The following is a 65,000-nucleotide window of genomic DNA, read 5'->3' as shown; positions in this document are numbered from 1 at the left end:
ATTACAGGGATATGGCTCTGAATATATACAGCAACACCTCCGCCATAAGCATTCCTGCCTCTTCTATAGATGTTATATCCTTGTATTGCTACTACTGTATCATTCAATGATACAGTAGTCTCAGAAATAGCTAATATATGAATTTTATCTGATCTTTCATGAATCGTATTCCTAAGGCTACATATATTAATATGAGCTATTTTCAGGCCTTTCCTGGGTAGCTGATCAGAGACATAATTAGGAAAAGAGAAAACAAAGCAAGAGAGAAAAATATACATTCAGCAGTTCATTAATCAGTTGGTGTGAGTGTTGTGCTGTGTTGTGGGGTTGAAGCCATGAACCCATAGGCTTGGCTCTCTCATCCCTTCCAGGCTTCTGGGAGGGAGGGTGGACTACGAGCCTGTCATAGCGGATGTAAGCAATGTCCCCACACGCTCTGGCAGCTTTCATGTCTGGGATCAGTTCTTTCCTCTTCTGGGGCACAGCTTCAGGATAGTCCTCGTTGAGGAAGATATACGTTCCTCTCAAGTTCTTGGCTCTTTCCAGAACAGCTACATTGTACTTGAACCTCAGGAACTTGACCACTATTGACCTGGGCCTGTCACCTGGGCCGGTGGTGGGTTTTCCAGTCCTGTGGGCGTGCTCCACCTCAATCTATGACTGCCTGACAAACTGGCTGACTGGCTGTCTGACTGACAAACTGGCTGACTGGCTGACTGACTGACAAACTGGCTGACTGGCTGACTGACTGACAAACTGTCTGACTGGCTGACTGACTGACAAACTGTCTGACTGGCTGACTGACTGACAAACTGTCTGACTGGCTGTCTGACTGACAAACTGGCTGACTGGCTGACTGACTGACTGACAAACTGGCTGACTGACTGTCTGACTGACAAACTGGCTGACTGGCTGACTGTCTGACAAACTGTCTGACTGGCTGTCTGACTGACAAACTGTCTGACTGGCTGACTGACTGACTGACAAACTGTCTGACTGACAAACTGTCTGACTGGCTGTCTGACTGACAAACTGGCTGACTGGCTGACTGACTGACTGACTGACAAACTGGCTGACTGACAAACTGGCTGACTGGCTGACTGACTGACAAACTGTCTGACTGGCTGACTGACTGACAAACTGGCTGACTGGCTGACTGGCTGACTGACTGACTGACAAACTGGCTGACTGGCTGTCTGACTGACAAACTGGCTGACTGGCTGACTGACTGACAAACTGGCTGACTGGCTGTCTGACTGACAAACTGGCTGACTGGCTGACTGACTGACAAACTGTCTGTGATCAGGAAGTAGTCTGGTGATCAGGAAGTAGTCTGGTGATCAGGAAGTAGTCTGGTGATCAGGAAGTAGTCTGGTGATCAGGAAGTAGTCTGGTGATCAGGAAGTAGTCTGGTGATCAGGAAGTAGTCTGGTGATCAGGAAGTAGTCTGGAGATCAGGAAGTAGTCTGGTGATCAGGAAGTAGTCTGGAGATCAGGAAGCAGTCTGGTGTATCAACAGTGGAAGACTGCCTGATTGGTTTTACATGATTATTACTGTACAATAGAGAATAACATGTAAATATCTTGGCTGTGCAGATCACTCCCAGCCCAGATGATACAACGATTCTACAATGGAATCAAAATACAGTCAGCTGCTGCAAAATCCCTGACAAATGGAGAAGTACTCACAAAATCCCCTTTTAATAGAGAAGTACTTACAAAAAACCCTTTTAATAGAGAAGTACTCACAAAATCCTTTTTAAATAGAGAAGTACTTACAAATCATTTTCAAATGGAGTAGTAGAAGATCTATTCTTGAACAATACTGACAAAATTCCCTTCATATTTCTCAAAAGATATATCTAAACAAATAATAAAGTTATTTTGGGGGACAAGAACCAACCTCCGTGTTATTAGGCTTTAATTTATTAATGTAATAATGTGATTGAGTAGATGAGTAAAAGTACTAGGCTGTTCCAACCGGTGACAACATTACACCCACGGTGTGCAGGGTGGCGCTGAGCTGTTGAGTTTCCTTTGTGTTGAGTGCAGGGCTTGATTGAGACCTCCGTCATTGGCTCACTTAGACTCACTTCCTGTGTTGAAATCCCTCTCCGACATGGTGGCACTACGTGTATGTGTGTGTCTGCGTGTCTGTGTCTCTCCGAGTGGGAGGAATGTCACTTCGCCCCATATCCAAACATTTTCCATTCCGCTTCACTTCAACTGCTAAGTGATCAGAGAGTCTCTGTCACACGCTGCTGCTTCCAGGAGGGTCCTGTGTGGTAACCTATTCCAGGAGGGTCCTGTGTGGTAACCTATTCCAGGAGGGTCCTGTGTGGTAACCTATTCCAGGAGGGTCCTGTGTGGTAACCTATTCCAGGAGGGTCCTGTGTGGTAACCTATTCCAGGAGGGTCCTGTGTGGAAACCTATTCCAGGAAGGTCCTGTGTGGTAACCTATTCCAGGAGGGTCCTGTGTGGTAACCTATTCCAGGAGGGTCCTGTGTGGTAACCTATTCCAGGAGGGTCCTGTGTGGTAACCTATTCCAGGAGTGTCCTGTGTGGTAACCTATTCCAGGAGGGTCCTGTGTGGTAACCTATTCCAGGAGGGTCCTGTGTGGTAACCTATTCCAGGAGGGTCCTGTGTGGTAACCTATTCCAGGAGGGTCCTGTGTGGTAACCTATTCCAGGAGGGTCCTGTGTGGTAACCTATTCCAGGAGGGTCCTGTGTGGTAACCTATTCCAGGAGGGTCCTGTGTGGTAACCTATTCCAGGAGGGTCCTGTGTGGAAACCTATTCCAGGAGGGTCCTGTGTGGTAACCTATTCCAGGAGGGTCCTGTGTGTTAACCTATTCCAGGAGGGTCCTGTGTGGTAACCTATTCCAGGAGGGTCCTGTGTGGTAACCTATTCCAGGAGGGTCCAGTGTTGTAACCTATTCCAGGAGGGTCCCGTGTGGTAACCTATTCCAGGAGGGTCCTGTGTGGTAACCTATTCCAGGAGGGTCCTGTGTGGTAACCTATTGCCCAACTTGCGGCTCCTAATACAAAAAAAAAGCACCTGAATTCCGGGACCAGGCTGGACTTCCCTTCCTGTCACAGCTGCTACTTGAGACCCATCCCTGGGTCTGGGAAAGCCAGCCCTCCAACCCAGGCTGTGCACTAAACCCCTGTACCCTCAGAGAACAGTATAGAATACTCCGGCCCGTAGCTCTGCAGCTATGTAATACTGCAGGCCCAGACCACGTGGTACTAACTAGCCCTCCAGGCCTCCAACCCAGCGGACTCCTCAGAGAGCACTGTGGTCCAGGAGACAGGAAACAGCTTGAGAGGATCCCAACAGTCAAGGCAATGAGAGGATGGAGGAACAGGGGAAGAGGGGGCAGAGGACGGGTGTGTGTGTGGGGGGATTTCCTCATATGGCTTAGACACTTTCAAAAGTATACAGCAGCAAGACAAACCCACCACTCATTTGTAGTGTATCAGTTACTGATACCTGGTCAGTTACTGATACCTGGTCAGTTACTGATACCTGGTCAGTTACTGATACCTGGTCAGTTACTGATACCTGGTCAGTTACTGATACCTGGTCAGTTACTGATACCTGGTCAGTTACTGATACCTGGTCAGTTACTGATACCTAGTCAGTCACTGATACCTAGTCAGTTACTGATACCTGGTCAGTTACTGATACCTAGTCAGTTACTGGGTACCTAGTCAATTACTGATACCTAGTCAGTCACTGATACCTAGTCAGTCACCTGATACCTGGTCAGTTACTGATACCTAGTCAGTTACTGATACCAATTAGTCAGTTACTGGTACCTAGTCAGTTACTGGTACCTGGTCAGTTACTGATACCTAGTCAGTTACTGGTACCTGTCAGTTACTGGTACCTAGTCAGTCACTGATACCTAGTCAGTTATGGGTACCTAGTCAGACTGATACCTAGTCAGTTACTGATACCTAGTCAGTTACTGGTACCTAGTCAGTCACTGATACCTAGTCAGTTACTGGTACCTAGTCAGTTACTGATACCTAGTCGGTCAGTTACTGATACCTAGTCAGTTACTGATACCTAGTCAGTCACTGATACCTAGTCAGTTATGGGTACCTAGGATACCTAGTCAGTTACTGATACCTGAGATACTGGTACCTAGTCAGTCACTGATACCTAGTCAGTTATGGGTACCTAGTCATACCTTAGTTATGGGTACTGATGGGTCAGTTATGGGTACCTAGTCAGTTATTACCCTAGTCAGTTACTGATACCTGGTCAGTCACTGGGTACCTAGTCAGTCACTGATACCTAGTCAGTTATGGGTACCTAGTCAGTTACTGATACCTAGTCAGTTACTGATACCTAGTCAGTTACTGATACCTAGTCAGTTACTGATCCTAGTCAGTTACTGATACCTAGTCAGTTACACCTGTCAGTTACTGATACCTAGTCAGTTACTGATACCTAGTCAGTTACTGATACCTAGTCAGTTATGGGTACCTAGTCAGTTTACTGATACCTAGTCAGATACAGTCTGTTACTGATACCTAGTCAGTTACTGATACCTAGTCAGTTACTGATACCTAGTCAGTCACTGATACCTAGTCAGTTACTGATACCCTGGTCAGGATACCTAGTCAGTTACTGATACCTAGTCAGTTACTGATACCTGGTCCTAGTCACTGATACCTAGTCAGTCACTGATACCTAGTCAGTCACCTAGATACCTAGTCAGTTACTGATACCTGGTCAGTTACTGATACCTAGTCAGTTAGTCTGACTGATACCTAGTCAGTTATGGGTACCTAGACTGATACCTAGTCTGTTACTGATACCTAGTCAATTACTGATAACTAGTCAGTCACTGATACCTAGTCAGTCACTGATACCTAGTCAGTCACTGATACCTAGTCAGTCACTGATACCTAGTCAGTCACTGATACCTAGTCAGTTACTGATACCTAGTCAGTTATGGGTACCTAGTCAATTACTGATACCTAGTCAGTTACTGATACCTAGTCAGTTATGGGTACCTAGTCAATTACTGATAACTAGTCAGTCACTGATACCTAGTCAGTCACTGATACCTAGTCAATTACTGATACCTAGACCTGATACCTAGTCAGTTACTGATACCTAGTCAGTTACTGATACCTAGTCAGTTACTGATACCTAGTCAGTTAGTCAGTCAGTTATGGGTATGGGTACCTAGTCAATTACTGATACCTAGTCAGTCACTGATACCTCAATTACTGATACCTAGTCTGTTACTGATACCTAGTCAGTTACTGATACCTAGTCAGTCACTGATACCTAGTCAGTCATTGATACCTAGTCAGTCACTGATACCTAGTCAGTCACTGATACCTAGTCAATTACTGATACCTAGTCAATTACTGATACCTAGTCAATTACTGATACCTAGTCAGTTACTGATACCTAGTCAGTTACTGATACCTAGTCAGTTATGGGTACCTAGACTGATACCTAGTCAGTTACTGATACCTAGTCAGTCACTGATACCTAGTCAATTACTGATAACTAGTCAGTCACTGATACCTAGTCAATTACTGATAACTAGTCAGTCACTGATACCTAGTCTGTTACTGATACCTAGTCAGTTACTGATACCTAGTCAGTTATGGGTACCTAGTCTGTTATGGGTACCTAGTCAGTTACTGATACCTAGTCAGTTACCTGGTTACTGATACCTGACTGTACCTAGTCAGTTACTGTACCTACTGATACCTAGTCAGTTATGGGTACCTAGACTGATACCTAGTCAGTTACTGGTACCTCAGTTAGTCAGTTATGGGTACCTAGACTGATACCTAGTCAGTTACTGGTACCTAGTCAGTTACTGATACCTAGTCAGTTATGGGTACCTAGACAGATACCTAGTCAGTTATGGGTACCTAGACTGATACCTAGTCAGTCACTGATACCTAGTCAGTTATGGGTACCTAGACTGATACCTAGTCAGTTACTGGTACCTAGTCAGTTACTGATACCTAGTCAGTTATGGGTACCTAGACTGATACCTAGTCAGTTACTGACTGACCTAGTCAGTTATGGGTACCTAGACTGATACCTAGTCAGTCACTGATACCTAGTCAGTTACTGATACCTAGTCAGTTATGGGTACCTAGACTGATACCTAGTCAGTTATGGGTACCTAGACTGATACCTAGTCAGTCACTGATACCTAGTCAGTCACTGATACCTGTCAGTTACTGATACCTAGTCAGTTATGGGTACCTAGACTGATACCTTGTCAGTTATGGGTACCTAGACTGATACCTAGTCAGTCACTGATACCTAGTCAGTTACTGATACCTAGTCAGTTATGGGTACCTAGACTGATACCTAGTCAGTTACTGATACCTAGTCAGTTATGGGTACCTAGACTGATACCTAGTCAGTCACTGATACCTAGTCAATTACTGATACCTAGTCAATTACTGATACCTAGTCAATTACCTAGTCAATCACTGATACCTAGTCAATTACCTGATACCTAGTATTTTACTGATACCTAGTCAATTACTGATACCTAGTCAATTAATGATACCTAGTCAATTACTGATACCTAGTCAATTAATGATACCTAGTATTTTACTGATACCTAGTCAATTACTGATACCTAGTCAATTAATGATACCTAGTCAATTACTGATACCTAGTCAATTAATGATACCTAGTATGTTACTGATACCTAGTCAATTTCTGATACCTAGTCAGTTACTGATACCTAGTCAATGAATGATACCTAGTATGTTACTGATACTAGTCAATTTCTGATACCTAGTCAGTTACTGATACCTAGTCAATGAATGATACCTAGTATGTTACTGATACCTAGTCAATTACTGATACCTAGTCAATTAATGATACCTAGTATGTTACTGATACCTAGTCAATTTCTGATACCTAGTCAGTTACTGATACCTAGTCAATGAATGATACCTAGTCAGTTACTGATACCTAGTCAGTTACTGATACCTAGTCAGTTACTGATACCTAGTCAATTACTGATACCTAGACTGATACCTAGTCAGTTACTGATACCTAGTACCTAGTCAGTTACTGATACCTAGTCAGTTACTGACCTACTGATACTAGTCAGTTACTGGGTACCTAGTCAGTTACTGATACCTAGTCAGTTATGGGTACCTAGACAGATACCTAGTCAGTTATGGGTACCTAGACTGATACCTAGTCAGTCACTGATACCTAGTCAGTTATGGGTACCTAGACTGATACCCAGTCAGTTACTGGTACCTAGTCAGTTACTGATACCTAGTCAGTTATGGGTACCTAGACTGATACCTAGTCAGTTATGGGTACCTAGACTGATACCTAGTCAGTTACTGGTACCTAGTCAGTCACTGATACCTAGTCAGTCACTGATACCTAGTCAGTTACTGATACCTAGTCAGTTATGGGTACCTAGACTGATACCTAGTCAGTCACTGATACCTAGTCAGTTACTGATACCTAGTCAGTTATGGGTACCTAGACTGATACCTAGTCAGTTACTGATACCTAGTCAGTTATGGGTACCTAGACTGATACCTAGTCAGTTATGGGTACCTAGACTGATACCTAGTCAGTCACTGATACCTAGTCAATTACTGATACCTAGTCAATTAATGATACCTAGTCAATTACTGATACCTAGTCAATTAATGATACCTAGTATGTTACTGATACCTAGTCCATTTCTGATACCTAGTCAGTTACTGATACCTAGTCAATGAATGATACCTAGTATGTTACTGATACCTAGTCAATTACTGATACCTAGTCAATTTCTGATACCTAGTCAGTTACTGATACCTAGTCAATGAATGATACCTAGTATGTTACTGATACCTAGTCAATTACTGATACCTAGTCAATTAATGATACCTAGTATGTTACTGATACCTAGTCAATTTCTGATACCTAGTCAGTTACTGATACCTAGTCAATGAATGATACCTAGTCAGTTACTGATACCTAGTCAATTACTGATACCTAGACTGATACCTAGTCAGTTACTGATACCTAGACTGATACCTAGTCAGTTACTGATACCTAGTCAGTTACTGATACCTAGTCAGTTACTGATACCTAGACTGATACCTAGTCAGTTACTGATACCTAGTCAGTTACTGATACCTAGTCAATTTATGATACCCAGTCTGTTACTGATACCTAGTCAGTTACTGATACCTAGTCAGTTACTGATACCTAGTCAATTAATTATACCTAGTCTGTTACTGATACCTAGTCAGTTACTGATACCTAGACTGATACCTAGTCAGTTACTGATACCTAGACTGATACCTAGTCAGTTACTGGTACCTAGTCAGTTACTGATACCTAGTCAGTTATGGGTACCTAGACAGATACCTAGTCAGTTATGGGTACCTAGACTGATACCTAGTCAGTCACTGATACCTAGTCAGTTATGGGTACCTAGACTGATACCCAGTCAGTTACTGGTACCTAGTCAGTTACTGATACCTAGTCAGTTATGGGTACCTAGACTGATACCTAGTCAGTTACTAATACCTAGTCAGTTATGGGTACCTAGACTGATACCTAGTCAGTCACTGATACCTAGTCAGTTACTGATACCTAGTCAGTTATGGGTACCTAGACTGATACCTAGTCAGTTATGGGTACCTAGACTGATACCTAGTCAGTCACTGATACCTAGTCAGTCACTGATACCTAGTCAGTTACTGATACCTAGTCAGTTATGGGTACCTAGACTGATACCTTGTCAGTTATGGGTACCTAGACTGATACCTAGTCAGTCACTGATACCTAGTCAGTTACTGATACCTAGTCAGTTATGGGTACCTAGACTGATACCTAGTCAGTTACTGATACCTAGTCAGTTATGGGTACCTAGACTGATACCTAGTCAGTCACTGATACCTAGTCAATTACTGATACCTAGTCAATTACTTATACCTAGTCAATTACTGATACCTAGTCAATTAATGATACCTAGTATTTTACTGATACCTAGTCAATTACTGATACCTAGTCAATTAATGATACCTAGTCAATTACTGATACCTAGTCAATTAATGATACCTAGTATGTTACTGATACCTAGTCCATTTCTGATACCTAGTCAGTTACTGATACCTAGTCAATGAATGATACCTAGTATGTTACTGATACCTAGTCAATTACTGATACCTAGTCAATTTCTGATACCTAGTCAGTTACTGATACCTAGTCAATGAATGATACCTAGTATGTTACTGATACCTAGTCAATTACTGATACCTAGTCAATTAATGATACCTAGTATGTTACTGATACCTAGTCAATTTCTGATACCTAGTCAGTTACTGATACCTAGTCAATGAATGATACCTAGTCAGTCACTGATACCTAGTCAATTACAGATACCTAGTCAATTACTGATACCTAGTCAATTACTGATACCTAGTCAATTAATGATACCTAGTATGTTACTGATACCTAGTCAATTACTGATACCTAGTCAATTAATGATACCTAGTCAATTAATGATACCTAGTATGTTACTGATACCTAGTATGTTACTGATACCTAGTCCATTTCTGATACCTAGTCAGTTACTGATACCTAGTCAATTAATGATACCTAGTCAATTACTGATACCTAGTCAATTAATGATACCTAGTATGTTACTGATACCTAGTCCATTTCTGATACCTAGTCAGTTACTGATACCTAGTCAATGAATGATACCTAGTATGTTACTGATACCTAGTCTATTACTGATACCTAGTCAATTTCTGATACCTAGTCAGTTACTGATACCTAGTCAATGAATGATACCTAGTATGTTACTGATACCTAGTCAATTACTGATACCTAGTCAATTAATGATACCTAGTCAGTTACTGATACCTAGTCAATGAATGATACCTAGTCAGTTACTGATACCTAGTCAGTTATGGGTACCTAGACTGATACCTAGTAAGTTACTGATACCTAGTCAGTTATGGGTACCTAGACTGATACCTAGTCAGTCACTGATACCTAGTCAGTTACTGATACCTAGTCAGTTATGGGTACCTAGACTGATACCTAGTCAGTTATGGGTACCTAGTCAATTACTGATACCTAGTCAGTTACTGATACCTAGTCAGTTACTGATACCTAGTCAGTTACTGATACCTAGTCAGTTATGGGTACCTAGACTGATACCTAGTCAGTTACGGATACCTAGTCAGTTACTGATACCTAGTCAGTTACTGATACCTAGTCAGTTATGGGTACCTAGACTGATACCTAGTCAGTTACTGATACCTAGTCAGTCACTGATACCTAGTCAATTACTGATACCTAGTCAGTCACTGATACCTAGTCAATTACTGATACCTAGTCAGTCACTGATACCTAGTCAGTTACTGATACCTAGTCAATTAATGATACCTAGTATTTTACTGATACCTAGTCAATTACTGATACCTAGTCAATTAATGATACCTAGTCAATTACTGATACCTAGTCAATTAATGATACCTAGTATGTTACTGATACCTAGTCCATTTCTGATACCTAGTCAGTTACTGATACCTAGTCAATGAATGATACCTAGTATGTTACTGATACCTAGTCAATTACTGATACCTAGTCAATTTCTGATACCTAGTCAGTTACTGATACCTAGTCAATGAATGATACCTAGTATGTTACTGATACCTAGTCAATTACTGATACCTAGTCAATTAATGATACCTAGTATGTTACTGATACCTAGTCAATTTCTGATACCTAGTCAGTTACTGATACCTAGTCAATGAATGATACCTAGTCAGTCACTGATACCTAGTCAATTACAGATACCTAGTCAATTACTGATACCTAGTCAATTACTGATACCTAGTCAATTAATGATACCTAGTATGTTACTGATACCTAGTCAATTACTGATACCTAGTCAATTAATGATACCTAGTCAATTACTGATACTTAGTCAATTAATGATACCTAGTATGTTACTGATACCTAGTCCATTTCTGATACCTAGTCAGTTACTGATACCTAGTCAATTAATGATACCTAGTCAATTACTGATACCTAGTCAATTAATGATACCTAGTATGTTACTGATACCTAGTCCATTTCTGATACCTAGTCAGTTACTGATACCTAGTCAATGAATGATACCTAGTATGTTACTGATACCTAGTCATTACTGATACCTAGTCAATTTCTGATACCTAGTCAGTTACTGATACCTAGTCAATTACTGATACCTAGTCAGTTACTGATACCTAGTCAATTACTGATAACTAGTCAATTACTGATAACTAGTCAATTACTGATAACTAGTCAGTTAATGATACCTAGTCAGTTACTGATACCTAGTCAGTTACTGATACCAAGTCAATTACTGATACCTAGTCAGTTATGGGTACCTAGACTGATACCTAGTCAGTTACTGATACCTAGACAGATACCTAGTCAGTTACTGATACCTAGTCAGTTACTGATACCTAGTCAATTACTGATACCTAGTCAGTTACTGATACCTAGTCAATTACTGATACCTAGTCAGTCACTGATACCTAGTCAGTCACTGATACCTAGTCAGTCACTGATACCTAGTCAGTTACTGATACCTAGTCAGTTATGGGTACCTAGACTGATACCTTGTCAGTTATGGGTACCTAGACTGATACCTAGTCTGTTACTGATACCTAGTCTGTTACTGATACCTAGTCTGTTACTGATACCTGATACCTAGTCAGTCACTGATACCTAGTCAGTCACTGATACCTAGTCAGTTACTGATACCTAGTCAGTTATGGGTACCTAGTCAGTTACTGATACCTAGTCAGTTATTGGTACCTAGTCAATTACTGATAACTAGTCAGTCACTGATACCTAGTCAGTCATTGATACCTAGTCAGTCACTGATACCTAGTCAGTCACTGATACCTAGTCAATTACTGATACCTAGTCAATTACTGATACCTAGTCAGTTACTGATACCTAGTCAGTTACTGATACCTAGTCAGTTATGGGTACCTAGACTGATACCTAGTCAGTTACTGATAAATCAAATCAAATCAAATTTTATTTGTCACATACACATGGTTAGCAGATGTTAATGCGAGTGTAGCGAAATGCTTGTGCTTCTAGTTCCGACAATGCAGTAATAACGAGCAAGTAATCTAACTAACAATTCCAAAAAAAACTACTGTCATACACAGTGTAAGGGGATAAAGAATATGTACATAAAGATATATGAATGAGTGATGGTACAGAGCAGCATAGGCAAGATACAGTAGATGATATCGAGTACAGTATATACATATGAGAAGTATGTAAACCAAGTGGCATAGTTAAAGTGGCTAGTGATACATGTATTACATAAGGATGCAGACGATGATATAGAGTACAGTATCAACGTATGCATATGAGATGAACAATGTAGGGTAAGTAACATTATATAAGGTAGCATTGTTTAAAGTGGCTAGTGATATATTTACATCATTTCCCATCAATTCCCATGATTAAAGTGGCTGGAGTAGAGTCAGTGTCATTGACAGTGTGTTGGCAGTAGCCACTCAATGTTAGTGGTGGCTGTTTAACAGTCTGATGGCCTTGAGATAGAAGCTGTTTTTCAGTCTCTCGGTCCCAGCTTTGATGCACCTGTACTGACCTCGCCTTCTGGATGGCAGCGGGGTGAACAGGCAGTGGCTCGGGTGGTTGATGTCCTTGATGATCTTTATGGCCTTCCTGTAGCATCGGGTGGTGTAGGTGTCCTGGAGGGCAGGTAGTTTGCCCCGGTGATGCGTTGTGCAGACCTAGTCAGTTAATGATACCTAGTCAGTTATGGGTACCTAGACTGATACCTAGTCAGTTACTGATACCTAGTCAGTCACTGATACCTAGTCAATTACTGATACCTAGTCTGTTACTGATACCTAGTCAATTACTGATAACTAGTCAGTCACTGATACCTAGTCAGTCACTGATACCTAGTCAGTCACTGATACCTAGTCAGTCACTGATACCTAGTCAGTTACTGATACCTAGTCAGTTATGGGTACCTAGTCAATTACTGATACCTAGTCAGTCACTGATACCTAGTCAATTACTGATACCTAGTCAGTTACTGATACCTAGTCAGTTACTGATACCTAGTCAGTTACTGATACCTAGTCAGTTACTGATACCTAGTCAGTTATGGGTACCTAGACTGATACCTAGTCAGTTACTGATACCTAGTCAGTTACTGATACCTAGTCAGTTACTGATACCTAGTCAGTTATGGGTACCTAGACTGATACCTAGTCAGTTACTGATACCTAGTCAGTCACTGATACCTAGTCAATTACTGATAACTAGTCAGTCACTGATACCTAGTCAATTACTGATAACTAGTCAGTCACTGATACCTAGTCTGTTACTGATACCTAGTCTGTTACTGATACCTAGTCTGTTACTGATACCTAGTCAGTTACTGATACCTAGTCAGTCACTGATACCTAGTCAGTTACTGATACCTAGTCAGTTACTGATACCTAGTCAGTTACTGATACCTAGTCAGTTACTGATACCTAGTCAGTTACTGATACCTAGTCAATTACTGATACCTAGTCAGTCACTGATACCTTGTCAGTTACTGGTACCTAGTCAGTTACTGATACCTAGTCAGTTATGGGTACCTAGACTGATACCTAGTCAGTTACTGGTACCTAGTCAATTACTGATAACTAGTCAGTCACTGATACCTAGTCAGTCACTGATACCTAGTCAGTCACTGATACCTAGTCAGTTACTGATACCTAGTCAGTTATGGGTACCTAGTCAGTTACTGATACCTAGTCAGTTATGGGTACCTAGACAGATACCTGTTCATTATGGGTACCTAGACTGATACCTAGTCAGTCACTGATACCTAGTCAGTTTTGGACTGATACCTAGTCAGTTACTGGTACCTGAGTCAGTTATGGGTACCTAGACTGATACCTAGTCAGTTACTGGTACCTAGTCAGTTACTGATACCTAGTCAGTTATGGGTACCTAGACTGATACCTAGTCAGTTACTGGTACCTAGTCAGTTACTGATACCTAGTCAGTTATGGGTACCTAGACAGATACCTAGTCAGTTATGGGTACCTAGACTGATACCTAGTCAGTCACTGATACCTAGTCAGTTATGGGTACCTAGACTGATACCTAGTCAGTTACTGGTACCTAGTCAGTTACTGATACCTTGTCAGTTATGGGTACCTAGACTGATACCTAGTCAGTCACTGATACCTAGTCAGTTATGGGTACCTAGACTGATACCTAGTCAGTCACTGATACCTAGTCAGTTACTGATACCTAGTCAGTTATGGGTACCTAGACTGATACCTAGTCAGTTATGGGTACCTAGACTGATACCTAGTCAGTCACTGATACCTAGTCAGTCACTGATACCTAGTCAGTTACTGATACCTAGTCAGTTATGGGTACCTAGACTGATACCTTGTCAGTTATGGGTACCTAGACTGATACCTAGTCAGTCACTGATACCTAGTCAGTTACTGATACCTAGTCAGTTATGGGTACCTAGACTGATACCTAGTCAGTTACTGATACCTAGTCAGTTATGGGTACCTAGACTGATACCTAGTCAGTCACTGATACCTAGTCAATTACTGATACCTAGTCAATTACTTATACCTAGTCAATTACTGATACCTAGTCAATTAATGATACCTAGTATTTTACTGATACCTAGTCAATTACTGATACCTAGTCAATTAATGATACCTAGTCAATTACTGATACCTAGTCAATTAATGATACCTAGTATGTTACTGATACCTAGTCCATTTCTGATACCTAGTCAGTTACTGATACCTAGTCAATGAATGATACCTAGTATGTTACTGATACCTAGTCAATTACTGATACCTAGTCAATTTCTGATACCTAGTCAGTTACTGATACCTAGTCAATGAATGATACCTAGTATGTTACTGATACCTAGTCAATTACTGATACCTAGTCAATTACTGATACCTAGTCAGTTACTGATACCTAGTCAATTAATGATACCTAGTCAATTACTGATAACTAGTCAATTACTGATAACTAGTCAATTACTGATAACTAGTCAGTTAATGATACCTAGTCAGTTACTGATACCTAGTCAATTACTGATAACTAGTCAGTCACTGATACCTAGTCAATTACTGATAACTAGTCAGTCACTGATACCTAGTCAGTTACTGATACCTAGTCAGTTACTGATACCTAGTCAGTTATGGGTACCTAGACTGATACCTAGTCAGTTACTGATGCCTAGTCAGTTACTGATACCTAGTCAGTTATGGGTACCTAGTCAGATACCTAGTCAGTTATGGGTACCTAGACTGATACCTAGTCAGTCACTGATACCTAGTCAGTTATGGGTACCTAGACTGATACCCAGTCAGTTACTGGTACCTAGTCAGTTACTGATACCTAGTCAGTTATGGGTACCTAGACTGATACCTAGTCAGTTATGGGTACCTAGACTGATACCTAGTCAGTTACTGGTACCTAGTCAGTCACTGATACCTAGTCAGTCACTGATACCTAGTCAGTTACTGATACCTAGTCAGTTATGGGTACCTAGACTTATACCTTGTCAGTTATGGGTACCTAGACTGATACCTAGTCAGTCACTGATACCTAGTCAGTTACTGATACCTAGTCAGTTATGGGTACCTAGACTGATACCTAGTCAGTTACTGATACCTAGTCAGTTATGGGTACCTAGACTGATACCTAGTCAGTTATGGGTACCTAGACTGATACCTAGTCAGTCACTGATACCTAGTCAATTACTGATACCTAGTCAATTAATGATACCTAGTCAATTACTGATACCTAGTCAATTAATGATACCTAGTATGTTACTGATACCTAGTCCATTTCTGATACCTAGTCAGTTACTGATACCTAGTCAATGAATGATACCTAGTATGTTACTGATACCTAGTCAATTACTGATACCTAGTCAATTTCTGATACCTAGTCAGTTACTGATACCTAGTCAATGAATGATACCTAGTATGTTACTGATACCTAGTCAATTACTGATACCTAGTCAATTAATGATACCTAGTATGTTACTGATACCTAGTCAATTTCTGATACCTAGTCAGTTACTGATACCTAGTCAATGAATGATACCTAGTCAGTTACTGATACCTAGTCAGTTACTGATACCTAGTCAGTTACTGATACCTAGTCAATTACTGATACCTAGACTGATACCTAGTCAGTTACTGATACCTAGACTGATACCTAGTCAGTTACTGATACCTAGACTGATACCTAGTCAGTTACTGATACCTAGTCAGTTACTGATACCTAGTCAGTTACTGATACCTAGACTGATACCTAGTCAGTTACTGATACCTAGTCAGTTACTGATACCTAGTCAATTTATGATACCTAGTCTGTTACTGATACCTAGTCAGTTACTGATACCTAGTCAGTTACTGATACCTAGTCAATTAATTATACCTAGTCTGTTACTGATACCTAGTCAGTTACTGATACCTAGACTGATACCTAGTCAGTTACTGATACCTAGTCAGTTACTGATACCTAGTCAGTTACTGGTACCTAGTCAGATACCTGATACCTAGTCAGTTATGGGTACCTAGACAGATACCTAGTCAGTTATGGGTACCTAGACTGATACCTAGTCAGTCACTGATACCTAGTCAGTTATGGGTACCTAGACTGATACCCAGTCAGTTACTGGTACCTAGTCAGTTACTGATACCTAGTCAGTTATGGGTACCTAGACTAATACCTAGTCAGTTATGGGTACCTAGACTGATACCTAGTCAGTTACTGGTACCTAGTCAGTCACTGATACCTAGTCAGTCACTGATACCTAGTCAGTTACTGATACCTAGTCAGTTATGGGTACCTAGACTGATACCTTGTCAGTTATGGGTACCTAGACTGATACCTAGTCAGTCACTGATACCTAGTCAGTTACTGATACCTAGTCAGTTATGGGTACCTAGACTGATACCTAGTCAGTTACTGATACCTAGTCAGTTATGAGTACCTAGACTGATACCTAGTCAGTTATGGGTACCTAGACTGATACCTAGTCAGTCACTGATACCTAGTCAATTACTGATACCTAGTCAATTAATGATACCTAGTCAATTACTGATACCTAGTCAATTAATGATACCTAGTATGTTACTGATACCTAGTCCATTTCTGATACCTAGTCAGTTACTGATACCTAGTCAATGAATGATACCTAGTATGTTACTGATACCTAGTCAATTACTGATACCTAGTCAATTTCTGATACCTAGTCAATGAATGATACCTAGTCAGTTACTGATACCTAGTCAATGAATGATACCTAGTCAGTTACTGATACCTAGTCAGTTACTGATACCTAGTCAATTACTGATACCTAGACTGATACCTAGTCAGTTACTGATACCTAGACTAATACCTAGTCAGTTACTGATACCTAGACTGATACCTAGTCAGTCACTGATACCTAGTCAGTCACTGATACCTAGTCAGTCACTGATACCTAGTCAGTTACTGATACCTAGTCTGTTACTGATACCTAGTCAGTTACTGATACCTAGTCAGTTACTGATACCTAGTCAGTTACTGATACCTAGTCAGTCACTGATACCTAGTCAGTTACTGATACCTAGTCAGTTACTGATACCTAGTCAGTTACTGATACCTAGTCAGTTACTGATACCTAGTCAGTTACTGATACCTAGTCAGTCACTGATACCTAGTCAGTTACTGATACCTAGACTGATACCTAGTCAGTTACTGATACCTAGACAGATACCTAGTCAGTTACTGATACCTAGTCAGTTACTGATACCTAGTCAATTACTGATACCTAGTCAGTTACTGATACCTAGTCAATTACTGATACCTAGTCAGTTACTGATACCTAGTCAGTTACTGATACCTAGTCAGTTACTGATACCTAGTCAATTACTGATACCTAGACTGATACCTAGTCAGTTACTGATACCTAGTCAGTTACTGATACCTAGTCAGTTACTGATACCTAGTCAGTTACTGATACCTAGTATGTTACTGATACCTAATCAATTACTGATACCTAGTCAGTTACTGATACCTAATCAGTTACTGATACCTAATCAGTTACTGAACCCTAGACTAATACCTAATCAGTTACTGATACCTAGTCAGTTACTGATACCTAGTATGTTACTGATACCTAATCAATTACTGATACCTAGTCAGTTACTGATACCTAATCAGTTACTGATACCTAATCAGTTACTGAACCCTAGACTAATACCTAATCAGTTACTGATACCTACAGTTACATTAGTTACACCAGTTAGGAGAGAGGGGGCTTTCTCCTTATTAGGGGGTTAGGGTGAGGAGAGAGGGGGCTTTCCCCTTATTGGGGTGTTAGGGTGAGGAGAGAGGGGCTTTCCCCTTATTGGGGTGTTAGAGTTAGGGTGAGGAGAGAGGGGCTTTCCCCTTATTGGGGTGTTAGGGTGAGGAGAGAGGGGGCTTTCCCCTTATTGGGGTGTTAGGGTGAGGAGAGAGGGGCTTTCCCCTTATTGGGGTGTTAGAGTTAGGGTGAGGAGAGAGGGGGCTTTCCCCTTACTGGGGTGTTAGAGTTAGGGTGAAGAGAGAGGGGGCTTTCCCCTTATTGGGGTGTTAGAGTTAGGGTGAGGAGAGACGGGGCTTTCTCTTATTTAGGGGTTAGGGTGAGGAGATAAGGGGCTTTCCCTTTTTGGGTGGTAGGGTTAGGGTGAGGAGAGAGGGGCTTTCCCCTTATTGGGGGAGGGGTTAGTGTGAGGAGAGAGGGGCTTTCCCTTATTGGGGGTTAGGGTGAGGAGAGAGGGGACTTTCCCTTTTCGGGTGGTAGGGTTAGGGTGAGGAGAGAGGGGCTTTCTCCTTGATAGGGGGTTAGAGTTAGGTTGAGGAGGGGTGAGGAGGGCGTGGGATTTCCCCTTATTGGGGTAGGGGGGTTAGAGTTAGGGTGAGGAGAGAGGGGCCTTTTTCCTTAGTGGGAGGGAGCTAGCAGAATGGTGAGGAGGTACGGAGGGGTGAGGAAGAGGAAATGAGAGGGAGGTCTCCCAGACAGGAAGATCACGTCATGCGACCGTGAACAAACCTATGATTTAATCATTTTAATGTTGTTGAGAGGTTTACAACCGTCTAGGTTGTAGAAACCCCCTTCTAAGTTCAATGCCAAACCCACCACTGCTCAGTCTACAGTCTAGGTTCAACTACCTTTCTTATTGGTCCATTAGCTCATTTTGATGATGTCACCAGGCAGATCAAAACTCAATCCCACCAAAACAGGCTGAAATCTCAGCCGGTCGTTTCAAACAGCTCTTACACTTAAAGGGAATTATCATAATTTTCACAATTTCACAGTATTTATCCAACCTCATACCGTGAGAATGTATGTAAAGCATTCACAATCATATTTTTGACAGCACTGGGCCTTTAATCAGCATTTTGCAATGGCCATTTCAGTCTGCTGACTTAAACCCCATTTGAAACACTGTGGTTTGAATTGACGAGGGTAGTCAATAAGACCAGATGAAGAATATCAACGATCTGGAAAGATTCTGTAAAGAGGAACAGGTTAAGATTCCTCCCAATGTGTTGATATTGATATTGATAAGGCTCAGTGCTGTTGACCTCGAGAGGTGAGATATTGATAAGGCTCAGTGCTGTTGTCCTCGAGAGGTGAGGTATTGATAAGGCTCAGTGCCATTGACCTCGAGAGGTGAGGTATTGCCCATATAGTTCAGTATTTAAATGATTTATTTTATATAGTCATTTTTGTTGATCTTTATCAATGGGGACAATCATTTGGGAGCCCACTGTGTATAGTGGCTGGCCTAGGTGTGTCTCTGAACTCAGTGCCTTTATTAAAAGCATGTATTTGATGTTGTGTAGAGACAGAGACGGATGGGAATGGTATTGAGCTTCGTAAAACTCCACCAAAGCAAATGGAACTTCATGATGAAAGCTGAATAATGAGTTTAGGTAATGATCTAATAACTGTCGTCCAATTTCTCCATATGAGGGAAATGTCTCAACTCCGTTATTTGATATTAAACTGATGTTGTATAATTGTGAGAGATTATTGAATGGAATGGTCCTGAGTTGACCTCGGAGTGAGTTGATCTAATCATTCCGTTAGACAGTAGTGCTGTTGTGTGTCTTGTAGCCCATGGATAGTCAATTCGACTCAGAGCAGCAGAGTAACTCGCTGAGTCTAGTCCACTGTGCCTTAGATTCTGTAACTGCCTGGGAGAGGAGCACCAGCGAAGCTTACTGTTTCTTTAAAGTCATGGAGAAGATAGAGAGAGGATACTGAAGAGAGGAGGGGGAGGCACAGTGCGCCAGTTAGCACTGCTGTTTAGAGAGAGAGAGAGAGGTAGAGAGAGAGAGAGAGAGAGAGAGGTAGAGAGAGAGAGAGAGAGAGGTAGAGAGAGCAGCCTGCCTGATCGTCACATTTCTTGCAGAGATAACATTACAGAGAATGTCCATGCTTCTTTAAGGAGACTCAGCGCTGTTCAAGTGGTTCAGAAATACCTAGACTAAAAGGCAAATAAGTAGCTCTTTGACACACCATATTGGACATACATAAATGGATGGACAAAGAGATATTGCATTCAGAATTCACTTGTCAACCAGTGAGACGCATCAGTGGATATAATGGGCAACACAACACATAAACCTTTAGGTAAGATCTAAGACCTTCTGATTTTAATAATCATAACAGCATAATAAGGAATGTTCACACAGCTCTCCGTCACTATTTAATAATTGAGAGCACTTAGCAATACAGTGCGCCTTTATGCGGTGTTGATAAAGACGGTTCACGGAGAACTGAAGTGGGCAGCTCGAGCTGCGCAGCACCGCTGACGACCGACGGCAGGCGTGCAGCTCTCCGGTGCGCGGGAAAGACGAGAGAGCGTGATTCTCGACGATGTCTTAGACTAAACCTAGTTTTTCTAAGTCTCTAACTTATAATTTATTTATTTACATTATATTTTTGTATGGTTAAATCTATTTTTTATTTTACTTGATCTCCAATGTGTGGGAGTAAACAGAGAATCCCCGAGATGTATCGAATGAATTCAATAGAAGTTCAATCTTGTGTTTCCGGTTATATTTAGTATTTATTTGTAGGCACTTTTTCCAATATGTTTTAATGTCGTAGTTTATTTATTAATATATATCTGAATGTAATGACATTTTAATAACAACTGTTATTCATCTGATCTTATTGCTCTAAACATTTTAAGCCCTGTTACTTTCCCAGCTCATGTAGTCCACAGTAACGCTAGCTCGTTGCCTTGTAGTTTAGCCATGGAAGATTAGTTTGCAAAGCTAGCTGTGGTTTTCTAACCATTGTTTCCTTTTAGATCAGCCCAGGTTCGTAGAGGTGAACCAGTGATTTACCCTAACACGCACGCACACACGCATGCACAGACACACAGACACGCACGCACACAGACACACAGACACACAGACACAGACACAGACACAGACACAGACACACACACAGACACAGACACAGACACAGACACTACACACAGTTTGCACACATACACATATCAGCTGACAGTGGATCAGACCTCACCATGTCGACGGTCAGTCAGACAGATACTAGGCATGTGAAAAACAGAAGTGTAAATGTCAATAACTCATCTCGTTCCCAGACACTTCTGTCCAGAAGAGTCTGGTGGACCGACGTGTCAAACTTGACCTTCGTTAGCAAATAGAAAGACCTCGCCGCGTAGGCATTGTCTTAATCGGCTTCATCTACCAATCATCTCCAACAGCACCTTCCATTAACCCGCCCCCGACTTGTCATGTATCCATTTGAAGCCACGCCTCGCAGTCGTGTGATTCGCTAATGTTAAATTATACTTAACTAAGACTGATGATACCAGTCTTATAGTCTCTACCCTCCTGATGATACCAGTCTATTGTCTCTACCCTCCTGATGATACCAGTCTATTGTCTCTACCGTCCTGATGATACCAGTCTATAGTCTACTCTCCTGATTATACCAGTCTATAGTCTCTACCCTCCTCTCTCCTGATGATACCAGTCTATAGTCTACCCTCCTGATGATACCAGTCTATAGTCTCTACCCTCCTCTCTCCTGATGATACCAGTCTATAGTCTCTACTCTCCTGATGATACCAGTCTATAGTCTCTACTCTCCTGATGATACCAGTCTATAGTCTCTACCCTCCGCTCTCCTGATGATACCAGTCTATAGTCTCTACTCTCCTGATGATACCAGTCTATAGTCTCTACCCTCCTCTCTCCTGATGATACCAGTCTATAGTCTCTAACTCTCCTGATGATACCGTCTATCGTCTCTACCCTCCTGATGATACCAGTCTATTGTCTCTACCCTCCTGATGATACCAGTCTATAGTCTCTACTCTCCTGATGATACCAGTCTATAGTCTCTACTCTCCTGATGATACCAGTCTATAGTCTCTACTCTCCTTTCTCAGATGATACCATTCTATAGTCTACCCTCCTGATGATACCAGTCTATAGTCTCTACTCTCCTCTCTCCTGATGATACCAGTCTATAGTCTACCCTCCTGATGATACAAGTCTATAGTCTCTACCCTCCTGATGATACCAGTCTATTAGTCTCTACTCTCCTCTCTCCCGATGATACCAGTCTATAGTCTCTACCTCTCTCCCTGATGATACCAGTCATAGTCTCTACTCTCCAGTCTCTGATACTCCTGATGATACCCTACTAGTCTATAGTCTACCCTCCTGATGATACCAGTCTATAGTCTCTACCCTCCTGATGACAACAGTCTATAGTCTCTACCCTCCATATGATACCAGTCTATTGTCTCTACCCTCCTGATGATACCGTCTATCGTCTCTACCCTCCTGATGATACCAGTCTATTGTCTCTACCGTCCTGATGATACCAGTCTATAGTCTACCCTCCTGATGATACCAGTCTATAGTCTCTACCCTCCTGATGATACCAGTCTATAGTCTCTACCCTCCTGATGATACCAGTCTATAGTCTCTACCCTCCTGATGATACCAGTCTATAGTCTCTACTCTCCTGATGATACCAGTCTATAGTCTCTACTCTCCTGATGATACCAGTCTATAGTCTCTACCCTCCTCTCTCCTGATGATACCAGTCTATAGTCTCTACCCTCCTGATGATACCAGTCTATAGTCTCTACCCTCCTGATGATACCAGTCTATAGTCTCTACCCTCCTCTCTCCTGATGATACCAGTCTATAGTCTCTACCCTCCTGATGATACCAGTCTATAGTCTCTACCCTCCTGATGATACCAGTCTATAGTCTCTACCCTCCTGATGATACCAGTCTATAGTCTCTACCCTCCTCTCTCCTGATGATACCAGTCTATAGTCTCTACTCTCCTCTCTCCTGATGATACCAGTCGATAGTCTACCCTCCTGATGATACCAGTCTATAGTCTCTACCCTCCTGATGATACCAGTCGATAATCTCTACTCTCCTGATGATACCAGTCTATAGTCTCTACTCTCCTCTCTCCTGATGGTACCAGTCTATAGTCTCTACCCTCCTCTCTCCTGATGATACCAGTCTATAGTCTACCCTCCTGATGATGCCAGTCTATAGTCTCTAATCTCCTAATGATACCAGTCTATAGTCTCTACCCTCCTGATGACACCAGTCTATAGTCTCTACTCTCCTGATGATACCAGTCTATAGTCTCTACTCTCCTGATGATACCAGTCTATAGTCTCTACTCTCCTCCTCAGATGATACCATCTATAGTCTACCCTCCTGATGATACCAGTCTATAGTCTCTACTCTCCTGTCTCCTGATGATACCAGTCTATAGTCTCTACCCTCCTGATGATACCAGTCTATAGTCTCTACCCTCCTAATGATACCAGTCTATAGTCTCTACCCTCCTGATGATACCAGTCTATAGTCTCTACTCTCCTCTCTCCTGATGATACCAGTCTATAGTCTCTACTCTCCTCTCTCTGATGATACCAGTCTATAGTCTCTACCCTCCTGATGATACCAGTCTATAGTCTCTACCCTCCTGATGATACAGTCTATAGTCTCTACCCTCCTATGATACCAGTCTATTGTCTCTACCCTCCTGATGATACCAGTCTATCGTCTCTACCCTCCTGATGATACAAGTCTATTGTCTCTACCCTCCTGATGATACCAGTCTATAGTCTCTACCCTCCTGATGATACCAGTCTATAGTCTTTACTACCCTCCTGATGATACCAGTCTATAGTCTCTACCCTCCTGATGATACCAGTCTATAGTCTCTACCCTCCTGATGATACCAGTCTATAGTCTCTACTCTCCTGATGATACCAGTCTATAGTCTCTACTCTCCTGATGATACCAGTCTATAGTCTCTACCCTCCTCTCTCCTGATGATACCAGTCTATAGTCTCTACCCTCCTGATGATACCAGTCTATAGTCTCTACCTCCTGATGATACCAGTCTATAGTCTCTACCCTCCTCTCTCTGATGATACCAGTCTATAGTCTCTACTCTCCTGATGATACCAGTCTATAGTCTCTACCCTGCTGATGATACCAGTCTATAGTCTCTACCCTCCTGATGATACCAGTCTATAGTCTCTACCCTCCTCTCTCCTGATGATACCAGTCTATAGTCTCTACTCTCCTCTCTCTGATGATACCAGTCTATAGTCTACCCCCTCCTGATGATACCAGTCTATAGTCTCTTCCTCCTGATGATACCAGTCTATAGTCTCTACTCTCCTGATGATACCAGTCTATAGTCTCTACCTCCTCTCTCCTGATGATACCAGTCTATAGTCTCTACTCTCCTGATGATACCAGTCTATAGTCTCTACCCTCCTGATGATACCAGTCTATAGTCTCTAATCTCCTGATGATACCAGTCTATAGTCTCTACCCTCCTGATGATACCAGTCTATAGTCTCTACTCTCCTGATGATACCAGTCTATAGTCTCTACTCTCCTGATGATACCAGTCTATAGTGTCTACACTCCTTTCTCAGATGATACCAGTCTATAGTCTACCCTCCTGATGATACCAGTCTATAGTCTCTACCCTCCTCTCTCCTGATGATACCAGTCTATAGTCTACCCTCCTGATGATACAAGTCTATAGTCTCTACCCTCCTAATGATACCAGTCTATTGTCTCTACCCTCCTGATGATACCAGTCTATAGTCTCTACTCTCCTCTCTCCTGATGATACCAGTCTATAGTCTCTACTCTCCTCTCTCCTGATGATACCAGTCTATAGTCTCCCTCCTGATGATACCAGTCTATCTACCCTCTGATGATAACCCTCTACTGATGATACCAGTCTATAGTCTCTACCCTCCTATGATACCAGTCTATTGTCTCTACCCTCCTGATGATACCAGTCTATAGTCTCTACCCTCCTGATGATACAAGTCTATTGTCTCTACCCTCCTGATGATACCAGTCTATAGTCTCTACCCTCCTGATGATACCAGTCTATAGTCTCTACCCTCCTGATGATACCAGTCTATAGTCTCTACCCTGATGATACCAGTCTATAGTCTCTACCCTCTACTCCTGATGATACCAGTCTATAGTCTCTACTCTCCTGATGATACCAGTCTATAGTCTCTACTCTCCTGATGATACCAGTCTATAGTCTCTACCCTCCTCCTCCTGATGATACCAGTCTATAGTCTCTACCCTCCTGATGATACCAGTCTATAGTCTCTACCCTCCTGATGATACCAGTCTATAGTCTCTACCCTCCTCTCTCCTGATGATACCAGTCTATAGTCTCTACCAGTCCTGATGATACCAGTCTATAGTCTCTACCCTCCTGATGATACCAGTCTATAGTCTCTACCCTCCTGATGATACCAGTCTATAGTCTCTACCTCCTCTCTCCTGATGATACCAGTCTATAGTCTCTACTCTCCTCTCTCCTGATGATACCAGTCTATAGTCTACCCTCCTGATGATACCAGTCTATAGTCTCTACCTCCTGATGATACCAGTCTATAGTCTCTACTACTATAGTCTCTCCTGATGATACCAGTCTATAGTCTCTACCCTCCTCTCTCCTGATGATACCAGTCTATAGTCTACCCTCCTGATGATACCAGTCTATAGTCTCTAATCTCCTGATGATACCAGTCTATAGTCTCTACCCTCCTGATGATACCAGTCTATAGTCTCTACCTCCTGATGATACCAGTCTATAGTCTCTACCCTCCTCTCTCCTGATGATACCAGTCTATAGTCTCTACTCTCCTCTCCTGAGTCTCTACCCTCCTGATGATACCAGTCTATAGTCTCTACCCTCCTCTCTCCTGATGATACCAGTCTATAGTCTCTACTCTCCTCTCTCCTGATGATACCAGTCGATAGTCTACCCTCCTGATGATACCAGTCTATAGTCTCTACCCTCCTGATGATACCAGTCTATAGTCTCTACTCTCCTGATGATACCAGTCTATAGTCTCTACTCTCCTCTCTCCTGATGGTACCAGTCTATAGTCTACGCTCCTGATGATACCAGTCTATTGTCTCTACCGTCCTGATGATACCAGTCTATAGTCTCTACTCTCCTGATGATACCAGTCTATTGTCTCTACCCTCCTGATGATACCAGTCTATAGTCTCTACCCTCCTCTCTCCTGATGATACCAGTCTATAGTCTACCCTCCTGATGATACCAGTCTATAGTCTCTACTCTCCTGATGATACCAGTCTATAGTCTCTACCCTCCTGATGATACCAGTCTATTGTCTCTACCCTCCTCTCTCCTGATGATACCAGTCTATAGTCTCTACCCTCCTGATGATACCAGTCTATAGTCTCTACCCTCCTCTCTCCTGATGATACCAGTCTATAGTCTCTACCCTCCTCTCTCCTGATGATACCAGTCTATAGTCTCTACCTCCTCTCTCCTGATGATACCAGTCTATAGTCTCTACCCTCCTGATGATACCAGTCTATAGTCTCTTCCTCCTGATGATACCAGTCTATAGTCTCTACCTCCTGATGATACCAGTCTATAGTCTCTACCCTCCTCTCTCCTGATGATACCAGTCTATAGTCTCTACCCTCCTCTCTCCTGATGATACCAGTCTATAGTCTCCAGTCTATAGTCTCTACTCCTCTCTCCTGATGATACCAGTCTATAGTCTCTACTCTCCTGATGATACCAGTCTATAGTCTCTACTCTTCTCTCTCCCTGATGATACCAGTCTATAGTCTCTACTCTCCTGATGATACCAGTCTATAGTCTCTACCCTCCTCTCTCCTGATGATACCAGTCTATAGTCTACCCTCCTGACGATGCCAGTCTATAGTCTCTACCCTCCTGATGATACCAGTCGATAGTCTCTACCCTCCTGATGATACCAGTCTATAGTCTCTACCCTCCTCTCTCCCGATGATACCAGTCTATAGTCTCTGCTCTTCTCTCTCCTGATGATACCAGTCTATAGTCTCTACTCTCCTCTCTCCTGATGATACCAGTCTATAGTCTACCCTCCTGATGATACCAGTCTATAGTCTCTACCCTCCTGATGATAACAGTCTATAGTCTCTACCCTCCTAATGATACCAGTCTATTGTCTCTACCCTCCTGATGATACCGTCTATCGTCTCTACCCTCCTGATGATACCAGTCTATAGTCTCTACTCTCCTGATGATACCAGTCTATAGTCTCTACTCTCCTGATGATACCAGTCTATAGTCTCTACCCTCCTCTCTCCTGATGATACCAGTCTATAGTCTACCCTCCTGATGATGCCAGTCTATAGTCTCTAATCTCCTGATGATACCAGTCTATAGTCTCTACCCTCCTGATGATACCAGTCTATAGTCTCTACCCTCCTGATGATACCAGTCTATAGTCTCTACTCTCCTGATGATACCAGTCTATAGTCTCTACTCTCCTGATGATACCAGTCTATAGTCTCTACCCTCCTCTCTCCTGATGATACCAGTCTATAGTCTCTACCCTCCTGATGATACCAGTCTATAGTCTACTCTCCTGATGATACCAGTCTATAGTCTCTACCCTCCTCTCTCCTGATGATACCAGTCTATAGTCTCTACTCTCCTGATGATACCAGTCTATAGTCTCTACACTCCTTTCTCAGATGATACCAGTCTATAGTCTACCCTCCTGATGATACCAGTCTATAGTCTCTACCCTCCTCTCTCCTGATGATACCAGTCTATAGTCTCTACTCTCCTCTCTCCTGATGATACCAGTCTATAGTCTACCCTCCTGATGATACCAGTCTATAGTCTCTACCTCCTGATGATACCAGTCTATAGTCTCTACTCTCCTGATGATACCAGTCTATAGTCTCTACCCTCCTCTCTCCTGATGATACCAGTCTATAGTCTACCCTCCTGACGATGCCAGTCTATAGTCTCTACCCTCCTGATGATACCAGTCTATAGTCTCTACTCTCCTGATGATACCAGTCTATAGTCTCTACCCTCCTGATGATACCAGTCTATTGTCTCTACCCTCCTCTCTCCTGATGATACCAGTCTATAGTCTCTACTCTCCTGATGATACCAGTCTATAGTCTCTACCCTCCTGATGATACCAGTCTATAGTCTCTACCCTCCTCTCTCCTGATGATACCAGTCTATAGTCTCTACTCTCCTGATGATACCAGTCTATAGTCTCTACCCTCCTGATGATACCAGTTTATTGTCTCTAACCTGATGATACCAGTCTATAGTCTCTACTCTCCTCTCTCCTGATGGTACCAGTCTATAGTCTACGCACCTGATGATACCAGTCTATTGTCTCTACCGTCCTGATGATACCAGTCTATAGTCTCTACTCTCCTGATGATACCAGTCTATTGTCTCTACCGTCCTGATGATACCAGTCTATAGTCTCTACCCTCCTCTCTCCTGATGATACAAGTCTATAGTCTACCCTCCTGATGATACCAGTCTATAGTCTCTACCCTCCTGATGATACCAGTCTATAGTCTCTACCCTCCTGATGATACCAGTCTATAGTCTCTACCCTCCTGATGATACCAGTCTATTGTCTCTACCGTCCTGATGATACCAGTCTATAGTCTACTCTCCTGATTATACCAGTCTATAGTCTCTACCCTCCTCTCTCCTGATGATACCAGTCTATAGTCTCTACTCTCCTGATGATACCAGTCTATAGTCTCTACCCTCCTGATGATACCAGTCTATAGTCTCTTCCTCCTGATGATACCAGTCTATAGTCTCTACCCTCCTGATGATACCAGTCTATAGTCTCTACCCTCCTCTCTGATGATACCAGTCTATAGTCTCTACCCTCCTCTCTCCTGATGATACCAGTCTATAGTCTCTACTCTACCCTGTCTCCTGATGATACCAGTCTATAGTCTCTACTCTCCCGATGATACCAGTCTATAGTCTCTGCTCTTCTCTCCCTGATGATACCAGTCTATAGTCTCTACCCTCCTGATGATACCAGTCTATAGTCTCTACCCTCCTCTCTCCTGATGATACCAGTCTATAGTCTACCCTCCTGACGATGCCAGTCTATAGTCTCTAATCTCCTGATGATACCAGTCTATAGTCTCTACCCTCCTGATGATACCAGTCTATAGTCTCTACCCTCCTGATGATACCAGTCTATAGTCTCTACCCTCCTCTCTCCCGATGATACCAGTCTATAGTCTCTGCTCTTCTCTCTCCTGATGATACCAGTCTATAGTCTCTACTCTCCTCTCTCCTGATGATACCAGTCTATAGTCTACCCTCCTGATGATACCAGTCTATAGTCTCTACCCTCCTGATGATAACAGTCTATAGTCTCTACCCTCCTAATGATACCAGTCTATTGTCTCTACCCTCCTGATGATACCGTCTATCGTCTCTACCCTCCTGATGATACCAGTCTATAGTCTCTACTCTCCTGATGATACCAGTCTATAGTCTCTACTCTCCTGATGATACTAGTCTATAGTCTCTACCCTCCTCTCTCCTGATGATACCAGTCTATAGTTTACCCTCCTGACGATGCCAGTCTATAGTCTCTAATCTCCTGATGATACCAGTCTATAGTCTCTACCCTCCTGATGATACCAGTCTATAGTCTCTACCCTCCTGATGATACCAGTCTATAGTCTCTACCCTCCTCTCTCCTGATGATACCAGTCTATAGTCTCTACCCTCCTGATACCAGTCTATAGTCTCTACCCTCCTGATGATACCAGTCTATAGTCTCTACCCTCCTCTCTCCTGATGATACCAGTCTATAGTCTCTACTCTCCTCTCTCCTGATGATACCAGTCTATAGTCTACCCTCCTGATGATACCAGTCTATAGTCTCTACCCTCCTCCCTCCTGATGATACCAGTCTATAGTCTCTACCTCCTGATGATACCAGTTTATAGTCTCTACCCTCCTCTCTCCTGATGATACCAGTCTATAGTCTCTACCTCTCCTGATGATACCAGTCTATAGTCTCTACCCTCCTGATGATACCAGTCTATAGTCTCTACCCTCCTGATGATACCAGTCTATAGTCTCTAATCTCCTGATGATACCGTCTATAGTCTCTACCCTCCTGATGATACCAGTCTATAGTCTCTACTCTCCTGATGATACCAGTCTATAGTCTCTACTCTCCTGATGATACCAGTCTATAGTCTCTACTCTCCTGATGATACCAGTCTATAGTCTCTGCTCTGCTCTCACCTGATGATACCAGTCTATCGTCTCTACTCTCCTCTCTCCTGATGATACCAGTCTATAGTCTACCCCTGATGATACCAGTCTATAGTCTCTACCCTCCTGATGATAACGGTCTATAGTCTCTACCCTCCTAATGATACCAGTCTATTGTCTCTACCCTCCTGATGATACCAGTCTATAGTCTCTACCCTCCTGATGATACCAGTCTATTGTCTCTACCCTCCTGATGATACCAGTCTATAGTCTACCCTCCTGACGATGCCAGTCTATAGTCTCTACCCTCCTGATGATACCAGTCGATAGTCTCTACCCTCCTGATGATACCAGTCTATAGTCTCTACCCTCCTCTCTCCCGATGATACCAGTCTATAGTCTCTGCTCTTCTCTCTCCTGATGATACCAGTCTATAGTCTCTACTCTCCTCTCTCCTGATGATACCAGTCTATAGTCTACTCTCCTAATGATACCAGTCTATTGTCTCTACCCTCCTGATGATACCGTCTATCGTCTCTACCCTCCTGATGATACCAGTCTATAGTCTCTACTCTCCTGATGATACCAGTCTATAGTCTCTACTCTCCTGGTGATACCAGTCTGTAGTCTCTACCCTCTTGATGATACCAGTCTATAGTCTCTACCCTCCTCTCTCCTGATGATACCAGTCTATAGTCTACCCTGATGATACCAGTCTATAGTCTCTACTCTCCTCTCTCCTGATGATACCAGTCTATAGTCTCTACCCTCCTGATGATACCAGTCTATAGTCTCTACTCTCCTGATGATACCAGTCTATAGTCTCTACTCTCCTGATGATACCAGTCTATAGTCTCTACCCTCCTCTCTCCTGATGATACCAGTCTATAGTCTACCCTCCTGATGATGCCAGTCTATAGTCTCTAATCTCCTGATGATACCAGTCTATAGTCTCTACCCTCCTGATGATACCAGTCTATAGTCTCTACCCTCCTGATGATACCAGTCTATAGTCTCTACCCTCCTCTCCCGATGATACCAGTCTATAGTCTCTGCTCTTCTCTCTCCCTGATGATACCAGTCTATAGTCTCTACTCTCTATAGTCTCTCCTCTCTCCTGATGATACCAGTCTATAGTCTACCCTCCTGATGATACCAGTCTATAGTCTCTACCCTCCTGATGATACCAGTCTATAGTCTCTACCCTCCTGATGATACCAGTCTATAGTCTCTACCCTCCTGATGATACCAGTCTATAGTCTCTACCCTCCTGATGATACCAGTCTATAGTCTCTACTCTCCTGATGATACCAGTCTATAGTCTCTACTCTCCTGATGATACCAGTCTATAGTCTCTACCCTCCTCTCTCCTGATGATACCAGTCTATAGTCTACCCTCCTGACGATGCCAGTCTATAGTCTCTAATCTCCTGATGATACCAGTCTATAGTCTCTACCCTCCTGATGATACCAGTCTATAGTCTCTACCCTCCTGATGATACCAGTCTATAGTCTCTACCCTCCTCTCTCCTGATGATACCAGTCTATAGTCTCTACCCTCCTGATGATACCAGTCTATAGTCTCTACCCTCCTCTCTCCTGATGATACCAGTCTATAGTCTCTACTCTCCTCTCTCCTGATGATACCAGTCTATAGTCTCTACCCTCCTGATGATACCAGTCTATAGTCTCTACCCTCCTGATGATACCAGTCTATAGTCTCTACTCTCCTGATGATACCAGTCTATAGTCTCTACCCTCCTGATGATACCAGACTATAGTCTCTACTCTCCTGATGATACCAGTCTATAGTCTCTACCCTCCTGATGATACCAGTCTATAGTCTCTACTCTCCTGATGATACCAGTCTATAGTCTCTACCCTCCTCTCTCCTGATGATACCAGTCTATAGTCTACCCTCCTGATGATACCAGTCTATAGTCTCTACTCTCCTGATGATACCAGTCTATAGTCTCTACTCTCCCGATGATACCAGTCTATAGTCTCTGCTCTTCTCTCACCTGATGATACCAGTCTATAGTCTCTACTCTCCTCTCTCCTGATGATACCAGTCTATAGTCTACCCTCCTCATGATACCAGTCTATAGTCTCTACCCTCCTGATGATAACGGTCTATAGTCTCTACCCTCCTAATGATACCAGTCTATTGTCTCTACCCTCCTGATGATACCGTCTATCGTCTCTACCCTCCTGATGATACCAGTCTATTGTCTCTACCGTCCTGATGATACCAGTCTATAGTCTACCCTCCTGATGATACCAGTCTATAGTCTCTACCCTCCTGATGATACCAGTCTATAGTCTCTACCCTCCTAATGATACCAGTCTATTGTCTCTACCCTCCTGATGATACCGTCTATCGTCTCTACCCTCCTGATGATACCAGTCTATTGTCTCTACCCTCCTGATGATACCAGTCTATAGTCTCTACCCTCCTGATGATACCAGTCTATAGTCTCTACCCTCCTCTCTCCCGATGATACCAGTCTATAGTCTCTACTCTCCTGATGATACCAGTCTATAGTCTACCCTCCTGACGATGCCAGTCTATAGTCTCTAATCTCCTGATGATACCAGTCTATAGTCTCTACCCTCCTGATGATACCAGTCTATAGTCTCTACCCTCCTCTCTCCTGATGATACCAGTCTATAGTCTCTACTCTCCTCTCTCCTGATGATACCAGTCTATAGTCTACCCTCCTGATGATACCAGTCTATAGTCTCTACCCTCCTGATGATACCAGTTTATAGTCTCTACCCTCCTCTCTCCTGATGATACCAGTCTATAGTCTACCCTCCTGATGATACCAGTCTATAGTCTCTACTCTCCTGATGATACCAGTCTATAGTCTCTACCCTCCTGATGATACCAGACTATAGTCTCTACTCTCCTGATGATACCAGTCTATAGTCTCTACCCTCCTGATGATAACAGTCTATAGTCTCTACTCTCCTCTCTCCTGATGACACCAGTCTATAGTCTACCCTCCTGATGATACCAGTCTATAGTCTACCCTCCTGATGATACCAGTCTATAGTCTCTACTCTCCTGATGATACCAGTCTATAGTCTCTACTCTCCCGATGATACCAGTCTATAGTCTCTGCTCTTCTCTCTCCTCATGATACCAGTCTATAGTCTCTACTCTCCTCTCTCCTGATGATACCAGTCTATAGTCTACTCTCCTGATGATACCAGTCTATAGTCTCTACCCTCCTGATGATACCAGTCTATAGTCTCTACTCTCCTGATGATACCAGTCTATAGTCTCTACCCTCCTGATGATACCAGTTTATTGTCTCTAACCTGATGATACCAGTCTATAGTCTCTACCCTCCTGATGATACCAGTCTATAGTCTCTACTCTCCTGATGATACCAGTCTATAGTCTCTACTCTCCTTTCTCAGATGATACCATTCTATAGTCTACCCTCCTGATGATACCAGTCTATAGTCTCTACCCTCCTGATGATAACAAACTATAGTCTCTACCCTCCTAATGATACCAGTCTATTGTCTCTACCCTCCTGATGATACAGTCTATCGTCTCTACCCTCCTGATGATACAGTCTATCGTCTCCTCCTGATGATACCAGTCTATTGTCTCTACCCTCCTGATGATACCAGTCTATAGTCTCTACCCTCCTCTCTCCTGATGATACCAGTCTATAGTCTCTACCCTCCTGATGATACCAGTCTATAGTCTCTACCCTCCTGATGATACCAGTCTATAGTCTCTACCCTCCTGATGATACCAGTCTATTGTCTCTCCCTTTCTGCAAAATCTACGGGAAGAGCTCAAAAATTCAAGTCCCTTGGGTGCTGCTATAGAGTTACATTAGAAGTGTCCATCCAAGAAGGCTCAAGGTCATTGGCCACATATAAAAATAAATTCAAATCACATTATATCTACAGTAGCTTTGATTGGACCAATCATGTCAACATCATACTTTTAAAATCTCAGCTAGTAGTCATCATTACGATCAATTTGACGATATACTGGCTAATCCTTTTCAATCCTTGTCATATAAAGAGAAATAATGAAGAGAAATTATAGATTATACAAATTCTTATTTACAATGATGACCTACTCCAGATAATGCTGCGCCAATTGTGCAAATTTTTCAACCTTGTTTTTCTTCGAGTTGTATGTTGTGTAGGAAGCTGTTAGTAGCCAATGTGCCTCACCCTAATAATGTGGTCCCTTTCCCCCTTATTACAACCTACTGTTCTGACTGGGTGATGTGCATGTAGCCTATAGCCTGTTTTAGAGAAATGTAATCATCGAATAATGTAAAAGTTTTCATTGTGTGCTTATATGCCCCCTTTATTTATCCTACGTTTCTGACTTGGTGTACAGGGAGAATACTGTAAGAACGGCCCATGATCTGAATTCTGTCGCTGTACATTTCAAAAGTGCTGAACAAATAGTTATATTGACTATGTCCGTCGTCGACTTGCTCATTGATGTCTTAGCCGAAATTACGGATTGCCTCTAGTCCGCTAATCGCTCCCTTGTGCCATAATTTGTACATCTCAATTGTCAGTAGAAACCACATTTGTTTAAGCAAGTCAGCCATATCAGCTATGTTTATTTAAAAGACAGTACATGAGGCTGAATTAATTGTTTCACTGCCAGACAAGGCTCCTTTGATAGCCAGGTGTAACAGTGGTAAGGTGTTGGGACTCTGGTGTTGGGACTCTCCTTTTGGGACAGCTTTATGTAGACCCTAACAGTTTGTGGGCACCGTCTGTCACCGTTATAGTGCCATTAATGTACTGTTTAGTGTAGTGTAGTGTAGTGTAGTGTAGTGTAGTGTAGTGTAGTGTAGTGTAGTGTAGTGTAGTGTAGTGTAGTGTAGTGTAGTGCAGTGTAGTGCAGTGTAGTGTAGTGTAGTGTAGTGTAGTGCAGTGCAGTGCAGTGCAGTGCAGTGCAGTGCAGTGCAGTGTAGTGTAGTGTAGTGCAGTGCAGTGTAGTGTAGTGTAGTGTAGTGTAGTGTAGTGTAGTGCAGTGTAGTGCAGTGTAGTGTAGTGTAGTGTAGTGTAGTGCAGTGGCGTTGATGGCATGCATAATAAAAAACAATACAAATTTTGCACCACCAAAATGTACATGTTAAAATCGTCACTTGATACTATGTTTGGGAATTACCTCAAATTCTCATACCTGACCAAACCTGACCAATACCCAACCATACCTGACATCGATTTCCCTCAAAAGGGTCTAGTGACCAGAACAAGGTATTGTGGTAAGCAGTCAAGCATTCACCATGCTGGAGAATGAAGCATAAGCCACAACACGTTAAAAAAGTCAATTTACTCTGTTCCATCTGACTGCACAATCCACTGTCTCATCAGCCCAGCCAGGCAATTTAGAAACTTGATCTCCACTATAAAAAACATCTGGACATTATCTCATATTTCTTTTAGACAAACATTTTGTTTTCAACAGAGGAGATTTGTATAAACCTTGCTGTGTCTCGTCGACATTTGCAACATTTTCAATATTCAGATTTGATCTCCATCTGTCCCATAGTAATGAACGTGTCGGGTGTCGGGATGAGACAGACAGGCAGGCAACGTTTCTCAGCCAGTCGAAATCATGACTCAGCATCATTTTTATGGATATGTACAAAGAAATGTCAATTGAGAACAGGTAAAACAAAACGAAGTGCAGCTAGTTTTTAGTCTTTCCAGCTTCAGTTTGAAGTGATTGTGTTGTTGGCTGTGTTGTTGGCTGTGTTGTTGGCTGTGTTGTTGTTGTTGTTGGCTGTTTGTTGGCTGTGTTGTTGGCTGTGTTGGGCTGTGTTGTTGGCTGTGTTGTTGGCTGTGTTGTTAGGTGTTGTTAGCTGTGTTGTTAGCTGTGTTGTTGGCTGTGTTGTTGGCTGTGTTGTTGGCTGTGTTGTTGGCTGTGTTGTTGGCTGTGTTGTTAGCTGTGTTGTTGGTGTTGTTGGCTGTGTTGTTGGCTGTGTTGTTGGCTGTGTTGTTGGCTGTGTTGTTGGCTGTGTTGTTGGCTGTGTTGTTGGCTGTGTTGGCTGTGTTGTTGCTGTGTTGTTGGCTGTGTTGTTGGCTGTGTTGTTGGCTGTGTTGTTGCTTGTTGGCTGTGTTGTTGGCTGTGTTGTTGGCTGTGTTGTTGGCTGTGTTGTTGGCTGTGTTGTTGGCTGTGTTGTTGGCTGTGTTGTTGGCTGTTGTTGGCTGTGTTGTTGCCTGTGTTGTTGGCTGTGTTGTTGGCTGTGTTGTTGGCTGTGTTGTTGGCTGTGTTGTTGGCTGTGTTGTTGGCTGTGTTGTTGGCTGTGTTCTCTGTGTTGTTGCCTGTGTTGTTGGCTGTGTTGTTGGCTGTGTTGTTGGCTGTGTTGTTGGCTGTGTTGTTGGCTGTGTTGTTGGCTGTGTTGTTGGCTGTGTTGTTGGCTGTGTTGTTGGCTGTGTTGTTGGCTGTGTTGTTGGCTGTGTTGTTGCCTGTGTTGTTGCCTGTGTTGTTGGCTAGCTCCTCTGAACAACAGTGTCCTGATGAAAAAAATACATTGTCTAAGCCAGGTGAAATCACACCTCATTAGCTCATTGTTATGCATGTATCCAAATAAATGTCACTAGAAACAGCTTAAACACCTTACTGTTGATATTCTTGCTGCACTGTTTGACGTGGCTGTAAGTTAGCAGTAGTTGGCTAGCTAGCAAGCAAGGGATAAGAACGTTGCCAGCCAGTATGGCAATAGAACATTTAGAATAAATGACTGGGTCGTGTACATAGATACAGAACAAAACGACTTAACGCCTGGGTCTCTGACAACCGAACCGATAGAACGAACGACCAGCCGGCTTCAAATCAAATCAAATCAAATGTTATTTGTCACATGCGCCGAATACAACCGGTGTAGTCCTTACAGTGAAATGCTTACTTACAAGCCCTTAACCAACAATGCAGTTTTAAACTGCTCACTTCGAGGCACAGCCATCCAGAACAGCTCTCGCGCATGCTTCAGTGTTGTTTGCCTCAGTGTTGTTTGCCTCGTCACTGGGCAGCTCACGTCTGGGTTTCCCTTTGTAGTCCGTAATAGTTTTCAAGCCCTGCCACATCCGACAAGCATCAGAGCCGGTGTAGTAGGATTCAATCTTGATCCTGTATTGACGCTTTGCTTTTTTGATGGTTTGTCTGAGGGCATAGCAGGATTTCTCATAGGCGTCCGGATTAGTGTCCCGCTCCTTGAAAGCGTCAGCTCTAGCCTTTAGCTTGATGCGGATGTTCCCTGTAATCCATGGCTTCTGGTTGGGATATGTACGTACGGTCACTGTGGAGACAATGTCGTCAATGCACTTATTGATGAAGCCGGGGACTGAGGTGGTATACTCCTCAATGCCATTGGATGAATCCCGGAACATATTCCAGTCTGTGCTGCAAAACCGTCCTGTAGCCTAGTAACTGTGTCATCTGACCACTTCCGTATTGAGTGAGTCACTGGTACTTCCTGATTTAGTTTTTGCTTGTAAGCAAGAATCAGGAGGATAGAATTGAGTGCGGTCTTAGTGCCAGCAGCGGTTTGTGGTGGTAAATAGACGGCTACTCTCTTGGTAGATAGTGTGGTCTACAGCTTATCATAAGGTACTCTACCTTAGGTGAGCAATACCTCAAGACTTCTTTAATATTACACATCGGGCACCAGCTGTTATTGACAAAATGACAGACACCCCAACTCCTCGTCTACCAGACGTAGCTTCTCTGTTCTGCCAGTGCATGGAAAATCCCTCCAGCTATATATTATCCGTGTCGTCGTTCAGCCACGACTCGGGGAAACATAAGATATTACAGTTTTTAGTGGCCAGTTGGTAGGATAATCGTAATCATAGGTCATACATTTTATTTTCCAATGACTGCATGTTAGCAAGTCGAAATGATGGCAATGGGAGTTTACTCGCTCGCCTACGGATTTTCAGAAGGCAGACCGATCTGCGTCCTCTTATCCTCCATCTTACAGGCTGTTTATGAGTTACAGGCTGTATACTGTATAAGAGTTACAGGCTGTATATGGGTTACAGGCTGTATATGAGTTACAGGCTGTATATGGGTTACAGGCTGTATACTGTGTATGGGTTACAGGCTGTATATTGTATATGGGTTACAGGCTGTATATGGGTTACAGGCTGTATATGGGTTGCAGGCTGTATATGAGTTACAGGCTGTATACTGTATATGGGTTACAGGCTGTATATGGGTTACAGGCTGTATATGAGTTACAGGCTGTATATGGGTTACAGGCTGTATACTGTAAATGGGTTACAGGCTGTATATGGGTTACAGGCTGTATATGGGTTACAGGCTGTATATGAGTTAGGCTGTATATGAGTTACAGGCTGTATATGAGTTACAGGCTGTATATGGGTTACAGGCTGTATACTGTATATGGGTTACAGGCTGTATATGAGTTACAGGCTGTATATGGGTTACAGGCTGTATATGGGTTACAGGCTGTATATGAGTTACAGGCTGTATATGAGTTACAGGCTGTATATGAGTTACAGGCTGTATATGGGTTACAGGCTGTATATGGGTTACAGGCTGTATACTGTATATGGGTTACAGGCTGTATATGAGTTACAGGCTGTATATGGGTTACAGGCTGTATGTGGGTTACAGGCTGTATACTGTATATGAGTTACAGGCTGTATATGAGTTACAGGCTGTATATGAGTTACAGGCTGTATATGGGTTACAGGCTGTATATGGGTTACAGGCTGTATACTGTATATGGGTTACAGGCTGTATATGGGTTACAGGCTGTATATTGTATATGGGTTACAGGCTGTATATGGGTTACAGGCTGTATATGAGTTACAGGCTGTATATGGGTTACAGGCTGTGTATGGGTTACAGGCTGTATACTGTATATGGGTTACAGGCTGTATATGGGTTACAGGCTGTATATTGTATATGGGTTACAGGCTGTATATGGGTTACAGGCTGTATATGAGTTACAGGCTGTATATGGGTTACAGGCTGTATATGGGTTACAGGCTGTATACTGTATATGAGTTACAGGCTGTATATGGGTTACAGGCTGTATACTGTATATGGGTTACAGGCTGTATATGAGTTACAGGCTGTATATGGGTTACAGGCTGTATACTGTATATGAGTTACAGGCTGTATATGAGTTACAGGCTGTATATGAGTTACAGGCTGTATATGGGTTACAGGCTGTATATGGGTTACAGGCTGTATACTGTATATGGGTTACAGGCTGTATATGGGTTACAGGCTGTATATTGTATATGGGTTACAGGCTGTATATGGGTTACAGGCTGTATGAGTTACAGGCTGTATATGGGTTACAGGCTGTATATGGGTTACAGGCTGTATATGGGTTACAGGCTGTATACTGTATATGGGTTACCGGCTGTATATGGGTTACAGGCTGTATATGAGTTACAGGCTGTATACTGTATATGGGTTACAGGCTGTATATGGGTTACAGGCTGTATATGGGTTACAGGCTGTATACTGTATATGGGTTACAGGCTGTATATGGGTTACAGGCTGTATATGGGTTACAGGCTGTATATGGGTTACAGGCTGTATATGGGTTACAGGCTGTATATGGGTTACAGGCTGTATATGGGTTACAGGCTGTATACTGTATATGGGTTACAGGCTGTATATGGGTTACAGGCTGTATATGGGTTACAGGCTGTATATGGGTTACAGGCTGTATATGGGTTACAGGCTGTATATGGGTTACAGGCTGTATATGGGTTACAGGCTGTATACTGTAAATGGCTTATGGGCTGGTCGACTCAAGGATCATCCGGTAACCATTAACCAATTAACAATCCTTCTCCTCTCTTCTTATTCTGTTATTGCCTCCTCCCAGAAGATGTGACTCTACAGCCCGACCCTGTGGTGAGCAGGCAGTTCTTCACTCTGCACGGTGGCAACGGTGGGGGAGGAGGTGGCGGGGGTTCGGTGGTAGAGAGGCGGACGTCGGCCCCCCCAGTGATCCTCAGTCTGGAGTCACCCAGGTTCCACCCTCAGGCCAAGGGGAAGAACATCAGGCTGGACGGTCAGCTGAGACGAGCTACCAGGAAGAACAGCTTCTGCAACGGAATCACCTTTAGCCAACGACCTGTTAGACTCTATCAGAAGGTAAGAGCCTGACCCAGATATACCCTGACCCAGATATACCCTGACCCTGATATACCCTGACCCTAACATACCCTGACCCTAATATACCCTGACCCTGATATATACCCTGACCCTGATATACCCTGACCCTAACATACCCTAACACTAACCCTAACACACCTTGACCCTAACATACCCTGACCCTGATATACCCTGACCCTAACATACCCTGACCCTAATATACCCTGACCCTAACATACCCTGACCCTAACATACCCTGATCCTAACATACCCTAACATACCCTGACCCTAACATACCCTAACATACCCTGACCCTGATATACCCTGACCCTAACATACCCTGACCCTAACATACCCTGACCCTAACATACCCTAACACACCCTAACTCGGGCCAGGGTTAGGCAACTATATTAGCCATGGGATGATTTTTGTCGGAGTGGATGGTCAGACGGAACATAATTATAAGGATTTATTTTATTTTAAAATAACAATATTTTCATACCTTGATTACATTGAGAGAAAAAAAACACATCTATTTTTGTTATTTGTGGGAATTTCCTAAATTATACTCATTTGGGGACCCCCCAAAAAATCCAGTCGCCGATCCCTGCCCCAACGCTAACATTTAGCCAAAGACCTGTTAGACTATGAAAAGGTAAGACCCCTCTCTGTCTCTCCCCAACTCTAACCCTGATATCTGTCTCTCCCCAACTCTAACCCTGATATCTTCTTATGGCCAGTTGGGACGGTAGCGTCCCACCTGGACAACATCCGGTGAAATTGCAGAGCTCGAAATTCCAAAATACCAAATTCAAATATTTAACATTCTTGAAAATACAAATGTTATACATCAAAATAAAGCTTAACTTCTTGTTAATCGAGCCGCTGTGTCAGATTTCAAAAAGGCTTTATGGCGAAAGCACACCATGCGATTATCTGAGGACAGCGCCCCGTATACAATCACATGAAAAACATATTTCAACCAGGCAGGTGCAGTACAAAAGTCAGAAATAGCGATATAATTAATGCCTTACCTTTGATGATCTTCTTCTGTTGGCACTCCAAAATGTCCCAGAAACATCACAAATGGTCCTTTTGTTCGATAATGTCCTTTATTTATGTGGCGCGTTTGATTCAGAAATACACCGGTTCCAACATGCCTACAAAGTATCTACTAAGTAACCTGTAAACTTGTCCAAACATTTCAAACAACGTTTCTAATCCAACCTTGGCTACCCTGAAACGTAAATAAATCGATAACACTTATGAGGGAATAAACTGTTTCTAATACCGGATAAAAACAACATGAAGCACGTTCCAGTTCACGCGCATCAAAACAGTAGAGTCCAGCTGGAGTGACACTTAGAATGAATAGGACTACTTCTAGGACTACTTCTCAAAAGAAAAACATCGAACAATTTCTAAAGACTAGTAGAAAAAGGAAGGGAAGCGCTACTAAGGTAAAACAATAGTACATTTTGGTAGACAGAAGGTGCTCTTTGGTAAAAGGGGTGAATTGGTCATCAAAAAGAAAGGAGGACCAAGGCACTCTTCATATAATTAATTAAAATGCCTTTATTTGTATGGCATGTTCAATAGAAACAACGTTTTTAAAATCCGACGACTGTTGACATCTAGTGGAAGCCATGGGAACTGCAACCTGGTTCCTAATAATAAGGATGTCCCATAGAAACCTATTGGAAAATCTTATGACCTCAATTTGTTTTCCCCTGAATGGTTTGTCCTCGGGGTTTCGCCTGCCATATCAGTTCTGTTATACTCACAGACATTATTTAGAAAAGTTTAGAGTGTTTTCTATCCAAATCTACCAATTATATGAATATCCTAGCTTCTGGGCCTGAGTAACAGGCAGTTTACTTTGGGCACGCATTTCATCCAGAGGTGAAAATACTGCCCCCTACCCAAGAGAGGATATACCATAACCCTGATATACCCTAACCTTAGTCCTGATATACCATAACCTTGATAAACCCTAACCTTGATAAACCCTAACCCTGATATACCCTAACCCTGATATACCCTAACCCTGATATACCCTAACCCTAGTCCTGATATACCATAACCCTGATAAACCCTAACCCTGATAAACCCTAACCCTGATATACCCTAACCCTGATATACCCTAACCCTGATATACCCTAACCCTAACCCTGATATACCCTAACCCTGATATACCCTAACCCTGATATACCCTAGCCCTGATATACCCTAACCCTGATATACCCTAACCCTGATATACCCTAACCCTGATATACCCTAACCCTGATATACCCTAACCCTGATATACCCTAACCCTGATATACCCTAGCCCTGATATACCCTAACCCTGATATACCATAACCCTGATATAACCTAACCCTAACCCTGATATTCCCTAACCCTGATATTCCCAAACCCCCTGATATACCCTGGCATCCTGTCTGGATATAGACATCTCTGTCATCCTGTCATCTCTGTCTGGATACATCTCCATCTAACATCTCTGTCATCTCTATCATCTCTGTCTGATATTCCCAAACCCTGATATACCCTAACCCTGATATACCATAACCCTGATATAACCTAATCCTAACCCTGATATTCCCTAACCCTGATATTCCCTAACCCTGATATTCCCTAACCCTGATATTCCCTAACCCTGATATACCATAACCCTGATATACCCTAAACCTGATATACCCTAACCCTGATATATCCTAACCCTGATATATCCTAACCCTGATATACCATAACCCTGATATCTGGCATCTCTGTCTGGAGACATCTCTGTCATCTCTATCTGGAGACATCTCTGTCATCTCTGTCATCTCTGTCTGGAGACATCTCTGTCATCTCTGCCTGGAGACATCTCTGTCATCTCTATCATCTCTGTCTGGAGACATCTCTGTCATCTCTGTCTGGAGACATCTCTGTCATCTCTGTCTGGAGACATCTCTGTCATCTCTATCATCTCTGTCTTTCTCCTTCATGTCACTGTTAATTTTGATCTCTCTCTCTGGGTCCGTAATGGGTCTGCGACCAAACGACCACCCTTCATCACTGTCAAACACTCCCTAAAACACTTCTGCGAGCAGGCCTTTCTAATCGACCTGGCCCGGGTATCCTGGAATGACATTGACCTCATCCCATCAGTAGAGGATGCCTGGTTATTCTTTAAAAGTGCCCTCCTCACCATCTTAAATAAGCATGCCCCATTCAAAAAAAATGGAACTGTGAACAGATATAGCCCTTGGCTCACTCCAGACCTGTCTGCCCTTGACCAGCACAAAAACATCCTGTGGCGTTCTGAATTAGCATCGAATAGCCCCCGTGATATGCAACTTTCAGGGAAGTTAGGAACAAATATACACAGGCAGTTGTGTAAGGATAGCTTTATGAAACAGAAATTTGCATCCTATATCACAAACTCAACAAAAGTTCTGGGACACTGGAAAGTCCATGGAGAATAAGAGCACCTCCTCCCAGCTGCCCACTGCTCTGAGGCTAGGAAACACTGTTACCACCGATAAATCCACAATTATTGAGAATTTCAATAAGCATTTCTCTACGGCTGGCCATGCTTTCCACCTGGCTACCCCTACACTGGTCAACTGCCCGGCACCCTCCACAGCAACCCGCCAAAGCCCCCACCATTTCTCCTTCACCCAGATCCAGATAGCTGATGTTCGGAAAGAGCTGCAAAATCTGGTCCCCTAAAAATCAGCCGGGCTGGACCCTCTCTTTCTAAAATGATCTGCTGAAATTGTTGCAACCCATATTACTAGCCTGTTCAACCTGTCTTTCGTATCGTCTGAGATTCCCAAAGATTGGTAAGCTGCCGCGGTCGTCCCCCTCTTCAAAGGGGGAGACACTCTAGACCCAAACTGCTACAGACCTATATCTATCCTACCCTGTCTTTCTAAGGTCTTCGAAAGCCAAGTTAATTAACAAACAGATTACCGACCATTTCGAATCCCAGCGTACCTTCTCCGTTATGCAATCTGGTTTCCGAGCTGGTCATGGGTGCACCTCAACCACGCTCAAGGTTCTAAACGATATCATAACCGCCATCGATAAGAGACATTACTGTGCAGCCGTCTTCATCGACCTGGCCAAGGCTTTCGACTCTGTCAATCACCACATTCTTATTGGCAGACTCGACAGCCTTGGTTTTTCAAATGATTGCCTCGCCTGGTTCACCAACTACTTCTCTGATAATGTTCAGTGTGTCAAATCGGAGGGCCTGTTGTCCAGACCTCTGGCGGTCTCTATGGGGGTGCCACAGGTTTCAATTCTCGGGCCGACTCTCTTCTCTGTATACATCAATGATGTCGCTCTTGCTGCGGGTGATTCTCTGATCCACCTCTATGCAGACGATACCATTCTGTATACTTCTGGCCCCTCTTTGGACACTGTGTTAACAACCCTCCAGACGAGCTTCAATGCCATTACAACTCTCCTTCCGTGGCCTCCAACTGCTCTTAAATGCAAGTAAAACTAAATGTATGCTATTCAATCAATCACTGCCCGCACCGGCCCGCCCGTCCGGCATCACTACTCTGGATGGCTCTGACTTAGAATACGTGGACAACTACAAATACCTAGGTGTCTGACTAGACTGTAAACTCTCCTTCCAGACTCACAGTAAGCATCTCCAATCAAAAATTAAATCTAGAATCGTCTTCCTATACCGCAACAAAGCACCCTTCACTCATGCTGCCAAACATACCCTCGTAAAACTGACCATCCTACCGATCCTCGACTTCGGCGATGTCATCTATACAATAGCCTCCAACACTCTACTCAGCATATTGGATGCAGTCTATCACAGTGCCATCTGTTTTGTCAACAAAGCCCCATATACTACCCACCACTGCGACCTGTACTGCGACCTGTACGCTCTTGTTGGCTGGCCCTCGCTTCTTACTCGTTGCCAAACCCACTGGCTACAGATTATCTACAAGTCTCTGCTAGGTAAAGCCCCCTACTACCCACCACTGCGACCTGTGCTTTAAGCATCAGCTGTCAGAGCAGCTCACAGATCACTGCACCTGTACATAGCCCATCTGTAAACAGCCCATCTATCTACCTCATCCCCATACTGTATTTATTTATTTATCTTGCTCCTTTGCACCCCAGTATCTCTACTTGTACATTCATCTTCTGCACATCTACCATTCCAGTGTTTAATTGCTATATTGTAATTACTTCGCCACCATGGCCTATTTATTGCCTTAACTCCCTCATCTTACCTCATTTGCACTCACTGTATATAGACGTTTTTGTTTTCTTTAGTTCTACTGTATTATTGACTGTATGTTTTGTTTATTCCATGTGTTACTCTGTGTTGTTGTATGTGTGGAATTGCTATGCTTTATCTTGGCCAGGTCGCAGTTGTAAATGAGAACTTGTTCTCAACTAGCCTACCTGGTTAAATAAAGGTGAAATAAATAAAAATGAATAAAAACCTTCCTGTATGAAAAGCACAGAGTTACAATCCCCACTCCTTCCCAGGTTCGTCTGCGTCTGTCTGGTGTACACAACGGCTGGAGTGGTGCTCTGCGGTTCGGTTTCACCAGTCTGGACCCGAGCGAGCTCAACTCCTCCAACATCCCCAAGTATGCCTGTCCGGACCTGGTGACGCGGCCGGGTTACTGGGCCAAAGCCCTGCCGGAACGCCTGGCGATCCGCAACAACGTCCTGTCCTTCTGGGCCGACAGACACGGCCGTGTGTTCTACAGTATCAACGAGGAGGAACCCATCCTCTTCCACTGTGGTCTGAGTATAGGATGTCCGCTCTGGGCCATCATAGACATCTATGGCCTCATCCAGGAGGTTACACTGCTAGGTCAGTCTCTGCCTTGTTAAATAGTCTTTTCTGTCTTAGGGTTCCAACAACAGCATCAAAGTCTTGTCAAGTAATTCCTTCCTAACCAAAGGGTTGTACTCTGAGAGTAGCAGCACGATACTACACTGTAGAACAACAAGCCTAGGAGTCAGAGAGAAAGGCAGTTAATGGTAGCCAAACACTTCCCCTCATTAGGACCACAGCATATTCACAGCTGAGTTGAGCTGTTCCCTTGTTGGCCTTTTAAGGGAACAGCTCAACTCAGCTGTGAATGGTTGGCCTTTTAAGGGAACAGCTCAACTCAGCTGTGAATGGTTGGCCTTTTAATTAAGGGTTCTTCTTAGGGATAGGTCGTTCCGTCAACAGGACAGTTGTAAATCATGCAGCGCCTTGTGTCACGATCACAGATTTTAGAGAAACAACAAATGTCGGTACATATACAGTTGAAATCGGAAGTTTAACATACACTTAGGTTGGGAGTCATTAAAACTCGTTTTTCAACCACTCCACAAGTTTCTTGCTAACAAACTATAGTTTTGGAAAGTCGGTTAGGACATCTACTTTGTGCATGACACAAATAATCTTTCCAACGATTGTTTTCAGACTTTACAGATTGTTTCACTTATAATTAGCTGTATCACAATTTCAGTGGGTCAGAAGTTTACATGCACTAAGTTGACTGTGCCTTTAAACGGCAGGGTTGAGGTTGCAGGGTAGCCTAGTGGTTAGAGTGTAGAGGCGGCAGGGTAGCCTACTGGTTAGAGCGTTGGACTAGTAACCGGAATGTTGCAAGTTCAAACCCCCAAGCTGACAAGGTACAAATCTGTCGTTCTGCTCCTGAACAGGCAGTTAACCCACTGTTCCTAGGTTATCATTGAAAATAAGAATTTGTTCTTAACTGACTTGCCTAGTTAAATAAAAATTAAAACAGCTTGGAAAATACCAGAAAATAATATCATGGCCCTAGAAGCTAATTTCATAAATTCACCTCTGAAGGTGAAATGTGTACTTACATTCTGAAATCTGGCTCTGATTTATCATCCAAAGGGTCCCAGAGATAACATGAAGTGTCGTTGTGTTAGATAAAATCCTTTTTCATATCCTAAAAAGGTCCATAAAACATGCACGATCGATTTTGTACTTCCACTCGTTCATTTAGCAAAGAAAGGAATCTCTGAAAATCTCACATTAAACGTTGTTTCAACCAATCAAATCACATTCATATCTATTCCTCAGAGATCCTAGAATGTAACCAGACTTCACTATTTAATTAGAAGTGTAGTATATCCTATAGGACACCATATCAGAGATCCTAGAAGGTAACCAGACTTCACTATATCATTAGAGGTGTAGTATATCCTATAGGACACCATATCAGAGATCCTATAATGTAACCAGACTTCACTATATCATTAGAGGTGTAGTATATCCTATAGGACACCATATTTGGTCAGAGAGCGACGCCTTCATAGCACGCCAATGTTGCGGGAGGTCTTCACTTGAACGACTCTAACTTTGTCAAATAAGCACCAATCGGGGTCAAGCAAAGATAGCTAGATAACCAATGAGCTGGGCTTAACGGGAGTATCCGTAAACCCTGTATCTGTCGTAAAATGTAGATGCTAACCTTTTGTGACAGCATGCCTTTTCCTTTTGGACTAAAATGATACGAATATTCAGAGTTATGAAGTTATGAAAACTGGTTGTTTTGCAAATGTTGAACTTATAATATGTCTACTAATACTGGAAAAGCTGAATCAAAGTCCAAGTATATTTATTAGATTTGACGATATTCTTTCAGAAAAATTTAATATGAATGCAAATGTCTACTTCATGATTTGCCCAAATGTACCTGGGTGACTTCACACAAAATGTCATGTAGTTCGCTCATACTTTACGTTATGTGTCTGAAACTTTGCACATACACTGCTGCCCTCTTGTGGACACCATCGGAACTACAACCAGAGTGATGGCTAGACCTGGGACCTTGCTGTTGCATTTTAAAGATGCTGGTAGAACAAAGAAAAACAGTAGTTTATTTCTTTGTGCTATCTTCTCCCAGATCTATTGTGTTATATTCAATTCACATTTCCACAAATTTCAAAGTGTTTCCTTTCAAATGGTACCAAGAAAATGCATATCCTTGCTTCAGGGCCTAAGATACAGGCAGTTAGATTTGGGTATGTAACTTTAGGCTAAAATTGAGGAGAAAAAAAGGGGCTATCCCTAAGGGCTTGTAAAGTAAGCATTTCACTGTAAGGTCTACACTTGTATTCGGCACATGTGACAAATAAAGTTTGATTGGTCTAGCACTACCCGCTGTAGCGTCTTCCCAAACAGTTTCCATACCAGGCGGTGACGCAGCCAGTCAAGATGCTCTCAATGGTGCAGCTGTAGAACTTTGAGGATCTGAGGGCCCCGTGCCAAATCTGTTCAACCCCCTTAGTGGGGAAGAGGCACTACCACGCCCTCTTCACAACTGGGTTGGTGTGTGTGGACCATGATAGATCCTTAGTGATGTGGAAACTGAGGAACTTGAAGATCTACATCCGCTCCACTGCAGTTCCATGGATGTGGATGGGGACGTGCTTGCCCCTCCGTTTCCTCTAGTTCCTCTAGTCCACGATCAGCTCCTTGGTCTTGTTGACGTTGAGGGAGAGGTTGCTGTCCTGGCAGTGTGGTGTAGGGTCTCTGACCTCCTCCCTATAGGTTGTCTCATCGTTGTCTGTGATCAGTCCAACCAGTGTCTCCTCTCTCTCTCTCTCTCTCTCTCTCTCTCTCTCTCTCTCTTTCTCTCTTTCTCTCTTTCTCTCTTTCTCTCTCTCTTTCTCTGTCTCTGTCTCTGTCTCTGTCTCTGTCTCTGTCTCTGTCTCTCTCTCTCTCTCTCTCTCTCTCTGTGTGTGTGTTAATCATTGGTCTGACCATGTTTGGTAAAGGCTGCTGGTGCTGGGAGCAGTCTACTCAGTGAGGCGCCTCAGCTCTCTGCTTGCTGCTCCAGCAACAGACCTGGGTTCAAATACTATTTGAGATCTTTCAAACAGCTTTAGCGTTTGCTCTAGTCTGCCTAAAGTACCATATGTGCGGGGTTTTAATTCTTGAGACTATTCTATTGGTAACATTGCAATAGGCAAACTCAATCTAGTCCAGATAAAGTATTTGAAATGATTTCAAATAGTATTTAAACCCTGATTTCTATAGTATCACTGGAAATAGTCATCACCCTCACACAGTCACCTTCAGCCCAGACACAGTCATCACCCTCACACAGTCACCTTCAGCCAAGACACAGTCATCACCCTCACAGAGTCACCTTCAGCCAAGACACAGTCATCACCCTCACACAGTCACCTTCAGCCAAGACACAGTCATCACCCTCACACAGTCACCTTCAGCCAAGACACAGTCATCACCCTCACACAGTCACCTTCAGCCAAGACACAGTCATCACCCTCACACAGTCACCTTCAGCCAAGACACAGTCATCACCCTCACAGAGTCACCTTCAGCCAAGACACAGTCATCACCCTCACACAGTCACCTTCAGCCAAGACACAGTCATCACCCTCACAGAGTCACCTTCAGCCAAGACACAGTCATCACCCTCACACAGTCACCTTCAGCCAAGACACAGTCATCACCCTCACAGAGTCACCTTCAGCCAAGACACAGTCATCACCCTCACACAGTCACCTTCAGCCAAGACACAGTCATCACCCTCACACAGTCACCTTCAACCAAGACACAGTCATCACCCTCACACAGTCACCTTCAGCCAAGACACAGTCACCTTCAGCCAAGACAGATTGTTATATAAACTGATAATGTCTAGGACAGATTGTTATATAAACTGATAATGTCTAGGACAGATTGTTATATAAACTGATAATGTCTAGGACAGATTGTTATATAAACTGATAATGTCTGGGACAGATTGTTATATAAACTGATAATGTCTGGGACAGATTGTTATATAAACTGATAATGTCTGGGACAGTTTGTTATATAAACTGATAATGTCTGGGACAGTTTGTGTAAAAAAAACGATAATGTCTGGGACAGATTGTTATATAAACTGATAATGTCTGGGACAGTTTGTGTAAAAAAAACGATAATGTCTGGGACAGTTCAGCTGTGCTTCCAATTCTAATGAAGTCTACTTCCTCACATCAGCAGTGCAGATAGGAACCGAGTGAGACGGTTATATTAGACGGCTTCGCTTCAATAATTTAAGCCTTTAAGTGGCTCAAAGAACAAACATTCTGGGTTCACTGAAATACAGGATCTTTCTCAGCAGTGTCACGCTGCTAGACAGGCTGGGGGCTGGGCTGGGGGGCTGGGGCTGGACTGGGGGCTGGACTGGGGGCTGGACTGGGGGCTGGACTGGGGGCTGGACTGGGCTGGGCTGGACGCTGAACTGGGGGCTGGGCTGGGCTGGGCTGGGGGCTGGGCTGGGGGCTGGACTGGGGGCTGGACTGGGGGCTGGGCTGGGCTGGGGGCTGGGCTGGGGGCTGGACTGGACTGGGGGCTGGGCTGGGGGCTGGGCTGGGGTCTGGATTGGGGTCTGGACTGGGGGCTGGGCTGGGGGCTGGGCTGGGGTCTGGGATGGGCTGCGGGCTGGGCTGGACTGGGGGCTGGGCTGGGGTCTGGATTGGGGTCTGGACTGGGGTCTGGACTGGGGGCTGGGCTGGGCTGGGGGCTGGGCTGGGCTGGGCTGGGCTGGGGGCTGGGGGCTGGGCTGGGCTGGGCTGGGGGCTGGGGGCTGGGGGCTGGGCTGGGCTGGGCTGGACTGGGGGCTGGGCTGGGGGCTGGGCTGGGCTGGGCTGGGCTGGGCTGGGCTGGGCTGGGGGCTGGGGTCTGGGCTGGGCTGGGCTGGGCTGGGGGCTGGGGGCTGGGCTGGGCTGGGCTGGACTGGGGGCTGGGCTGGGGGCTGGGCTGGGTTCTGGGCTGGGGTCTGGGCTGGGGTCTGGGCTGGGGTCTAGGCTGGGTTCTGGGTTTGAGGCTACATAAGGAATAGTTCTCAGAACATACCAGACCATCTCCCTCACCTCTGCTATTTTCCCTCTAAAGTATGTTTGCATAGGAGTTCCTTCATTTAGAGTAACGTAAAGCAATCTCTATGGGCTTGTTATCTTCAGTCCAGAAATACTTAACATTTGACTATCATTATTCTGCTTTGCTCCAGAAGGAACAATGTTTCTAGTGAATGAGTAGTCTCTTTAATAGAACCTACTGCTCACCTTATCTTGTTCTCCCCCTGTCTCTCTCTCTCTCTATCTCTCCTGCCCCTCTGTCTCCTTCCCCTATCTTTCCCTCCCTCTTCCTCTCTCCCTCTCTCTGTCCCTCTCTCTTCTGTCCCGTGCTCTCCTGCCCCTCTCTCTCCCTCTCCCTCTCTCTCACTCTCCCTGCTTTCCCTCTCCCCTTGCTCTCTCTCCTCCCAGAGAGCAAGTTTGCAGAGAGTGTCGGGTCCAGTTGTCTGTCTGCGGCCCGTCTCAGTGCCTACCTCCCTCAGAGCAGCCACGACTCCGCAAACTACAACAACAACCAGCTAGAGAACAACCAGGCCGCCGAGAAGATGGCCACGTTACAGCTCAACAACAAAGCCACTGCGAAGATGGCCACTGCGAATTACAGCTCAAATTCTGTAAGTTGTTTGTCTATATATTCTGTCTGTATGTGTGTTTATGGTCTATATATTCTGTCTGTATTTGTGTTTATGGTCTATATATTCTGTCTGTATTTGTGTTTATGGTCTATATATTCTGTCTGTATTTGTGTTTATGGTCTATATATTCTGTCTGTATATTGTGTTAATTTACAATATATATTGTGTCTGTATTCGTGTTTATGGTCTATATATATTATTGTGGCAGCATCATGTCACCAGGTCAAATTCCTGGTGCAGGTACAGCACACTACCGTTCAAAAGTTTGAGGTCACTTAGAAATGTCCTTGTTTTTGAAAGAAAAACACTTTTTTTGTCCACTAAAAGAACATCAAATTGATCAGAAATACAGTGTAGACATTGTTAATGTTGTAAATGACTATTGTAGCTGGAAACAACAGATTTTAATGGAATATCTACATAGGTGTACAGAGGTCCATTATCAGCTACCATCACTCCTGTGTTCCAATGGCACGTTGTGTTAGCTAATCCAAGTTTATCATTTTAAAAGGCTAATTGATCATTAGAAAACCCGTTTGTAATTATGTTAGCACGGCTGAAAACTGTTGTCCTGATTGAAGAAGCAATAAAACTGGCCTTTAGACTAGTTGAGTATCTGGAGCATCAGAATTTGTGGGTTCGATGTCAGGCTCAAAATGGCCAGAAACAAAGGACTTTCTTCTGAAACTCGTCAGTCTCTTCTTGTTCTGAGAAATGAAGGCTATTCCATGTGAGAAATTCAAGTACAACGCTGTGTACTTCTCCCTTCACAGAACAGCACAAACTGTCTCTAACCAGAATAGAAAGAGGAGTGGGAGGCCCCGGTGCACAACTGAGCAAGAGGACAAGTGCATTAGAGTGTGTGGTTTGAGAAACAGACACCTCACAAGTCCTCAACTGGCAGCGTCATTAAAAAGTACCCTCAAACACCAGTCTCAACGTCAACAGTGAAGAGACAACTCTGGGATGCTGGCCTTCTAGGCAGAGTTGTAAAGAAAAAGCCATATCTCAGACTGGCCAATAAAAAGTAAAGATTAAGATGGGCAAAAGAACACAGACACTGGACAGAGAAACTCTGCTTATTGTTGAACCATTGACATGTTCTAGGAGCCATTTTGAGACCTGAATGAGCTGCTGGAAGGTACTGCAGGAACATCTGCTATTGACATGTTCTAGGGGCCATTTTGAGACCTGAAGGAGCTGCTGGAAGGTACTGCAGGAACATCTGCCATTGACATGTTCTAGGGGCCATTTTGAGACCTGAATGAGCTGCTAATGTTGTCATTGTCTACACTGTATTTCTGATCAATTTGATGTTATTTTATTGGACAAAAAATGTGCTTTTTTTTTTTAAAACAAGGACATTTCTAAGTGACCCCAAACTTTGAACGGTCGTGTAAATGTACCTGGGGAATAAATGCGTTTTGGATTCTGACACCTTACAGCTCAACAACTACAGCCAGATGATCCCCTGTTGTACCACATCTTCCTCCTCCATAACATCATCATCATCCGTCCCATTCTCCACCCCCCGGTTGGTCCGAGCTGGGCTCCCCTCGCCGCTCGACACCGACCTCCACTTCCATCCAGTCCGTGGCCCGGACGTCATCCTGTCAGCTGACCGCTCTGCAGCGTGTATCCACTTCCTTGAGTCTTCGAGGACTCTGGTGTTCTCAGATCGCCCCCTAAGGGTCAGGGAGACGCTCTACGTCGAGGTCGGTCATCTCGGCCTGCCCTACTTCGGGGCGCTCCTTTTCGGACTGACCTCCTGCGATCCGGGGTCCCTCCATGCTGGGGAACTTCCTGCCGACCCAGAGGTGCTGCTGGACAGGAAGGAGTACTGGGTGGTGTACCGCGGCTTCCCCATGCCCTGCTCCGGGGACGTTCTGTCCTTCAGCCTGACACCCAGCGGTGAGGTGCATCATGGGGTCAACGGGGCGGCCAGAAGGAGGCTGCTGTGTGTCGATTCATCACAGAAACTCTGGGCCTTCTTTACCCTGCATGGAGCGGTCAACAGACTCAGGATACTGGGTAGGTTATTCACATTCACTATAAGAAATGAAAATATAACATTTACATAAGTATTCAGAACCTTTACTCAGTACTTTGTTGAAGCACATTTGTCAGCGATTACAGCCTCGAGTCTTCTTGGGTATGATGCTACAAGCTTGACACACCTGTATTTGGGGAGTTTCTCCCATTCTTCTCTGCAGATCCTCTCAACCTCTGTCAGGTTGGATGGTGAGCGTCGCTGCACAGCTATTTTCAGGTCAATCGGGTTCAAGTCCAGGCTCTGGCTGGGCCACTCAAGGACATTCAGAGACTTGTCCCGAAGCCGCTCCTGCGTTGTCTTGGTTTTGTGCTTCGGGTCGTTATCATGTGCCTTTTACTGAGGAGTGGCTACCGTCTGGCCACTCTACCATAAAGGCCTGATTGGTGGAGTGCTGCAAAGATGGTTGTCCTTCTGGAAGGCTCTCCCATCTCCACAGAGGAACTCTGGAGCTCTCTCAGAGTGACCATCTAGTTCTTGGTCACCTCCTTGACCAAGGCCCTTCTCCCCCGATTGCTCAGTTTGGCTGGGCAGCCAGCTCTAGGAAGAGTCTTGGTGTTTCCAAACTTCTTCAATTTAAGAATGATTGAGGGTGCTGTCTTCTTGGGGACCTTCAATGCTGCAGAAATATTTTGGTACCCTTCCCCAGATCTGTGCCTCGACACAATCATGTCTCGAAGCTTTACGGATAATTCCTTCGACCTCTTGGCTTGGTTTTTGCTGTTACATTCACTCTCATCTGTGGTACCTTATATAGACAGGTGTGTGCCTTTCCAAATCATGTCCAATCAATTGAATTTACCACAGGTGGACTCCAATCAAGTTGGAGAAACATCTCAAGAATGATCATTGGAAACAGGATGCGCCTGAGCTCAATTTTGAGTCTTATAGCAAAGGGTCTGAATATTTATGTAAATAAGGTATTTAAAAAAAAAAGTGTTATAAATTTGTTAAAATTTCTAAAAACCTGTTATTACTGTCATTATGGGGTATTGTGTGTAGATAGATGAGGATTTTTTATTTATTTAATCCATTTTAGAATATATATATATATAACATATGAACGTAACAAAATTTGGAAAAAGTCAAGTTGTCTGAATTCTTCCGAAGGCACTGCATACTATTCCATATAGATACTGTATATAAATACTCATCACAGACACTCTGGGCCTTCTTTACCCTGCATGGAGACATCAACAGACTCAGCCCAGCAATGTTTTCAGTATATCAGCAGAAATCCTATACCATTACTGAATGCTTGTACCATATGGGCTATGTAATGGACAAAGTACTGGTCAGAAAGTGTACCAGTACACAGTAGTCACACCCTCAGCTTCCTGGTTTCCAACAATCCCTTCAGTTCCCAGTTCTTTTTCATTCTTTCCCAGACCCACAGGAATGCTGGTGCGTAGTGATGACGCTCCCATGGTCCTCTCTGTTCCCCTCTGGGTTATTTTAGGATGTGACTTATCTGCTCTCTCCCACCAACTGCTCCCTTATAACCCCCCCCCCCCTCTCTCTCCCTCTTTCTCTCGCTCAGTCAGCCCAGCCGACCACCCAGATAATTACAGCTCCCTAGGGGCTTTATAACACTGTACAAATTACTCCAATAAAACTATTTTCCTTTAAAATGTTTGAAATCTAGCTGTCTGATTACGTAATAATATATCTGATGTAGTGTTGTTAGCTATTGTATGACTTACTGAACAGGTTATTTATGTGATATAATGCCTTACTGTTGTAGTTTTATGGCTATCGCTGTTCGCCATAACAATGTTTATCAGTGATGACCACCTCGTAAACGCTCATCACCCACGATGCAGTTCACCAGTCTGTCATCGCTCTGTATGCTGTCCAGTCGTTTTTTATAGCTGTACTGAGATTAGGTCTCAATTGATAAAGAGATGTAACTCTCTCTTCTAACCAAACTAGGATATAAAACCAGTCTATATTTCTTTCCTTCTCTTGAAAAAAAGAGATTTAATAATCTTGCAAAGTCTAAAGTTGTTAAAGTAGAACGTAACATGTGTTTATGTCACAGAGACAAAGATGACATCATAGTGAGAAACAGAGACATTATAGTGAGAGACAGAGACATTATAGCGAAAGACAGAGACATTATAGTGAGAGACAGAGACATTATAGCGAGAGACAGAGACATTATAGCGAGAGACAGAGACATTATAGCGAGAGACAGAGACATTATAGCGAGAGACAGAGACATTATAGCGAGAGACAGAGGCATTATAGCGAGAGACAGAGACATTATAGCGAGAGACAGAGACATTATAGCGAGAGACAGAGACATTATAGCGAGAGACAGAGACATTATAGTGAGAGACAGAGACATCATAGCGAGAGACAGAGACATTATAGCGAGAGACAGAGACATTATAGCGAGAGACAGAGACATCATAGCGAGAAACAGAGACATTATAGCGAGAGACAGAGACATTATAGCGAGAGACAGAGACATTATAGCGATAGACAGACATTATAGCGAGAGACAGAGACATTATAGCGAGAGACAGAGACATTGTAGCGAGAAACAAAGACATTATAGCGAGAAACAGAGACATTATAGTGAGAGACAGAGACATCATAGCGAGAAACAGAGACATTATAGCGAGAGACAGAGACATTATAGCGAGAAACAGAGACATTATAGCGAGAAACAGAGACATTATAGCGAGAAACAGAGACATTATAGCGAGAGACAGAGACATTATAGCGAGAAACAGAGAAATTATAGCGAGAGACAGAGACATTATAGCGAGAGACAGAGACATTGTAGCGAGAAACAGAGACCATTATAGCGAGAAACAGAGACATTATAGTGAGAGACAGAGACATCATAGCGAGAAACAGAGACATTATAGCGAGAGACAGAGACATTATAGCGAGAAACAGAGACATTATAGCGAGAGACAGAGACATTATAGCGAGAGACAGAGACATCATAGCGAGAAACAGAGACATCATAGCGAGAAACAGAGACATTATAGCGAGAGACAGAGACATTATAGCGAGAGACAGAGACATCATAGCGAGAGACAGAGACATCATAGCGAGAAACAGAGACATCATAGCGAGAAACAGAGACATTATAGCGAGAAACAGAGACATTATAGCGAGAAACAGAGACATTATAGCGAGAAACAGAGACATTATAGCGAGAAACAGAGACATTATAGCGAGAAACAGAGACATTATAGTGAGAGACAGAGACATTATAGCGAGAAACAGAGAAATTATGGCGAGAGACAGAGACATTATAGCGAGAGACAGAGACATTGTAGCGAGAAACAGAGACATTATAGCGAGAGACAGAGACATTATAGCGAGAGACAGAGACATCATAGCGAGAAACAGAGACATTATAGCGAGAGACAGAGACATTATAGCGAGAAACAGAGACATCATAGCGAGAAACAGAGACATTTTTGCGAGAGACAGAGACATTATAGCGAGAGACAGAGACATTATAGCGAGAGACAGAGACATTATAGCGAGAGACAGAGACATTATAGCGAGAGACAGAGACATTATAGCGAGAAACAGACATTATAGCGTGCTTGACATTGAAAGGTAATTTCCCACTGTGGAGCGTGACAAAGCGCGACGGGATTGAATCCCGATGTTTACTGTGTGTGTGTCTCTGTCTCTGTGTTCCAGGCACGCTCCAGTCCAGCCCTTCCTTCCTTTCCTCCCAGACCAGTAGTAGCAGTAGTAGTCCAGACGACAGTGATTCTGACCTGGCCTTCAGCGTCAACAGATCCTCCTCCGAGTCCTCCCTGGGTCAGTTACACGCACGTGACCACACACACATGACTTTGAAGGCTCTATAGTAGCTGTTATAAACTGACTTCATGAAGGCTCTATAGTAGCTGTTATAAACTGACTTCATGAAGGCTCTATAGTAGCTGTTATAAACTGACTTCATGAAGGCTCTATGTAGCTGTTATAAACTGATTTTATGAAGGCTCTATAGTAGCTGTTATAAACTGACTTCATGAAGGCTCTATGTAGCTGTTATAAACTGATTTTATGAAGGCTCTATGTAGCTGTTATAAACTTGCTTTATGAAGGCTCTATGTAGCTGTTATAAACTTGCTTTATGAAGGCTCTATAGTAGCTGTTATAAACTTGCTTTATGAAGGCTCTATAGTAGCTGTTATAAAACTCAACAAGTTGCTGTTCATTTGAAGTAGTAATGTAAAAATGTTTCCCAGGGCCTCCTGTCATTCTAACACCTCTCCTATCTCCATCTCCTCCTCAGTGACGGCCCCCAGCTCCCCTCTCAGCCACCCTGTCTCCCCCACGCTGTCTCCCCCACCCTGTCTCCCCCACGCTGTCTCCCCACCCTGTCTGCCCCAGAGCTGCCTTCTGGTGGTAAGAACGGGGAGTGCACCGTCTGTTTCGACCAGGAAGTGGACACAGTCATCTACACCTGCGGTCACATGTGTCTGTGTAACAACTGTGGGCTAAAGCTGAAGAGACAAGTGAATGCCTGCTGTCCTATCTGCCGCAGGCCCATAAAAGATGTCATCAAGACATACAGACCATGAGAGGACTGGGACATTACTGGGACATTACTGGGACATTACTGCCGCAGGCCCATTAAAGACGTCCCATTAAAGACATCATCAAGACATACAGACCATGATGTCTGGGACATTACTGCAGCAGGCCTATTAAAGACATCATCAAGACATACAGACCATGATGTCTGGGATATTACTGCCGCAGAAATTGTCTAGAGCAGGGATATTCAACTCTGACCCTACGAGATCTGGAGTACTGCTGGTTTCCTGTTCTACGTGATAATTCATTTCACACCTGTCGTCTCAGGTCTATATCAGTCCTTGATTAGAGGGGAATATTTTTTTTTTAAGCAGTAGAACTTGCTTTGAGGTCCAGATGTATATTTGAAGGCTATAGAGACAGACTGGACACCAATTCATCAGGCTCATCAAGGTCATCATTAAGCCTGACCATCCATCAGAGGACAAACTACTGGGACAGGGCTCTGTCTGCACCCCAGAGACGTCTCTTACCAAACTGGACACTCTACACTACGGCAGGTCCATCACGGACCTCCCACATCAAGACATATTGGCCCTGATAGACTGGAACCTCTACACTACGGCAGGTCCATCACGGAGCTCCCACATCAATACATATTGGCCCTGATAGACTGGACACACTGCACTACGCAGGTCCAGGCAGGGCTCCCACATCAAGACATATTGGCCCTGATAGACTGGAACCTCTACACTACGGCAGGTCCATCACGGAGCTCCCACATCAATACATATTGGCCCTGATAGACTGGACACACTGCAGCAGTCAGGCAGGGCCTTGAAAGAGGATAGGCAGGCAGACTCTCTCTCTCTCTCTACCCGAGACTCTCTCTCTCTCCTCTCTCTCTCTCTCTCTCTCTCTCTCTCTCTCTCTCTCTCTCTCTCTCTACCTGAGACTCTCTCTCTCTCTACCTGAGACTCTCTCTCTCTCTACCTGAGACTCTCTCTCTCTCTACCTGAGACTCTCTCTCTCTCTCTACCTGAGACTCTCTCTCTCTCTCCCTGAGACTCTCTCTCTCTCTCTCTACCCGAGACTCTTTCTCTCTCTCTACCTGAGACTCTCTCTCTCTCTCTCCCGAGACTCTCTCTCTCTCTCTACCTGAGACTCTCTCTCTCTCTCTCTCTCTCTCTCTACCTGAGACTCTCTCTCTACCTGAGACTCTCTCTCTCTCTCTACCTGAGACTCTCTCTCTCTCTACCTGAGACTCTTTCTCTCTCTCTACCTGAGACTCTCTCTCTCTCTCTACCCAAGACTCTCTCTCTCTCTCTACCTGAGACTCTCTCTCTCTCTCTCTCTACCTGAGACTCTCTCTCTCTACCTGGACTCTCTCTCTCTCTCTCTCTACCCGAGACTCTCTCTCTCTCTCTACCTGAGACTCTCTCTCTCTCTCTACCTGAGACTCTCTCTCTCTCTACCTGAGACTCTCTCTCTACCCGAGACTCTCTCTCTCTCTCTACCTGAGACTCTCTCTCTCTCTCTACCTGAGACTCTCTCTCTCTCTCTCCTACGAGACTCTCTCTCTCTCTCTACCTGAGACTCTCTCTCTCTCTCTACCTGAGACTCTCTCTCTACCTGAGACTCTCTCTCTCTCTCTCTACTTGAGACTCTCTCTACCATAGCTGAGGGCGGCAGGGCTTTCTTTTCCTGTTTGTCTGCCTGTCACATGGTTTTCTAACTGTGTGGTTTTAACCCTTCACGTGTTGGAAGGACAGCTGAGGGGACTCTTCTGTGAGTCACCACTCTGCCAAATACCTTCTATCTTTGTGCCTTAGACAATGTTTCTCAAATGTCTTCATGTCCAAGTTCTAAATATGATGACAATGCTATTTGTAAATGAAGGTGTAGTGGAATTAATGAAGAAGCACATGGGTCACTGCAGACAGCTCATGTAAAATAAAAAGAGACTGTTTATGTAATGTTTCTAAATGAGAAAAATATATAACCTTACGTTGGCGAATTGTTCAGGGCTTTTTACTATGAAGAGAAAGACGTTTGAACAAGACATGCAGAGTGTTATTAAAGAAACGTGCTGTACAGAGTATACAGATGTCTCCTTATAGTGCACTACGCTGGTCTAAAGTAGCACACTATGTAGGGAATAGGGTTCCATAGGTCCCTGGTCTAAAGTAGCACACTATATAGGGAATAGGGTTCCATAGGTCCCTGGTCTAAAGTAGCACACTATATAGGGAATAGGGTTCCATAGGTCCCTGGTCTAAAGTAGCACACTATATAGGGAATAGGGTTCCATAGGTCCCTGGTCTAAAGTAGCACACTATATAGGGAATAGGGTTCCATAGGTCCCTGGTCTAAAGTAGCACACTATATAGGGAATAGGGTTCCATAGGTCCCTGGTCTAAAGTAGCACACTATATAGGGAATAGGGTGCCGTTTGGAGCACAGGCTTATTCTGTGGTGTGCTAGAATGTAAATGTGATTTCTTGTGTATTCAGGTGTTCTCTCTGGCCCCGTTTATACCTGGTGGTTTGTTCTGATCTCTCTGGCCCCGTTTATACCCGGTGCTTTGTTCTGATCTCTCTGGCCCCGTTTATACCTGGTGGTTTGTTCTGATCTCTCTGGCCCCGTTTATACCTGGTGGTTTGTTCTGATCTCTCTGGCCCCGTTTATACCCGGTGCTTTGTTCTGATCTGCTCTACATTCTGATTGTGCCCATATTTACAGAAATATGTCTACACAAAGTATTAAAAGTGTCTGTTATCCATCCACTGTCTGCATTGTGACCACATTTCCTGGTCCCTTCATTTAGGCAAATTATTTCAAAGCTATCCGTTCAAAATAATATTTATTTATTGACACAAATGTAATCAATCAATGGTGCAACATGTCAACGATTGTAGGGGCCTAGAATATTTATGATTTAAATGTTTTTTCTGTCCAGATCTGTCTACACTTGTACAATATCCAGACACAATGTGTGTCTGACTACCTCTAGAGGTGATCAGGAAGATCTGATCACAATGTGTGTCTGACTACCTCTAGAGGTGATCAGGAAGATCTGATCACAATGTGTGTCTGACAACCTCTAGAGGTGATCAGGAAGATCTGATCACAATGTGTGTCTGACTACCTCTAGAGCAGATCAGGAAGATCTGATCACAATGTGTGTCTGACAACCTCTAGAGGTGATCAGGACGATCTGATCACAATGTGTCCTTTGTTTTGTCTACATCGGTCCAAAAAAGAAATGTGGACAAGATCAGGACAAAGGACGCATGTTAGAACCAGATATAAACAGGGCTTCCGTGAGAGGAAAGAGACGGGATGCGTTTAGTGAATTCACCCCTAGGGGGCAGCCTCTGCATTGAGAAGTGATAACCATCCTAAGTTAAGAGACATCACTTTGTCAATCACAACATTTCACTTGACCTCTTGTATTTTAAAGAACATCGTTTTCCATTCCCGCTGTACCTTTTGTAGAAATCTTAACGACTAAACAAAAACAACAACCAGACGTCATGGTTTCTGCAGAACCAGTTCCTCCACATTTCAGCCTGTCATCCAGAACCTTCCAGCTGACCAGGAAACAACACAACTTTCCAGGTTGAAGCTCACTGGACGCAGTAACAAAAATAAGAAGACTGTATAAAAGGTTTTTAAATGAGGAACATATGTTGGTTTATTTCTCAGGACGTTTCACTATGAAAATACAGTGCCTTCAGAAAGTATTCATACCCCTTGACTTATTCCATGTTTTGTAACAGCCTGAATTCCAAGTTGATTTGAGGCTGGTGAGAGGGGAGGACGGCTCATAATAATGTCTGGAATGGAGCCAACGGAACGGTACCAAACACATGTTAATTACGTTGCAGCATCACAATGAGCCATTAAAGTGCCAGCAGCAATACCTGAGTAGAACAGAGCAGGGGGAGAGTAGCAGAGATGCTGTACAGGTCTGTAGTTAGAGATGCTGTATAGTTGTGTAGGTAGAGATGCTGTGTTGTTGTGTAGGTAGAGATGCTGTATAGGTCTGTAGGTAGAGATGCTGTATAGGTCTGTAGGTAGAGATGCTGTATAGGTCTGTAGGTAGAGATGCTGTATAGGTCTGTAGGTAGAGATGCTGTATAGGTCTATAGGTAGAGATGCTGTATCGGTCTGTAGGTAGAGATGCTGTATTGGTCTGTAGTTAGAGATGCTGTGTAGTTGTGTAGGTAGAGATGCTGTGTTGTTGTGTAGGTAGAGATGCTGTATAGGTCTGTAGATAGAGATGCTGTATAGGTCTGTAGGTAGGGATGCTGTATAGGTCTGTAGGTAGAGATGCTGTATCGGTCTGTAGGTAGAGATGCTGTATAGTTGTGTAGGCAGAGATGCTGTATAGTTGTGTAGATAGAGATGCTGTATAGGTCTGTAGGTAGAGATGCTGTATAGGTCTGTAGGTAGAGATGCTGTATAGGTCTGTAGATAGAGATGCTGTATAGGTCTGTAGGTAGAGATGCTGTATTGGTCTGTAGGCAGAGATGCTGTATCGGTCTGTAGTTAGAGATGCTGTATAGGTCTGTAGGTAGAGATGCTGTATAGGTCTGTAGGTAGAGATGCTGTATCGGTCTGTAGGCAGAGATGCTGTATAGGTCTGTAGGTAGAGATGCTGTGTTGTTGTGTAGGTAGAGATGCTGTATAGGTCTATAGGTAGAGATGCTGTACAGGTCTGTAGTTAGAGATGCTGTATAGGTCTGTAGGTAGAGATGCTGTATCGGTCTGTAGGTAGAGATGCTGTATAGTTGTGTAGGTAGAGATGCTGTGTTGTTGTGTAGGTAGAGATGCTGTATAGGTCTGTAGATAGAGATGCTGTATCGGTCTGTAGGTAGAGATGCTGTATAGGTCTGTAGGCAGAGATGCTGTATAGTTGTGTAGATAGAGATGCTGTATAGGTCTGTAGGCAGAGATGCTGTATAGTTGTGTAGATAGAGATGCTGTATAGGTCTGTAGGTAGAGATGCTGTATAGGTCTGTAGTTAGAGATGCTGTATAGGTCTGTAGGTAGAGATGCTGTATCGGTCTGTAGGTAGAGATGCTGTATCGGTCTGTAGATAGAGATGCTTTATAGTTGTGTAGGCAGAGATGCTGTATAGTTGTGTAGATAGAGATGCTGTATAGGTCTGTAGGTAGAGATGCTGTATAGGTCTGTAGGTAGAGATGCTGTATAGGTCTGTAGATAGAGATGCTCTATAGGTCTGTAGGTAGAGATGCTGTATCGGTCTGTAGGCAGAGATGCTGTATCGGTCTGTAGTTAGAGATGCTGTATAGGTCTGTAGGTAGAGATGCTGTATAGGTCTGTAGGTAGAGATGCTGTATCGGTCTGTAGGCAGAGATGCTGTATAGGTCTGTAGGTAGAGATGCTGTATAGTTGTGTAGGTAGAGATGCTGTATAGGTCTGTAGGTAGAGATGCTGTATAGGTCTGTAGGCAGAGATGCTGTAAAGGTCTGTAGGTAGAGATGCTGTGTTGTTGTGTAGGTAGAGATGCTGTATAGGTCTATAGGTAGAGATGCTGTAGGTCTGTAGTTAGAGATGCTGTATAGGTCTGTAGGTAGAGATGCTGTATCGGTCTGTAGGTAGAGATGCTGTATAGTTGTGTAGGTAGAGATGCTGTGTTGTTGTGTAGGTAGAGATGCTGTATAGGTCTGTAGATAGAGATGCTGTATCGGTCTGTAGGTAGAGATGCTGTATAGGTCTGTAGGTAGAGATGCTGTATAGGTCTGTAGGTAGAGATGCTGTATAGGTCTGTAGGTAGAGATGCTGTATCGGTCTGTAGGTAGAGATGCTGTATCGGTCTGTAGGTAGAGATGCTGTATCGGTCTGTAGGTAGAGATGCTGTATCGGTCTGTAGGTAGAGATGCTGTATCGGTCTGTAGGTAGAGATGCTGTATCGGTCTGTAGGTAGAGATGCTGTATCGGTCTGTAGGTGCAGTGGAGATGGCAGTTCTAACTTTTTATTTTGGG

The 65,000-nt window shown here is 43.5% G+C and overlaps 1 protein-coding gene across 2 annotated transcripts; it reads left to right on the top strand.

The window, feature by feature from the left end:
• Nucleotides 1–20,392: 20,392 nt before the first annotated feature.
• On the top strand, nt 20,393–59,570 carry neurl1b (neuralized E3 ubiquitin protein ligase 1B). 2 transcript variants are annotated; one of them, XM_042303530.1, is made up of 7 exons: nt 20,393–20,754; nt 40,629–40,900; nt 46,416–46,749; nt 52,188–52,390; nt 53,857–54,442; nt 58,137–58,259; nt 58,741–59,570. In XM_042303530.1, the coding sequence occupies exons 1-7, from the start codon at nt 20,727–20,729 to the stop codon at nt 58,947–58,949; spliced, it is 1,755 nt and encodes a 584-aa protein (XP_042159464.1). In that variant the 5' UTR covers nt 20,393–20,726; the 3' UTR covers nt 58,950–59,570. The 2 variants fall into 2 exon arrangements, with proteins under 2 accessions (XP_042159464.1, XP_042159465.1); XM_042303531.1 differs by having other exon boundaries at nt 20,394–20,754; nt 40,632–40,900.
• The last annotated feature ends 5,430 nt before the right edge of the window (nt 59,571–65,000 follow it).

This window comes from Oncorhynchus tshawytscha, linkage group LG21 (genome assembly GCF_018296145.1).
Source record: "Oncorhynchus tshawytscha isolate Ot180627B linkage group LG21, Otsh_v2.0, whole genome shotgun sequence".
NCBI lineage: Eukaryota > Metazoa > Chordata > Actinopteri > Salmoniformes > Salmonidae > Oncorhynchus > Oncorhynchus tshawytscha.
The sequence above is the reverse complement of the archived record's forward strand: the minus strand, read 5'-3'. Positions and strand labels throughout refer to the sequence as shown.

Bases quoted from the DNA above. Each gene is read 5' to 3' on its own strand.
- neurl1b (XM_042303530.1), top strand. From the start codon at position 20,727: ATGGGCAACACAACACATAAACCTTTAG. The intron at 40,901-46,415 runs GTAAGAGCCTGA...ACTCCTTCCCAG, and splicing joins CTGTTAGACTCTATCAGAAG to GTTCGTCTGCGTCTGTCTGG. The intron at 58,260-58,740 runs GTCAGTTACACG...TCTCCTCCTCAG, and splicing joins CTCCTCCGAGTCCTCCCTGG to TGACGGCCCCCAGCTCCCCT.